The sequence below is a fragment of the Mus caroli genome, chromosome 4 (genome assembly GCF_900094665.2).
Source record: "Mus caroli chromosome 4, CAROLI_EIJ_v1.1, whole genome shotgun sequence".
NCBI classification, from domain to species: Eukaryota; Metazoa; Chordata; class Mammalia; order Rodentia; family Muridae; genus Mus; species Mus caroli.
Genome location: NC_034573.1, coordinates 27,784,631 through 27,856,082, shown reverse-complemented (window position 1 = coordinate 27,856,082; position 71,452 = coordinate 27,784,631). Strand labels below are relative to the sequence as shown.

The window sequence follows — 71,452 nt, the reverse complement described above, 5'->3', positions numbered from 1 at the left end:
TAATAATAATAATAATAATTGAGGTGAGGAATGAAGGCACATAGAGGATCAATGGAGCAGAAGAGTCGGTTCTGTGGTTAAGAGAACACGCTGTTCTAGAGGATCCAAGTTCAGTTCCCAGCGTCCAGGCAGCTCACAACTGCACCTCCAGCTGCTGCTAGCTTCTGAGGACACCTACATACCCACACGCACACATGATTGTACACACACACTTAAAAATAATAAACTTTAGCTGAGCATAGTGTTACACTCCTTCAATCCCAGCACTTCTGAGGCAGAGGCAGGTGGACCTCTGTGAGATTGGGGCCAGCCTGGTCTATTGGGGCCAGAGAGATATAGTGAGACCCTTCTCGGGAAGCAACAACAACAACAGCCATCTTTGTAAAGGAGACTGGAAAGACTGAATCTTATAACTATGTACCCACCCACATCCATTCTCAAGATAGCTCTTTTTTATTATTTTTCTTGATTGTTATATATAGGAGTATACTGTTGCTGTCTTCAGACACACCAGAAGAGGGCCTCAGATCCCATTACAGATGGTTGTGAGCCACCATGTTGTTGCTGGGAATTGAACTTAGAACCTCTGAAAGAGCAGTCAGTACTCTTAACCACTGAACCATCTCTCCAGCCCCCTCAAGATATTAACTGTTCTGGTCATGAACATTTCCAAGATGAGATTTTATCTTTGTTTCTCTCAGCTCTGGTTATCAGAAAACCCTTGCCTTCCTTTATGGGGGAGTTTGGTCCAGCTAATGCTGGCATTTCCTTTCCAGGGTTTTCCACTCTCGGCTTCGCTTTTGGAGGCATTTCTTCTGGTTGTCCATCTCTGTCTTCAATGGAAGCCACTGCTACCGAAGCAGTATCTGGAGCAGGAGCCGCAACAATGGCCTCTGGCTTACTTAATCAGGTCTGCCAATTAGGCTGATGCTTCCTCTAGTTTCTGACCATCTATGGTCACTCTAGACTTGGAGATATTGTGGGCTTTGTTGGGAGGTCTACAGCTTCTTCAGCTGATCAGTTTTCAGCCCTGTTCTGGGAACTTTTTCCTCCATGATTCCAATGGTTCCGGTTTGCTGCACCGTCTCAGCCAGCTTCTCCCCGGATTTCCTGTCTGCCACTTCATGTGCTTCTACCTGCCTTAAAGCTCTGACACGGACTCAAAACAGCAATGCTACAAATCAAACATGTAAACACAATACAATCCAAACATATATTAATCTCATACATGCTGAGGGATGATGGGAGAGAAATGCTATAAATCTTGTATTTTCACTAATTTAAACCATTACGTTTCTGTAAGAGCGAAGATTTTATGCACAGCAAAAACGCTTCAATTTATGACTTGTGATTGTCTATAAACTGGGCAGAGGTGTTCGAGGAAGTGTTTGTTGTCCTGAGGGCATGTGTAATCCAGTGCGCATGCTCTTCCTTGAGAACTAAGGCTGCTGAGAGCTGTACTTCGTGGAACGCATGAGCTGGGCACTGTTAGAAGTATCTTGTATTCACCCAGCGGTGGTTTCAGTAAGAGCGGCCCCCAGAGGTTCATATGTTTGAATGCTTAGGGAGTGGCATTATTTGAAAGAATTGGGAGGTGTGGCCTTGTTGGAGGACGTGTGTCACCTGGGTAGGCTTTAAGGGTTCAGAAGCATCAGCCAGGCTTAGTTTCTCTCTCTTTCTGCTGTAAGGCCCCCGAAACTGGGGAGACTTCTGCTCAAGTCCCGGGATGAGCTGGCCAGCACCCCAATAACTCGAGAGAAAACCACACCTGATGCAAAACCGCAGGAGGCTTTATCGACCCTGAGCGGTAACAGTAAAGGGCTTTTAAAGGAAAAAGTGAGGTATTGGGAGGAGTTGGGAGGAGAGTTAGGAGGAGTTTGGCTACAGCTCTTCTCTGGCAGGTGTCCTTGGTAAAAATACAAGGCATGAGGAGTGGGGAGTGAGTTATAACTCTTCTTTGTGGAGTTTATCTCCATGTCCTTGGTACAGGGAGCCAGGCAAGTGCCTAGCTAGGTCTTTTTACAATTATTGCATCTCTGGTTGTAAGGTATAGAAACAAAAAGGCTTTTTGCTGGCTATAGAGAGCAAAGAGCTTCTTTCTGGCTGTATTTTTAGAGATCAGGGAAAACAAGCTTGGGGGAACATCCAGGGGCTTTACCTTTCAGGGAGAAACGCTTTAAGTTGGGGTCTCACACTGCCTATAGATCTGGATGCAGAACTCTCAGCTACTTCTCCAACACTATGTCTGCCTGCATGCTGCCACGCTCCCCACCATGATAATAATAGCCTAAGCCTCAGAAACTGTAAGCCAGCCCCGTTTTTTTGTTTGTTTGTTTGTTTTTTAATGAGTTCTTTCTTTCATAAGAGTTGCTGTGGTCGTGAGGTCTCCTCACAGCAATAGAACATCGACTAAGACACCCTGGTTTTGTCATATTTTTCACAACCACCACGTTCAGTCATAGGACTGGCAGATGTGTGAAAATAATAAGGCGGGGCTGGAGAGACAGCTCAGTGCTTCAGAGCACTGGCAACTCTCTCAGAGGACCTACATCCAGTTCTCAGCACCCACAAGGTAGCTCACAATCACTTGGAACTCCAGTTCCAGAGGATCTAACACTTGCTATCTGTCTACCTACCTGCCTGCCTGCCTGCATCTGTCTGTTTTGACAGTCTCCTGCAGCACATGCTGGCCTCTGTACTTGCTATTGTACCCAAGACTGTCCATGAACTCTTGCTTCTCCTTCCTCCATCTTCCAAGAGCTAGGAACACAAGTGTGCAGAATCACACCTAGCTAGTTTTCGTTTTTCTTTTTAAAATCTGTTTACAAAGCTGCATGTTCTCTTATGACACTTTCATACATACTTATGTGGTGTGAAACCTAACATAACTTAGATTAGAGGTTGGTCCTACTCTCACTCTCGCCTGTCTGTCCCATACCTGTCAGCAAGCAGCCCCTGCTTAAGCCCCTCCCCTTGCAGTTTCCCTTCCCACTCATATCACATGCCTCTGGTATTCTCCCACCCCTTTCTCTGAAGGCTCCTGTCACCGTCTCCTGGTCCCTTTCTATTTCTCTGGCTTCTATTCACATTCATTGCCACACACACACACACACACAGAGGGAGAGAGAGAGAGGGAGAGGGAGAGAGAGAGAGAGAGAGAGGGAAAGAAAGAGAGAGAGAGAGGGAGAGAGAAAGAAAGAAAGAAAGAAAGAAAGAAAGAAAGAAAGAAAGAAAGAAAGAAAGAAAGAGAGAGAGAGTTTGTATATGACAGAGAACATGATTTTTTTTTTTCTAGAACTGGATTACCTAACGATATAGTATCGTTTAGTTCTATCCACTTGTCTGGAATTTTAATATTAAAAAATACTTATTTTGTGTATACAAGTACAAGTGTATTCTACCTGCAGTTATATGCACTGTGTGCCTGTCTGATGTTCATGGAGAGAAGATGTCAGATGCCCTGGAACTGGAGTTATAGATGGTTGTGAGCTGCCATATGGATTCTGGGAACCAAACGTGGGTCCTCTGCAAGTGCACTTAAACTGCAGAGCTGTCTCTCCAGCCACTCATTGTTCTTCACTGTTCTTAGATAGATAGATAGATAGATAGATAGATAGATAGATAGATAGATAGATAGATGATAGATACTCACCACACTTTCATCTCTGGATGGACAGTTACATTGTTTCCAGTTCCCCACTAGTGCGAGTAGAGCAGCAGTGAACATGGACATGCACATGTCTGTAGTCGGATGTGGAGACATGCCCAGGCATGGTACATCTGAGTAAAGTGGTTGTTCTAGTCTCAGATCGTAAAGAACGTCTACACTGACTTCTCTAGAGGTTCCAACAGTTCACACTCTCACATCAGGAAATAGGGGCTCCCCTCCTCCACATCCCTCCCAGCACTTGTTATCATCTATTTTCTTGATAACAGTCATTCTGACAGGCCAGATGACATTTTAAGGTAGTTTTATTTGCATTTCTGTGATGGCTAAGGTTGTTGGATACTTTAAAAAATATTTATTGGACATTTCTATTTCTTCTGGAGATGCTTTGTTCTGCTCTTTAGCCCACTTTTTCAGTGGGTTCTTTGTTGTTGGCTTTTTTTAAATAAAAGGTTTATTTATTTTGTTATTTTATGAGTATGAGTACTTTGGCTAAATATATGTGTGCCCACCTGGTGCCTGGTGCCCTCAGAGGTCAGAGGAAGTTCGTGTAGGATCCCTTGGAACTAGAGTTACAGATTCCTGTGAGCTGCCCTGTGGCTGTTGTAACAATTCTTTAATCTCAATCGGGGGTTTCTACTCCACCTTTGATCATTCAGTTCCCAGATAAAATATACACGACTTTTATATTTATAACATGACTTCAAGGCACTAGAGCTGGGCAGATATCTACCCTCTATGCTATTATGTCTGTTTCCCTGACAATAACCCCGAGATATGACTTGGCATATGCAGCCTGGACCACTCTTCCTCCAACCGGCCAGCCCTCCTGGCCAGTTCTCATGATCCCTTACTCCATGGTGTCTTCTCCACTCTCCATCTTCTCTTTCCTCTCCTCTTGTGGTCCTCCTCAGACTCCAAGATAGGGAACAGAAACACTGCCTACCTCTCTTCTGCCCAGCTATAAACTGTAGGCATCTTTATTCAACCAAGAGTTTTAAATCAAGGAACAAGGTTAATATATCATCACTTGGTATAGTGTAGATTCCCTAGTCCCTGGGGGGCAACCAGTCTTTGGGGGCCAGTATTTAGCATTACAATTCATAGCAACAACCAAACCTGGACAAACTCTAGGGTCCTCTGCATGAGTGACAACTGAGCCAACTCTCCAGTCCTGGCTCCTTGATTTTTTAATCAGTGTTTTGTGATTTTTTTTATTATTTTGGATATTAATCCTATGTTGGATGGATAAAGAGGTGCTACTGATGTGTTGTGTGCCGTCCAGCGGCTCTCGAGGAACAGGATATGGCTGAAGTGGCAAACTCGAGCTAAAAGAAAGGGAACTAGACGGACAAGAGAAAGAACGGAGCTAAGACAAGGTTCTGATCAAAGCTCAATTTTACTATTTGGTGCACCGGGTTATGAAGAAGGGGGAAGGGGCCCATTCCCACCAAATCATCCTTGGAGTCCAGTTGCAGGTGACTGTTTGACTCTGGAACAGCTAGGTGGCAAGTAGCAGCAGTGGGAGTGGCAGAACAATAGGGTGGCAGGCTCCACCCCATGCTCTCTTCATGCTAACAGTGAAACCTGAGCAGCCAGGTTTCAGGCTGAGGGGGGGGAGGTTATACTGATGCTTAAGAAATTACTTCTAAAAATGCTGGCTGCAGGACAGGAAAGGGTGGAAGTGGGACAAGTCTGCTTGGGCAGAACTCTACATGCTTCTGTCTGGAGTCTGGCCTCTCCTGCACTTTCTCTATGGACATGGCAGAGGTAATCATGTGGTCGCAGAGTTTGGGTTCTCTTCTGGTCACTTCGGCAGGATGATGACTTATGATCAAGTTTTCCAAGGGTTCAAGAGCACAGAGCCCTTCATCTTTCACGAGGCTTTGGCCTGAACTGGCTCAGCCTCTTGTTGGCTGAATTCTATTGATTAAGAGTCATGGGAGCCAGGTAGAGATGGGATATGCCTGCAATCCCAGCACCGTTGAGGCCAGAGAGAACTGCTAGATTTCTAGAAGTACAAGACCTCCCTTGAAGTAATGCTCCCCTGATCTTTACCCTGTGTAGCTTCACCTAGACTCCTAAACTTACTGATCAGAGCAGAAAGAAAACTTACATGACAGGAAGTGGAATGTTCCTCTGCCAGCTTATTTTTTTAACACCCCCACTCCCCACCTCCACTTAGGAAGTCCCACCCCTCAGCCTCTCCTGCCCCTTCCCCATCTCTGCTGGAAACCCCGCCCCCTAGTCATCCACTTTCCCCTTTCACTTCTGGTTACAACCTCGACATTTTCCAGTTACGGTAATCCCAGCACTCTGGAGGCTGAGGCAGGAGGCTTGCTGTGAGTTTCAAGCCAGCCTGAGCTACAGAGTAAGTTAAGTTAGTCTGGGCTACAAAGCAAGACAGGACTCAAAGTTTTTTAAAAATCCCATTATAGACACTGAGTATGTAAAAACAAAGTATTTGAAAAAAGTAGAGGAATAATAGGGTGTTCAGTTAACAACACGGAGATGATTCATTTGGAAAACAAAATAAAATTTGAAAGTCGAGAATGCTAGCCTGTAAACCTAGCAGGAGGATCAGGCATTTAGTTTAACGGCAGGTACATATGGTGGTGAAGGCCAGCCTGAACTACATGAGACTAAGTGGGACTTACAGAAGTGTGCCACCAACCTCACCAATGAGGTCACATATGAAACACACACACACATATGCATACATGCGCGCACACACACAATTTGTTTATGGTGAGGATGTGGATTTTTGAGACAGGGTCTCACATAGCTCCGGCTGGTCTCAAACTCCTATGATGGTTTGTTTTGACTGGCACTTTGATAGGATCTAAAATCACCTAAAAGGTGGGACTCCTAGTGTGGGGCCATAATGGCCCAGGGTTACAAAAGAAGGGTCCAGGGAACTTCAACTTCAGAAGGCAGGAGTTGGCTAACCCCTCCCATCCTGGCCTCATAAAGCCAGCTAACCCACCAGCAACCCTAGTAATAATTTATTACCCTGAGACTTATCAGGTTTCAGTCCTTGGTTGACCATATAAGGTTCCTCCCTCCCAGCTGGGACTCTACAACCCCTAAGTATGTAGATGGAGCATCATCCAACATCCCTGCCTTGGCCAAAGGTGCACAGTCACATAGCCCTTGCCTTAGAGACCCTGGCCACCCCCCCCCCCCGTGAGCATTAATACCTGCTTTACACCCCTGCACTCCCAGCAAATGAACCAGGGCCCTGAAGTTGTTCCCAGGTGTGGGTTGCACACACACTTGTCACTGTCACTGACCAAGCTCCTGCACTACGCTCACCCACGCCTGGCTAAGCTTCTTGTTGACCTTCAGGCCAGCTCAGTGCACAACGGGCCTGGCTACCATAACAGAGAGGCAGACACAGGTATAGCATGGCCGTGGGGGGTTTCTTGATTATCTTATTGTGCGGGAAGACACATCTTAATTGGGCCTGGGACTATTCCTCAGACAGGATCCTGAACCGTGTAGAGGAGTTGTTAGGTAGTAACAAGTATGCATTGCTCTCTTTTTCTGAGACGTAAGGCTGGGAACAAGCAAAAGAAACTTATTCTATGTACTACCATTTCGTGTTCAGAAACTAAACTCAAGGTCCCAGGCCCTAGGGGAGCTGAGGACTTCCCTATAGCGGAACAGCTTGTGATATCAACAGTTGTCTGAGTCCAGACATCTCAGGGACAACTTGTAAGGAGACAGTTGTCTGAATCCAGCCATCTCAAGGACAACTTCTTCATCTTGCTGGCAGGATCAAACAAGTTTCCAGGCCTAGGAATGAACACCTAGCCCACTTCTCCAATGTTTTTGTTTTGTTTTGTATTTTAACAAAGTAAAGACTATAGAAATTGCTGTTGTCTAAACCAGGGTGCATAAGTTGTAAAAAATGCATAACCAATCGCCTGTTCTGCCCTAATTAACTACATGCAGCTGGCCTGCTCCTTTGTCCCCCTTCTCACTCTGAGCGTCAGACAATGTCTAAGAGAATGAATTAAGGACCTTGAAGCCAGGTGTCTTGGATACGACCCAGTTTCTAATAGATACTACCTTGCTTAACCCATACTGTTAAAATACAATTGGAGCTCCCCCTCCCCCCAGCCTCCCCCTTGCTTTGTGTTCTCGTGCTTTAAAAATGTTGTACAGTCTCCCTTTAGGGATACAGTTGAGATTCCCAAATTGAGCGCCTTCTTGAGTACTCAGAAAATAAAGCTTTCATTTTAAAGTTTTCTTGGCTTAAACCCTGATCCCAACAAATGTGATCAGCTGCTTCAACTTCCAGCCGCCTTGACTTCCCCTGCACGACGGTGGGCCAGACCTTCAACCATGAGCTGAAGTAAACCCTTCTTCCTTAAGTTGCCCTACTAGAGTCTTCTATCATAACAACAGAGCAAAGCCTAAGACACCTCCCTATGTGTTGTGGATCAGGATGTGAACTCTCTACTGCTGCTCCAGCACCATGCCCTCCTGCCTGTTGCCTTGTTCCCTGCCCTGATGGTGATAGAGTCCTGTGCCTCTGGAGCTGTAAGACCCCAATCCCTTCCTTCTAAAAGTTTCATGGCATTGTATCACAGCAATAGGAAAGAAACTAACTCAGTTTCTTATTGGGATATCTTTAAACTCCTGATCCTTCTTCCTCTGTCTCCCAAGAGCAGACATTTTGTAGATGCCTGTCCAACTAGCTTTTGTTTCCATTCAAATTTACTTTGTTATTATTTTCATGTGTATGAGTGTTTGCCTATATGTAAGTATGTGTACCCTGTTCATGCCTGGTTTCTGAAAATGCCATGTCCAGACTGGAACTGGAGAACAACTGAACCCAGGTCCTTTGCAGGAGCAACAAGTGCTCTCTTAACTGTTGGACCATCTGTGGGTATTCTTTCTCCTGCACTCAGTGTGTGTGTGTGTGTGTGTGTGTTCACAAATGTGAGCACCTATGTAATATTGGGGGTGCCTGAGGAGGCTAGGGGCATCACAGCCAAGTTACAGAGGTTGTGAGCCATCTAAAATGGGTGCTGGGAACCAAGCCTGGGTCCTCTTAACTGCTCAGCCATCTATTCAGCCCTGCCTCCATCTGAATATTTTATGATGAATATTTCATAGGACTTTGCTCCTTGAAAATATAAAAGAACTAGAAAAAGCTAAAGATTGATACTAACCGTTATCAAGGACAGAGAGAATTGTTTGGTGGTAAAAATAAAAAGTCTTCCAGGAGGATGGATGGCTTAGTGCTTAAGATGGTGTTTGTTCTCCCAGGAGACAGGAGTTTGGTTCCCAACTCCTGAAACTCCAGCTCCAGGTATCCAATGTCTTTGGCCTCTCAAGGCACCTGCACACATGTATACAAACCCTCTCATAATAAACACAACACACACATAGTTAAAAGCAAAATAGGAGCTGGAGAGATGGCTCAGCTGTTAAGAAAACTGACTGCTCTTTTAGAGGACACAAGTTTAATTTCCAGCACCTACATAGAGGATCCAGTCCCACGGGATCTGATGCCCCTCCTGGCTTCTTTACATACTACATGCATGTGGTGCACAAGCATACATGCAGGCAAACACTCACACACAAAATAAAAATAAATATTTTTTTAAAATAAGAGGTAAATCTTTAAAAAAATTCCAACTGCAATAACATAAGTTAGTGAAGAACATTATGGAATATGAAAGAAAGAAACAGAGAGAGACAGAGACAGAAAGACAAACAGAAAGACATACACAGAGAGAGAGACCGTTAACTGTATGTAACATACATACAGTCATAGTTCATTATGAAGAGAAGTCAGGACAGGAACCTGGAGGCAGGAACTGGAGCAGAAGCTATGAAGGAATGCTGCTTACTGGGTTGCTACTCATGGCTTGCTTAGCCTCTTTTCTTCTATGTCTGTCTTAGTCAGCATTGCTGTGAAAGATACCATGACCACAGCAACTCTTACAAAAGAAAGCATTTAATTGGGATTGGCCTACAGTTTTAGAGACTTAGTTTATTATCATCACATTGGGCATCATGTCAGCACGCAAGCAGACATAGTGCTGGAGATGTAGCTGAGAGCTCTACGCCCAGAAAGACACTGGGTCTGGCTTGGGATTTTGAAACATCAACCCCCCCCCCCCCCCCGTGACACACTTCCTCAATAATCCACATCTGTTCCAAAGAGGCCACTCCTCCCAATCCTTCTCAGATAGTGCCCCTCCCTAATGACTAAGCATTCAAATATTTGCGCCTCTGGAAGTCATTCTTATTCAAACCACCACAGTGTCTCAGAACCCCCTGCTCAGAAACGGCATTGACCCCAGTGGACAGGCTCTTCTCACATGTGAGAACTGCCTCACTTTCTTGATGTGACGTGCCCTCTTCCCAGATGACCCTGGTTTATGTCAATCTGACAAATAGCTAACCACCACCATTCCTAGTATGCGTGAAGTCTAGGACCCAGTACCAAGCACGGCACAAGGTATGGTGCCAGGGCAGAGTGGGGAGCATAGCCACCCTCCAAACCCTATGCAAGCCCGCATGGCATTACACACCTGATATCCCAGCACTTGGGAGACAGAGGAAGGAAGATCAGGAGTTCAAGGTGATCCTTAGCTAACCTGAGCTAACCTGGGATACATGAGATCCTGTCTCAATAAATAAAATAATAAAAGGTTCTGGGGCCAGGTGCTTCTCAATGGCAGTCACACCCTCTATTTTTTAATATAATTACTTTAAAAGCATATAAAGTAATGAGTTTTAGATGACGCTTTCATTCATGTGAACTGTTGTTCTCATTTTCTATAATTATCCTCATTTTCTATAATTTTCCTCAAACACATTTTCAGTCAGTTCCCTTGACACAGTTTCCAGAGAAATGCTCGCCAGAGTTGATTTGAGAATCTACATATGACTCCTCTTTTTAAAACATTTTTTCACATTCATGTGTGAGCATCTATGTACACGCAAGTAAGCACACACATGTGCCACAGAGTTCACATGAAGGTCAGGGGCCCCTTGCACCCCTGGAGTCTCAGGGATGGAACCCTGGTCACCAGGCTTTCTAGCAAGTCCCTTCATGGTTGAGCCATTTCACCGTCCAGCTTTCACACGAATAGAATCCAAACAAGACAGGTATCACATGACATCATACTCTTTCCAATTCTGAATATTGATTGGGAAAGTGTCAGGCACTGTGCTGGGTACGTGGAGGTGCAACTAAAAGGTGGTTTGTAATGTTAAGAAACATCAGACAATAAGAAACACATTCTGAGCCGGGTGTGGTGGCCCATGCCTTTAATCCCAGCACTTGGGAGGCAGAGGCAGGCAGATTTCTGAGTTCAAGTCCAGCCTGGTCTACAGAGTGAGTTCCAGGACAGCCAAGGCTACAAGGCTACAAGGCTACACACACTTGTAATCCCAACTTTGGAAGAGAAACTAAGCTACACAGAAAGACAGATGCTGTCTTCAAAAGAATCAATCAATTAATCTCTCAAGAGGCAAACAAAACATTTAAAAATAAAACACTTTTTTTACTCTTAAGGTTTAAATTTTTAATCTTTTGAGAATTTCATGGAGTACTGTATGTATTCACAATATTTACCTCCCCTCCCCTCTAACTTCTCAGGTTCATGTCTCTTCACTTTTATTGTTGTTACACATATGTAACTTTATTAATTATTTAGTTAGTTAGTTAGTCTTGGTTTTTCAAGACAGGGTTTCTCTGTGTAGCCCTGGCTGTCCTGGAATTCACTCTGTAGTGTGAATGCTGGCCTCGAACTCAGAAATCTGCCTGCCTCTGCCTCCCAAGCGCTGGGATTAAAAGCATGCACCACCACTTCCTGGCTATATAATTTATTGAGTTCATTTAGTGTGGTTTGAATGTACTTGGATTTGATAACCCATCAGGTGTTGGGGATTGGGTCTAACGCTGAAGATCCTTGTCCTCAATTGGTTTTTAACCAATCAATAAAGATGCCAGCGGCCAATGGCTGAGCAAAGGGAGATGGGGTGGGACCCTTATATTTGTAAGGGCTAGGACACTGGAGAGAGGAAGAGAGAAAAGAATCCCCGTGACTGGGGGGGAGGGGGGAGGGGACTTAGGAGCTGCAGGAGAGAAAGCCAACTAGCCATGTGAGAATTGAGTGGGTGGCCACTGGCCACTTCCCCAATTGGCCTGGGGTACCAGGAAGAGGAGTAGAACTGCTCAGTTTTTAAACTAATCCCAGCATTTCAAAATTGGGCTAAAGTGTGTGCGTCTTTCATCGGAAGAATTCCTGGGCGGGTGGCTGGAAGCACGTGACCCACCACCCACCGTGAGCACCGAGTGGTGTAGCCCAAATTCACCGCAACAGTCAGGGAACTCATTTATGCAAAGAACTGGTACTTCCTCCCAGAGCAGCAGTTGCTTGCCTTTGTTGATATCTTACTGAACCAGTCATCGTCATGGTTCACAGCTTTACAGCTAGGTAGGATCACAGACTGTTCCTCTCCCTCCGTAGCTTGCATAACATCTTCAGAACGTTCTTTGAAAAGGAAGCGTCTAGGTCAGTTCTAGCTCAAGTCCAGCACCTCCTGTGTCCAGAATATGGAGTGTCTTCGACAATCCGGTCTTACCTTGGGTTGTTTTCTTAACTCTTTGTTTCTTGAATTCTTTGCATATTCTAGGCATTAATCTTCTGTCAGCTTTATGCAGCTAGCAAAGGTTCTCTCCCGCTCTGAGGCTCTCTCTTCCCTTCACTGCTCCCTGTGCTGTACAGGCGCTTTTAAGTTTTAGGAAGGCTCATTTGTCAATTGTCATCCTTAATTCCTGAACAGACAGATTCCGACTTATAAACTCCTTTTCTGCCCATGTTTTCTTCTAGAAGTCTTAGGGTTTCTAGTCGGGTTTCACATTAAAGTCTTCAATTCACTTAGAGTTGATTTTTGTGCAGAGTAACAGATAAGATATAACTTCATTTTTCTTCTAAATATGGACACCCCATTTTCCCAGCATCATTTGTTGAAGATGTTCTCTTTCTCCCAGTGTGCATTTTTTTGGCATCTATCATACACCAGTTGGTGAGCTACAGGTCTAACTCAGTGGTAGAGTATTTGTCTAGCATGCACGAGGCCCTGAGTTTGATCTCCAGTATGAAGAAAACCTAACAAAAGTATATTTAAGTCAGGTGTGTTAGTTCATACCTTCAATTTCACCCCTACCGGAGGCCAAGCCAGGAGGATTGCTGTAAGTTTGAGAGCAGTCAGGACTACATTGTAAGCCTGTGTCTCACAATTTAAAAATAAATGTGTATGGCTGTTTTGCCTACATGTGTACATGAATGTGCATCTTTTTTTTTTTTTTTGGTTTTTCGGAGTCAGGGTTTCTCTGTGTAGCCCTGGCTGTCCTGGAACTCACTTTGTAGACCAGGCTGGCCTTGAACTCAGAAATCCACCTGCCTCTGCCTCCCGAGTGCTGGAATTAAAGGCGTGCGCCACCACACCCAGCTATGAATGTCCATCTTGTATGCATCCCTGGCACACACAAAAGAGGGGTCCAGTCCCCTGGTGGTTGTGAGCCACTATGTGGGTGCTGGGAACTGAAGCCAGGTCCCTGCCAGAGCAGTCAGTGCTCTTAACCTTTAAGTCATCTCTTGTCTTAATTTCTGTCCCTTAGTGCAACATCCATGACCAAGGCAACTCTTCCAGAAGAAAGCATTTATTTGGGGGTTTATTTACACATTTAGAAAGAAGGTTAGTCCAGGAACATCATGGCAGAAAGTGTGGAAGGCAACAGGCAGACATGGGGCTGAGAGCTTGCATCCTGACGATAGTGTTGATGCAAGTTGGACAATCAATAGTGAATCGTTAAAAATTTCTGTTGTTGTTTTGAGACGGGGTCTTACTGTGTGTTTTAGTTAGGGTTTCTATTGCTGCAACAAAATAGCATGACCAAAAGCAGGTTGGGAAGGAAAGGGCTTATTCAGTTTACACTTCCACATTGCTGTTCATCATTGAAGGAAGACAGGACAGGAACTCAACCAGGGCTGAAGCCTGAAGGCAGGAGCTGATGCCAAGGCCATGGAGGGGTGCTGCTTACTGGCTTGCTCAGCATGGCTTGCTCAGCCTGCTTTCTTATAGAACCCAGGACCACCAGGCCAGGGATGGTACCACCCACAATGGGCTGGCCCTTCCTACATTGGTCACTAATCAAGAAAAGGACCCTATAGCCCAATATAATGGAGGCATTTTCTCAACCGAGTTTCCCTCCTTTCAGATAATTCTAGTTTGTGTCAAATTTGCATAAACTAGTCAGCACACTATGTAATGTGTAATGGTGAACTGGGAACTCCCAGTGTAGACCAGGCTCGCCTTGAACTCCTAGACAGCCACCTGCCTCTGCTTCCCAGGTGCTAAGAATAAAGGTGAACACCACCATGTCAGCCATGAAAGGACTGACAAGATGACTCAGCAATTGCTGGAAAGCCTGAGTTTTATCTCTGGGACTAGAAAGAGAACTGGCTGCTTCAAGTTGGCCTGTGATCTCCACACACGTTCCATGGTACACACACCACCACCCCCGTTCCCGATACACATATAAGGAAACAAACAAATGGAATAACTTTGAATGGGGTTAGTAAAAAGACAACTCGGATGTGGTGGTGCATACCTATAATACTACCACTTGGAAAATAGAGACAGAAAGGTCAGGAGTTCAAAGCCAACCTGAGATATGTGAGATCCTAGCTCAAAACAAAACAAGAGAATCCCCCGGGGGCTAGAGGGATGGCTCAGTGGTTAAGAGCACTGACTGCTCTTCCAGAGGTCCTGAGTTCAATTCCCAGCAACCACATGGTGGCTCACAACCATCTGTAATGAGATCTGATGCCCTCTTCTGGTGTGTCTGAAGACAGCTACAGTGTACTCACGTACATTAAATAAATAAATAAATAATCTTAAAAAAAAAAAGAATACCCAACATAAAATTAAATAGAAGAAGGGGAAATATAGCTGGGTGTCATGTGCAAACTTGTAAGTCCCAACCTTACAAGGCAAAGGCAAAAGGGTTGGCATGAGTTTGAGGCCATCTCAGGGTACCTATCAAGTCTACAGGCGCCAGGGCTCCCTACTGAGAACCTGTTTCAAAACCAAGAAATCAGAAAGTAACGTGTAAATCTCAGACAAATAAGGTTACAAGAGGGGATGTCCTGTACGGTTACTCTGAAGACCCGAGAAGATGCTATAGAGGCCCAAAGTAAACCAGGACATGTGATAACGGGAAAGAGGGAGAAGCCAAACAAACACCCTAGAAAAACTGTCCCACTTCATGTGACACTAGGAAGAGCCAGGGTATGAAGTCTGGAGGGATTCTCAGAGGTACAACTCCAGGAAGACACAACTAAGTTCAGAAGCCTCATGGGAACCAGGTAGTGTGGTTGCTCCTACATAATTTGAGGGGCTGAGAGGATGCCACAAGTTGAAGTTATTCTGGACCATAGCGTGAAGCCATAGTCTGAAAAAAAATGGTGGGCAATGCGTGAAACGGGCTGATTAGGAGAGCACCAGGATAGAAGAGGCTGGAGAATGGCTGACAGCGTCTTCCCTTGTCTTAGGCATGACCCGTTCTAAGGAGACTTTGGGTTGGCCTGCCACTGCTGTATTCTGAAAGTTCTTAAGTTTCGCAACACAGTGTAAGTCTGGAATATTCATGGGCTGCTCACCAAGTGAATAACGATTACAAAGTAACTTCTGAATAGGGACTGTGACTCAGCCAGCCTCACCTCAGGCCACTCTCGGACTTTCAAGGGTCCACGTAAATCCTGCCAACACAGCCTGCCAGTCACTGCTCAGTCTCAGCCACACCTCAGATTCACGTTGATGACAAAGTGTAAGTCTGGCAGGATGGGTCACATGCGCGCTCAGCTTCTTCCTGCCAGCAACCTCATGGCCAAGGCCTTCCTGGCCTGTCTGCCTACTTTGGTATTAAAAGCAGCCACACCCCAGTAGGAAAGCACATCCCACCAGCTGGCTGCGGGGAGGGGGACGTGAGTGACAACCCACTGGACTTTGCCAGGAAGGGAAAGGGCAGGTGCTGGCCAAGAAGTGTTGCAATTCAGGAAATTTCTGGCCTTGGGCAAGCTGCCGACATCCCTTGCAGTGCAGTAGCCTGGCTTCTAGTTTGTTTAACTCATACTGGAAACAAACATGTGACGAGTGACCCAGTTCTTTCCCAGTGGAATTTCTTTCCTCGGTGTGCCCTCGGAGATCTCTTGACAACTAAAACTCACCACTCACTGCCCCTTTAGCTTCACTTTGACTTTAAATTTCAAATATGTCATTTCAAGATTCCAGTTTGGGTGTAGTCTCTCTCTCACTCTCTCCTTCCCTCACTCTTTTCCCTCCTTCCTGTTTTTCTTTTTAAAAAGAGTTGGCATTTATTGAGAAATGTAGCTAACCATTGTACCACATGCCTGTAATCCCAACACTCAGGAGGAAGGTCAGGGATTCAACATTACTATCTGCTACGAAGGGATCTACGAAGGCCAGCCTGGACAACCTGAGGAGCCGGGGGGAAGAGAAGGAGAAGGAGGAGGAGAGGGAAGAAGAGGAGGAGAAAGGAGGAGGAGGAAATAAAAAGTGGGGGGGGGGGGAAGACACCAAACAAACAAAACCTCAAAAAACCAGAGTGAGATGGATTAGCAGATAAGGGTGCCTGCCTTAGTCAGGGTGTCTATTCCTGCACAAACATCATGACCAGGAAGCACGTTGGGGAGGAAAGGGTTTATTCAGCTTACACTTCCACATTGCTGTTCACCAAAGAAAGTCAGGACAGGAACTCACACAGGGCAGGAGCTGATGCAGAGGCCATGGAGGGGTGCTGCTTACTGGCTTGCTGTCCCTGACTTGCTCAGTTATAGAACTACCAGCCCAAGGATGGTACCACAGTGGGTTAGGCCCTCCTCCTTGATCACTAATTGAGAAAATGCCTTACAGCTGGATCTCATGGAGGCCTTTCCTCAAGGGAGGCTCCTTTCTGAGACAACTCCTGTTTGTGTCAAGTTGACACACAAAGCCAGCCAGTACACCCACCCACCCACCCACACACCTACTCCCCTGTTTAAAATTTTTAAATGATGTGGTTACAGGCTTCTCAGGACTGAGTCATCATTCTGTTGCTGGTGTTTTATTTGGGGGAGGCAGGGAGATTTTATTGTTGTTGTTTTAAAGATTTACTTTTAATTATGTGTGAATCTGAGTGTGGGTATGGTCAGATACCTGTAGAGACCAGCAAAGGGTGTCAGATACCCTGGAACTGGAGTTAGAGGCAGTTATGAGCTGTCCATAAAGATGCTAAGAACCAAAGTCAGGTCCTCTGTAAGAGCAGCTCAGGCCCCTGACTGTCCTAGAGTGGAGAGATCAGACAAGCTGAGAGCAGGGAACACGACTCAGAGGTCTTCGGCAAAAAGCTTACTAACATCTCTTCTTTCAGTATCACTTCCACGGAAAGGGAACCATAGCTATATTTTCTCACAAAAATGGTTGTCATAAAAAATATGGAACAAATTAAATAAGAATTTAGTAATTCTTTGGGGTTTGTGTTTTATTGTTTTGTTTTGAGATTGGGTCTCACTATGTAGCTCAGGCTGGCCTTGAACTTGAAATCCTCCTGCCTCAGCCTCTCAGATGCTGGAAACACAGGTGTGCAGAGCCATTCCTAAAGCATAAAGACTGTATTATTTCGTGTGTACACATGCATGTGTGCCTGTGTGTGCGTGTGTGCCTGTGCATGTGTGTGTGCGCGTGCGCATGTGTGGTGTGTGGAGGCCAGGGGACATTGCTGGGTGTCACTCCTTGCCTTTTGCCTTTAGTCAGGGTCTCTCTTACCTTGTCTGCTGCAGCATAAGCCAAGCTGGCTGGCCAGGCGCTGCTGGGAGCCTCCTGCCTTCACCTCTCACCTCTGAAGGAACCTTGTGATTCTAAGCACTGGCTGCCTCAGCAGCTTTACCTGTGTTCTGGGTATCTAAGTCCTTTTTTCACATTTGCTCAAAAAACTGTTACCCACAAGAGCCAATTCTCCAGTCCCAATTATTTCTATTTATCACTCCTTTTTTTTTTTTTTTTTTTTTTTTTTTGGCATTGCTGGGGATTGAACCCTTGATGTAGTAATTATTTAATCTCAGTCGGGGGTTTCTATCACACCTTTGATCATTCAGTTCCCAGATAAAAGATACAAAACTATGTATTTATACAAAGCTTTTTAAAGCACTAGACCTGGGCAGATAGCTCCCCTCTAAGTTCTTATGTCAACTCCCTGCCAGTAACCCTGAGATCTGACTAGCCATGTTCCATCTGGGCTGCTCTTAACTCCAATTGGCCAGCCCTCATAGCCATGTTTTCACAACTCACCTAAATACCCTCATGGCATCTTCTCTTCTTTCAAAACCTTTCCTCTTTTCCTTTCTGCTCTCTCCAGACCCGAAGCCCAGGAACCCAAACACCACCTACTTCTCTTCTGCCCAGCTGAAAGTTTTAAATTAAGGAGCAAGGTCACATAGCAGTTCTTGATGTGTGTGAGGTATTTGTGCCCAAAAGTCCATAGGCCTAAAAGAGTGATTTCAGAATCTGGTTCTGAATTCATGAAGATTCACCTGTCTCTCCCCTCATTCTTGGGATTAAAGGTGTGTGCCACCATGCCTAGCTCCTGTAGTTCTGGCTGACATGGAATTCAGTATGTAAACCAAACTTACTTTGATCTTCCAGCCTCTGCCTTATGTGCTGGGCTTACGGTGAATGCTTGCCTATGCTCTGTTATTAATGTGTTCTTCTCTCAAACAGACCTGGGAGGGAAGCTACCCTAAACCAGCCAAGCCAACATAGCATGTTCCAGGATAGCCAGGCCTGTATGAGCCAGGTCTCAAACATCCAAAACCAAAAAGTACCACCACCCTCCAAACGACAGAAACAAAACAAGGGGCTGGGGAGAAGACCTAGTGGTCAAGAGCCCTAGCTGCGGTTGCAAAAGACCTGAATTCAGTTTCCAGTGGCACACAACTGCCTGTCATGGCAGTTCCAGGGGATCAGTGCCCTCTTCTGGCTTCTTGACACCCCGGTTTCACCCCAGCCTCTTAAAATGAGGCTCGAATCCTGGTTTCTCACCCAACTTCCAGCCTGTGCTTAAACTGCACACACTCAGCGATGCACAGAACAGCAGCCATCTGGAGCTACTACCCTGGACAAGAGGTAAACTCCCTACAGCATGAGAGAGGGATGGTCTTGGGTGAAGGGAGAAGATTTGGTACCCTAACAAAGGGATGAGGTGGCAAAAGTCACTAGGAAGCTAGTCAGATGTGAGCAGGCTTGGAGGATGTTGGGGCAGGACCTCTCAATGGTCAGCAGTCTATGAAAGAAAAGGTTACTAGGGAACGGTCAGAAAATCAAGCCTGAGTCATCTTCTGACTATGGACGGAAAAGTGGCCTCCAAATTGACCCAATCTCCCAAGCTACCTGAAAAATTATTAATAGATAGCCATCTGATCCAGGCTCCATGAAGCTCTGAACCTCATAAGATTGTTGTGTAGCCAGAGGCCTTCTGGTAAAACCCAACACGAGTCTATGAGGGGCCTCTTTGGGCTCCTTTCTGTAAAAGCCAAACAGACCTATCAATCACTTGGATTTTGACCTGAAAGGAAGGGGTTTGTTCTCATGAGAAGAGAAACTAGTACAGACTCAGTCTGATATGCTGGTTGGGGCAGTGTGGTCTCTTTGGACATTGTCCCCTGGTATCCTTGAAAGTGTACTGTGTGTGCTTTTAAAGGGTGACCTTAGCCTGTCTTCCCCACCACATTTTGTGTCTGAGTTCTTTCCAGAGATTACCAGGGACCGGGGAAGGGGATGGGAGAGAGATTCCAGTAACAAAATCACATCACATATTATCAGTAAGCAGAGAGGACAGATTAAAGATGTGTAAATATAAGTGTAGCTCCGTGGTACCAGACTTGTGTGAGGTCCTGGCTATCAGCCCTTCCCTCACCCCACCCCCACGGACAAGTTAAACTCAACAAATCCACCTCAGTGCCAGTGTTTGCACTGGACAAAGAAAACAGGCAAGGAAGGTCAACCTGCCCTCGGGTGTCCTGGAAGAACCCAGTCTTCCGCCTCAGGGGAGTGACTCAGTAAATAGACAGTACAGCCTTTGTCCTCGGAAGCTTCTAGGCTTTCTCAGGAATGCTAAGGAAAGAACTGTAGCTACTGCATTTGATACTGAAGGGATAGGGTTTGCACTACTGCTCAACATGACTACTTAAGTGTCTTGGGCCCAAGGCTGAAGAGATGGGATGGCTCAGTGGTTAAGAGCACTTGCCGCTCTTCTAGAGAACTTGAGCTTGATTCTAGAACCCATATCAGGAGTAAAATATAAAAATAAAATCTTTTTTTTTTTAAAGTGTCCTGGTACCATGAATGCCATGTTTAACCCAGCAGATCTCAAGTGTGCTATAGTGTTCAGTACACATGAAGTTTTAGTGAGTGAACATTTATAAAATGGTAGTGCGTGTCTTTAATCCTGGTACTCAGAACACGGAGGAAGGAAGTTCTCTGAGAATTCAGGGGCAGCCAGCTCTATCTACAGAGCAAATTCCAGGCTGGTCTACCCAGAGCTACACAGTGAGATCTTGTCTCAAAACAAAAGGAATGAAGAAGGAAGGAAGGAAGGAAGGAAGGAAGGAAGGAAGGAAGGAAGGAAGGAAGGAAGGACTGATTCATTCATTCCATGGTTCTTACTGAACGTGTAGGAAATACCTGCATGTACTTTCCCTCCATTACCCCCGTAATTAACTTGTATCATGTAAGGCTGGTTCCTCCAAAATATTGAAACAGAAAATACATGGGAAGCTTTTTTTTATTTGTTTTGGAGACTATTTGTTTACTTTACCATCCTATGACCACTGTGTGCCCTGTGTATATATGCCTGGTGTCCACAGAGTCCAGAAGAGGGCATCAGACCCCCTGGAACTGGAATGTCAGATAGTTGTGAGCCTCCATGTGGATGCTGAGAACTGGACCTGAACCCAGGTCCTCTGCAAAAACAGCAGATGCTCTAAACCATTAAGCCATCTCTCCAAACTTGCCCCACCCCCACCCAAACCCTTTTAAAGACATTTACTTGTTTGCTTTTATTTTCTTTCTTTCTTTCTTTTATTCTTTATTTTTCTTAGATAAAGGCTCACTATGTATGTTTGGCTAGAATAGAGCTCACCCTGTTACCCAGGCGAGCTTTGAACTCATGAGCAATCTTTCTTATCTCAACTTCTCAAGAGTTAAGATTGTTTTTAAAATTGACCCAGAGTCTCATATAATCCAGGCAGGACTTGATCTCACTAGGAGAATAGGGATGGCCTTGAATTCCTGGTCTTCTTACCAAATATTGGCTACTTGGTCAAGATCTTGAAATATATTTTAAAATTTGTTTTTAGATTTATTTTTATCATTTTAGTTATGTATATGTGTGTGTGCATATATCCATCCTGAGGTGGGTGTCTAAGGAGTACCCCTAGAACTTGAGTCACAACCACTTGTGGGCTGCTTGATGTGGGTGCTAGGAAATGAACTTGTGTTTTATTTTCTCCTATGAATATGAGGGGTTTGCCTAGATGTATGTCTGTGCACCCTGTACGTGTCTGGTGCTAGCAGAGACCAAAAGAGAGTGTCAGATCCCCTGGAGCCCCCGGTGAGGATGGTTGTGAGCTGCCATGTGAACTCTGGGAATGGACCCAGGTCTTCTGAAGAGCAGCCAGAAGGGGGTCTTCCATTTTGCACGGAACTCAGGAAAGCTGTCCAGAAATGGTAGACCACAACCTTAGTATTGAAGTACACCATTCTATGTATATTTATTTTTGGTTTCGTTGTTCATTTGGTGGTAAGGATCAAACTCAGTACCTTGACCACACTAAAAATACACTCCATTGACTAGTCATCCCCTTAGCTGAAGATGCGGTTTCTTCGGCTCGTCGGTACCCACAATCCCTCACACAGACATCTATGTATATGCACATGCCCCCTTCCCACTCTTCCTAGTGTCAGTGTGTCACAGATTTGCAATCTCTCGACATCTGTTTCTTGTACTTACGTTTTTCTTTCAAATTAATAAGTGTGGCTGGAGATGTAGTTCAGCTGGTGGAGTGTTGTCCTGGCTTGTGTGAGGCCTGGGTGTGGTCCCCAGCTCTGCGTGAGGCAGGTGTGTTGGTAGAGCACGTCTGCAATCCTAGTGCCTGGGGGTGGAGAGGGAAAAATCTGGAACCTTCCAACGGGATCCTCAGCTAGACAGAAAGTTTGAGGCCGATCTGGGGTACGTGAGACCCTGTCTTAAATATTAATAATTTCCCTGCTCCTTTTCCTTGATTTTACTTTTCATCTGTCTATCATTTCATTATCCCAGACCTCTCTGACAGAATACATTTCTTCTCAAGTCCTTCAAACATATTTCAGATTAATCTTTTTTTTTTTTGAAATCCTGCTTGTTGCGTGTAATATTTAAAAAACAATACGTGCTATCACTGGCTAGGCACCGAGTCCGAGATGAGTATTTGCCATTGCCAAGGCCTCTCCAGATCTCTTAGATAAGCTCTCTCCTCCCCGCGCTGCTGGCTGCTGCCAAACCACTCAGCACTCAGCAAATTTCCAGGGCTAGCTGGGGCATACTCTTGCAAACTCTGCCTGCCCTGCCATGGTTGCCTTTCCCTGGAGCTCAGTTGAATGGACTCGACGTGGAAAACAGCGGACAATCTTAGCTTAGAATCAACACAATCGCTGGGTGTGGAATCTAGCATCCTAAATTCACCAAGTATTCTATGTCAGAAATCTTCAGGTGGCAGATCCTGGTGGATTCTGCTACCTGAACTAATAGCCTCCCACCCCCGCCTTACATCTTGGCTGCCTTGTTCCTGCAGCCCAAAAGGAAGTCTCCTCCTCCTGCCTTCCCACTTCCTCTCTTGGATCTGGAAGGCCCAGCGATTGGCTTCTTTTCATCTTTATTATTTAATCAATTAGGGGGAAATTCCGCTACACCTACCCTAGCAACAGTCAGTTCTGCCGAGGTCTGGTCTCTCCAGGCCTTCTGCGAAGCCTTTGCACTAAGATCACATCTCAATGTCTTACCCATAATTCTTTTCACTCATTTCCTGAGAGAAGCATCATCCTTTCTCTTTCAGGGTTGGCCTCTGCAAAGAACAACTGAATGAGAGCAACGTTCTTAGGCTTTACACACTTGAAAAAGTTAGATTCTGCCCCTATGCTTGGTAGTTTGGGAGAAGCCCTCTTCTATGTTGGTACCCACTTCCCTTTGGAATGTCGAAGTCATTTTTGTATTGTCTTCTAATTTCCAAGTTCAGTGATGACACTACCCAGGTTTTAATGCTTCATGTGAGACCTGTTTCTCTCTGAAAGGGTTTTAATGTTCATCTCTTTTCTGAACATTATGTTTCTTGGTATAGGAATATTTCCAACTAGTATGCTCACAATGTGTGTGCCTTCAGCCTAGAGATTCATGGTCCTCACCCACTACACTCTTGATACGCTGAGGTAATTCATTAGAGCGCATTACAACTAGGATCCTGAATGTCCCCCCAGAGACCTGTGTGTTGAAGGCTTGGTCCTCAGCCTATGGTGCTATTGGGAAGTGAAATCTCTAGGGGTAGGGCCCTAGTCGAAAGAAGGCAGATTATGGGGGCAAGCTCTTAAGATGGTAATGTCCCCTACCCTCCCTCCGGCTTCTGCTGACATGTCCTCTTGCTCTGATGCTTTGTGCCACCATAGGTGACCAGGGGCTGAAGCCATGAGCCAAATGAATCTTTCTTCTGTACAGGAGTGTTTTCTCTGAGCATGTTTTGTCACCATGACAAGAGTTAACACAAAGGAGCTCCTGCGTCTGTTTCCATGCCTTACAATTCCTTCTGTTACTATTCAGCCTTCAATGATCCCGCTGGGCATGGTAGAGGATACCTATAATGACAGCAGTTGGGAGGCTGAGGCAGGAGGATCATGAGTTTGAGGCCAGCTTGGACTATATAGTGAATTCTAGGCCAGCTGGGGCTACATAAGGAGACCTGTCTTTTAAAAAATGAGAGGAAAGAGAGAGAGAGAGAGAGAGAGAGAGAGAGAGAGAGAGAGAGAGAGAGATGGACTCTGATTATAGACTTTGTACAAAAAGTATGAATTATTAACCTAGTGGGAGCCACAAAAGAATGACTAATTGGACTAGGCTTTAGAGAACCAGGACATTGTGACTCAGAGAACTTTATAGTTAAAGAACAGGAGAAGTAAAGGAAATATAGTCAGGTATGGTGGTGTGCCAGAATGCCAGCACTTGGAGGGCTGACGCTGGAGGATTAAGCACTCCAGGGTCAGCCTGAGCTAGACTGTTTCAAAAACCATAGGTCGGTAATATATAGAGATCTGATAGTAGTGAGATCTCATATCAAACAAGAAAATATTAGCATCAATATTTAATCACGTTGTATACCTGTGTATATTAAGAATAACTGTAACACACTTATTAGTTAAGCTAAACTCTAGTTGTTCTCTCCTGAATCTCAGAGTGATAATTACATCATTTTAGATACTGCATTTATAGCACTGAGTCATCACCAATACTGAAACTTGGCAGAATGCCGACATGAGCAGCTCCTTCTGAGTCCCTTGAAGGAGGCTTCGTTTGGTCTTTAGCTCTATAAGCCACTTTGTTGGTCTCTCTGTGTTCAGTTGGACTTAAGTTGTTGTTTAAGACAGGGTCTCATATACCCCGGCTGGTACTGAACTCATTATGAAGCCAAGGATGACCTAGAACTCGTGATTCTCCTGCTTGCTTTTATCTCCCAAGTGGCTAGGCATGTGCCACAATTCTCAGCTCTTGTGGGTTTTTTTTTAAAAGGATATAACAGAAAATTTATTAATTTACTAGTTTTTTATTTATTGCAATTGGTGGGGGAGGGGTCTTCATGCCATGCTGCAACTGTGTAGGTCGGAGAGCAACTTGGTGACATGGCTTGTCTTCTACCTTTACATGCCATGCCAGAGATAGAACTCAAGTTGTTAAAGTTGCAGCAGCAGGCAGCAGGCACCTTCGGCCACCGAGCCATCTCGCTGGCCCTCGTTTTGTTTTCTGAGTTACTTTGCTCCAAGGTTTAAGGTAATGGGGAGAAAAGATTGAACCGAATATTCTAAGACCAGGAAAATAAACTTGCTTCATTTTAACTTCTTTCTGTGGCAGCAGAGATTGAGTCCAGGCAACGACTTCACTACTTAAGTCAGTGGTTCTCAACCTCCCTAATGCTTCAGTCCCTTAATACAGCTCCTCGTATTGTGCTTACCCCAGCCAGAAAATTATTTTTGTTGCTACTTCATAACTGTAATTTTGATAGTTATGAACTGAATGTAAATGTTTCCCAGTGATCTTTGGTGACCCCTGTGAAAGGGCCATTTGACACGTGTGCACGTGCATGCATACAAACACACACACACACACACCAAAGGGGTTGCTACCCATAGGTTGAACGCCGCTGACTCAAATCCTCAGCCATGGTTTCATATGTTTGAAACAGGGTCTCCTATAGTACAAGCTGGCTGTAAACTTGCTGCTCGCTCAGACTGACTAAAAACTCTTGACAGAAAGTTCAGGTATCCAGTAGTTGTTCAGTCCACAAGGCTGGATGTCTCAGTTGGCCCTCAGTGTATGCTGGAATCTTAAGAAGTAGGCTCCAATGCCAGCGAAGGAACGGACTTGCTAGCAAGGTGAGAGCAAGCAGGCAGAAGGCAGACGCTTCTCCTTCCTTGGCTACTCTTGGTTGTCAACTTGACTTCATCTGGAAGGAACTAAGCTGCAAAACTGGAGGCACCCCTGTGAGGGATCTAGCCTAGCGTTTCTGCTTGCTCTTCTTCATCAGATGTGGCTATGCACTCTCCTCACAGGTTGCTGAATCGAATTCAATTCACAGGGTGGAAGACTTGCTTGCTGGGTTTTATTTCCGCTTTTTGGAAATGGTGTCATTCTTTAGCACTGTCTAACTTGGAACCTTATGTGCAGATCGGCTTAGTCTCAAACTTTCAGGGCATTTCCTGGCTTTGCCTCCAAAGGACTACACGAAGCCCCCACAGCTGACTATCAAAGATGGGAATTAAAGGCTTTGTAAGATCTTTACCAGTTTTGGATTCCCATTCATCCAACGGACATGATCACCTACCATGAACTGTTACAAACATAAAAATCAGTCAAGTCTCCAGAGATGATAAAGCCCAGCAATTAATCATGATGAAATGTATATAAAGTTATCACTCTGTATGGTTAGGTATCACTCTGTATAGTCAGAATGATCAACCTTGCTATCAGTAATAAGATATTTTAGGCACCATTTGCTAATACCTAGTTTAAGAGTTATTGGGAACAGCCCTGTAAGACTAAGAGAGAGAGTAAGGCTGTGGCTTTCTAAAACTGTCAATCAACTGTCATCCAGGGATGATGGCTTGGACCCCTAATGCCAGCATTTGGGAAGTGGAGACAGTAAGATCAAGAGTTCAAGGTCATACGTGGCTATATAGTAAGCTCCAAGCTAGTTAGGCCCTCGAAGAAAGAAGATGAAAATAAAACCCAATAACGTAGTATGACAGACAACACAGTTGATAACCATCAGAGCTGTGCTTTGTGGTGTTTATTTTTATTTTTGTTGTTGTTTTGGATCTTTTCAAGACACTATGTAGATCTGGATGTTCCATATTCACTGCTGTTCAGACTGGCCTCGAGTTCTCAGAGATGCACTTGACGCTGTCTCCTGAGTACTGGGATTAAAGTCATGTGCCACCAAGCCATCTGTGCTTCTAGGGGAGAATGTGCCTATCTCATCACTGAGGCCAGACTTTCCAGCATGACGGCTCACACTTTTAGGCCCACCACTAGGGAGGCAAAGGCAGGAAGATCTCCATGAGTTCAAGGCTAGTCTGGTTTACACTGTGAATTCCAGGCCAGGGAAGGCTATATAGCAAGACCCTGTGTAAGGTTAAAAACATTTGTTTTTTACTTATTGTTACTAGAAATTTTGAGGAGTCACGTCACTTTTGGGTGTCACACACTACCAGGGGAATTGAAGCTCTCACTCCGGGTTCTTAGTCTCACTAATAAGGTAGTTTAGAACAGAAGCGACTCTGGGTTCTTAGTCTCACTAATAAGGTAGTTTAGAACAGAAGCACAAGCAGTTTATTAGTTTTGGTTTTTTCCCAAGACTGTAAGGCAGGCATGGTGTAAATCTCAGCAGCTGTCCGGAGAGAAAAGATGGAGAAGAGGGAGAGAGAAACGTCTTTTTGTAAGGGGCCACAAGGAGAAAGGGGTTAGACAGCTTCAGAGGAAAGTGACCAATCCCAGAGTGCCCGGGAAAGCATTCCCCTGTCCAGAATCTGAAAGTAAAAGAGATGAAAAGGAAGTTACCAAAAGGTCATTTTTCTACTCTGGCAAGTGGTGGGTTCCATGCTTTGACTAGGAGATAGCTGTCTCTTGATGTGCCTCAACAGAGTCCAGATCAAGGGAACTGCATGCAATGACTCCCACTTCAGAAGTGCTCACCCTGACATCATTTACAAGAAGGGCTGAAATCGCCAGGCGCGTGGTGGCACACGCCTTTAGTCCCAGCACTTGAGAGGCAGGCGGATTTCTGAGTTCGAGGCCAACCTGATCTACAGAGTGAGTTCCAGGACAGCCAGGGCTACACAGAGAAACCCTGTCTCGAAAAAAAACAAAAACAAAACAAAACAAAAAAAAAGGTCTGAATTCTGAATTCAGGAATGGATATTCCTGACTTTCACCATCATCCGTTCATTATCAAAGAATCAATGTACTGGGAGTGGCTGTGTAGGAAGAAGTAAGATGTCAGGGCTCCCTTCTGGGATCTCTAGCCTGAGAACAAAGACATTCCCTACTGCTGGCCAAAGACAATGGAACTATTCCCTGCCTCAAACCTCCTAGCTCACTCCCATCTTCTGTTCTCCTCACAGTGTGTGTGTGTGTGTGTGTGTGTGTGTGTGTGTGTGTAGTGGGAGCAGGTTTGCGGCAGAATGTGTTTGGAAGTCAGAGGCCCACTTTGTGGTTTTGGCTGTCTTTCATTTTTAGGTGGCTTACAGGGATGGGACTCAGGCTGCTAGGCTTATATAGCAAGCATTTTAATTACTCACTGATCCACCTAGATGCCCTGCTCTTTTTATTATTTTGAGGCAGAGTCTCATTAAATTCCCTACACTAGAAATTTCCCATCCTCTACCTCTGACTCTCCAGGAGTTAGTGTTACAGGTCTTAAGACCTTGCCATACCTAGACGTGAGTTCAGATTCTTCTGTTAATTTTGTAATGATTTGTGTCTAATTCTTTAGTCTCTTGTATGCCTTACTGTAAAATGATAAAAAACCAACAATTATTGGACAATGATGACATGGGCATTTAATCCCAGCACTAGGGAGGCAGAGGCAGGTGTATCTCTGTGTTCGAGGCCAGCCTGGTCTACAGATCGAGTACAGAGTACAGCCTGGGCTACACAAAGAGTAACGCCATCTTGAAGAAAGAAAAAAGAGGAAACTAAATAAATAGAGCCCCAATCATTAAAGAAGTATGTTTCAAACAAGATGAACTACAGAAATTAGTTCTGAGGTCCTATTTGGTAACTGGTGTCTACAGTTCTTTTCTGTATTAAACTGTGAGTGGAGAATTCTGTTAACCCAGTTAGCTAGCAAACTGTAGAAGGGCTGGTTTTCTCTGGGTGGGACAAAGGCCAATTGGTTGGCAGCAGCATCAAGTTTCAGGGGCAATGTGAGATCTCAAGAGCCTCCCAGAGATCTTTAGCCATAAAGGCAGTAAAAAATTTAAGGCCCATTTTCGGCATTATAGAGTACTTCTGATAAGCTTAAGAATCTTTCAGTAAACCCTTTTTTATTTCCACCACCAGGGTTAATTGGCAGCGTCGGAAAACCGAATGAGAAACCACATAGCCACATTTCACTGTAGGTTAAATGGAGGCAGATCTTCACCAGTGCTGTAAATCCTTAGTGAAATAAATCCTTAGTGTTCTCCGAAATCTCTTAAAATTTTTATGTAGGGCTGAAATCGAAAACCTACAAAGCAGTCCTTTCTGGAGGTCAGGAGCTTCCTAGTTCCTACACCGCTTCTCTCCCCCTCCTCCCCTGCCCCACCCCCAGGCTACCCCAAAGGATCGCTGCCAGGGAGGTGAGGCAGAAGTCGAACTTCATTGTTCACGGGACACTCTCTGGAAGAGCCCGTTGGGCGCGCCTGCGCAACGTGCGCTCTTTGTGAAGGGCTGCAGCAGGCTGCTTGTTTGTGTCTTGCCTCGGGGCGCGGAGGCGGGACCGAGGGAGTGGCCTGACAGGCGCACGCGGATTGGGCCGCTGCAGGGAAGTGGGCGGGCACGGGGCGGGGCCTCGGGTAACAACACTGGCCGCGGTGGCCAGCGCTATTTGTTGCTGCGCCGCCTCGCCCGAGTCATGGTCCTTGCTCCGAACCTTCCAGCAGCAGCCTCCGCCGCCGCCCCGTGACGCCTGCTCCCCGCCTTTCTGCCGAGTCCCCGCGCCATGACCGTCGTCTCCATCCCACAGCGAGATCTCGCTCTGGGCGGCCGCTTAGCGCCGCTCGGGTTCCTCGGGGCCCTCCCGATGGTGAACCCGGCCCCGCCGCCCTTGCCGCGCCTTCCGGACCCGCGCGCGCTGCCACCCACCCTCTTCCTGCCGCACTTCCTCGGGGGGGACGGGCCGTGCCTGGCGCCCGCGCCTCGCACCACCGCGCCGTCCGGCTGCACCTTGGCCCCGGCGGCTGCCCCGCGGGCGGCGCCCAAGAAGCGGCGGAAGAAGAAGGTGCGGGCCAGCCCGGCCGGGCAGCTGCCCAGCCGCTTCCACCAGTTCCAGCAGCACCGGCCGAGCCTGGAGGGTGGTCGCAGCCCGGCGCCGGGGCCAATCGTCGCGCAGGAGGAGCGAGGTCCGGCGGCCACTGCCCTGCTCCACAGACAGCCCCCACTCGCGAAGGAGGTAGGGCCGGTGGGGGCGGGGCGGCTGTTTACTCGGGAGGGAAGTTTCCGTGACGCTCGCTCGAGTGGTGGGGCGGAAGCGGGAGGGGGGCTGGGCGGCTGCGCTGGCGCCGCCCATTGGCTCCGGAGCCAGCCAATGGGAGCGGCGGCTGCGGCCCAGCAACAGCCTGCATTTAGAAGCTTGGCGGCGCTCCAGGGGGTTTCGGCGTTCGGGGCTCAGGGACCTGCGGAGGGCTGACGTCAGCCCGCTACGTGCAGCGCTCTGGGGCGCTCATGAAGGCGGTGCTGGGTGGGGGCGCAGGCGCAGGCGCGGTGCCCAGTGGGGCACCGGGCGGACCGGACCCACGCACGGCCAGATCCGCTGAGTCGGACTAATGTTGGGAAGTTGGCAGGAGTCTCCGTCTGATGCCCGACGCGAAGGTTTCCCGGGCCCTGTGCGGGCCCGCAGGAGCTTGCCTCGCTGGAGGGGGCTTCTGAACAGCGCCCTGAATTGAGTTTTTAGAAGTTATAAAATGGACTCCTCGGTTAACGGATCTGGATAACAGGGATACAGTTTTGTCGAGGCTAAAGGATTTGAAGTTGTCTTAGCATGAAAAACAAAAACCGAAACAACCTTTTTCATACAGCTTGAAGAATTCTTTGTTGGCAGTGACAGGAAAAGCAGCCATTGTACTGAAATTGTACTTGATCAAGATGTGCCCATGAAGAGGAATAAGAATTTAGATCCTGAAGTGGTTTTTTTGTTTTGTTTGGTTTTGGTTTTGGTTTTTCAGACAGGCACTTGCATTAGCTTAGAACTCACTGTACATCGGAGAAGATTCTATTTTTCAGAGGCAGTATTGAACGGGAAAAACAGTGTGACCTTGTACTTGGGTTTCAGTTTTTGTGTCCTTACTATATCATGAAAACATCAGAGGGGCAGTGATCTAAGGGTGTTTTCTATTGGTGCACATTTCTGTAGATTATGTTGGGAAAGTTACTACAGTGCAAAAGTTTGTGGTCTGTTTGTTAGGAGTGGGGCTGAGTTTACAAGATGAACCAAGTAGCCCGGGCTGGCCTGGAATTTACCTTTCTGCTTCTGCATTACAGACCTTTTGGCTGAGCTTAGAAGGTCGTCCATGAAGTTGCTGAATCTGAAAGGCAGACAGGAACTTTTTTTTTCTAACCTATAGAGGACACTTGTTCCTTACTGTTGTTTACAGTTAGAAAAGATGGACATTGAGGTTTTTTAAAGTGATATTTTTCTGTATGTACGTTTGATGTATGCTGTAATTAACAGCATCAATTGGATAGCAACATAAGAGGCGTGCACATTTGAACATCCAGTAGTTAGCACATCCCACGCATAACGTATTTATTTAAAACCAGATTAAATTCTAGAGGGCTTTAAAAGCAAGTTTGTAAAATATATGTAAAGATAACTTTTATCTTGAAAATTGTTCACTTTTGTGTTCCTTTGTAGGTTTTAAAATCAAAGATGGGAAAATCGGAGAAAATTGCCCTTCCCCACAGCCAGCTTGTGCATGGTATACACTTGTGTGAACAACCAAAGATAAACAGACAGAAAAGCAAATACAACTTGCCACTAACCAAGATCACCTCTGCAAAAAGGAATGAAAGTGACTTTTGGCAGGATTCTGCTTCCTCCGATCGAATGCAGAAGCAAGAAAAAAAGCCTTTTAAAAATACTGAGAACATTAAAAGTAACCATTTGAAGAAATCAGCATTTCTAACAGAAGTGAGCCAAAAGGAAAATTACGCCGGAGCAAAGTTCAGTGACCCACCTTCCCCTAGTGTCCTCCCAAAGCCTCCGAGTCACTGGATGGGAAGTACCGCTGAGAACCCCAGCCAGAGCCGGGAGCTGATGGCAGTGCACTTGAAAACGCTCCTCAAGGTGCAGACCTAGGCTTCAGTCTGCAGTGTGTAGTAAACCTCGATTTCCCCAGACCTTTGGACTCGAAAGGAAATGGATACAGCAGTGAAAACTTGCCCTGTTGCAGCATCCAACACAATGAGCTTAAGTCACACAAGCAGCTTGTATTATATTTTATATTTTGTAAATACTGTATACCATGTATTATGTGTATATTGTTCATACTTGAGAGGACATTATAGTTTTGTTATGAAAGTATGTATTTTGCCCTGCAGATGTGGTGGGTGTTTTGTATATATACAGTGGAGATATTCTAAGTGGGTGCTAAGGCACATGGAAGACTGTTTATTTGCACAGGTACCGAAATTTTTTTAAGAACAGCTGTCAAATCTCAAAAGTAAAGATGTAAATGTGAACAATTTGCTTATGTACTACTGAAGGTGAACCCGGCACAGTCACTGTAAACATGGAGTCTGTGCTGCTCTAAATTGACTTGACTTTTAATCTGCAATTATTAGAAAGCTTCCCGTTTTTACCAAACCTCATTTCTGGATATTGGTATATTGCCATTATTGAGATTTAAAACACCTCTAATTTTAAATACCAACAAAATTGGTTGTAATCAAATTTTAAATCAATAATAATAATTTGGCCTCCCCCCTTTTAAGGTAGTCTTGACTTTTTGTGTGTGACTGCTGTCTGAATGAGTGTGTAAGCAAGTGACTGTGTGTGTGATTGGACTTGGAACATTTTCTTGTCTTTGTGTCTTTGACTATGCTAAAATAACAACCTTGCTACAAAATTTAATAACCTACCTCTGAGAAAGAATTTCCCATCTTGGAAATAGAAATGTGAACACAAATTTTCATATATAAATATGAAAATTAATTATGACAGTATCTTGAGCTAACTCAGCCCTGGAGTTGAAATAACCTAGAACTTCTGCCTTCATCCCAATGTTGGGGTTACTGGCGTACACCACCACCCGGGGCATCAGAGGTGCTGGGGATCAAACAGGGCTCTGGGCATGCTAGGCAAGCAAGCACTGTGCCAGTAGACTATATCTCTAGCTCTAGAATACATAATTCCTCATTTTTATTTTGAGGTAATTATTTCCGAGTTTCTCAGGCTGTCCATCTTGTCTCATGGTCCAGGCAGGGCTGGAACTTTTAATCTGTTTGACTGAGGAGCTGGGATCACAGGCAAACTGTCACCTCACTTAGAAGTTCCTTTTGTATGAACTCTTGATGCTTGGCTTCCAGTATGTGCATGTGAGTGCAATGCCCATGTAGGCTGGAGGGATCAGATCTCTGGAGCTCTAGTTACAGGTCTCTGTGGGCAAGGGTAGCTTTCCCTTATATTTTTCAGTGAAAAATATGACTTTTGTTAAAGGAATGGGGAAGCTGCCTCAGAGGGTAAGGAAGCCTGAGCTTGATCCCTGGAACCCATAGTAGAAATTATCAAAAAATGTAGTAGTCTATGTGTGTGATACTTCCAGGGGAGAAATTGAAAAGAGCTCTTTCTAAGGCTTAGAAAACTTTTCAGCACTCAGTAGATTACACGACTCGGTGGGTAAAGGCAGGTGGCACCAGCTTGAAGTCCTGGAATGACAAGGTAGACAACTAGATGCAAGTTGTCCTGGGACCTCTCAGGCACCACCCTCCACTAAAAACATTGGAGGAGTTGTGGGAGATGGCTTAGCACGCATCCATCGGGACCTAAACTTGCATCCCTAGGGACTGAGCCTGTAATCTTGGAGCAGGGAAGGGAAAGACAAAAACATTCCAAGGCTCACTCGCCAGCCAGCCAGCCAGCCAGCCAGCCAGCCAGCCAGCCCAGCAAGCACTTAAGCCGCAGGTCTTGGATGCTGTGATGAATCAGCAGGTGTAGGAGAGAACTGGAAAGTTTTCTGGCTGTGCACTTGGCTGTGGTATACCACCCACTACATACGCACACACAGTAGTAAAGTAGGGAGCCACAGAGTAAGATACACACACATGGGGGAGTCACCACACAATGTTTTGAGTTTAGCTTAGCAATGCATATTTAACCTGTGTCTCAATACTGGTATAAGTTGGAAACAGTATCAGAAGTTAAAGATTATTCTTGTTTCAAAAAAAAAGGTCATGGTAGCACTTTTGTGATTCCAGCCCTATCAAAACTCCGAAGACAAAGATACTGTGATCCCTTAAGAGCTGGTACCTTGTAGGAGATCCTTAGACACTATTTGCCAACCTCTCAGGACAGTCTTGGTCCCCCCAGACCACAGTTTGTGGCAGCTGATCTTTAGGAGATTCTCCACTGTCCCAATGCCCTCAGGAGGTACTCCCCTGCCCCAGTGACGCACAGTTTTCTCTTAATAATGCTGGCTAATCGCAGCTGATTTATTTAGCTCCAACAGACCAGAGGCCACAGATTCTTAACTCCGAGTATCACTCAGTGCTTCCCTAGAGTCTGCCTCTGGGAAACTTAAGCCTCTCTCTCACCTGACTTCCCTCAAAGGTAGGGTGTAGGGCTAGGCATGGGGACCACCACTTTTAATCCCAGTACTAGGAAGACGGAGGCAGGCAAATCTCTGTGGGTTCAGGCTACCCAGGCCCTGTCTGGAAACAAACTCCCAAATTGCTTTTGGTCATGCTTTTTGACACAACACCCATGAGCCCTAAATTTTAATGCTGAGAAGAAACAAGTCCAAGCCTCCATTGCAGTGTTTCTGTCTCCTTAGCACCACGGCCCAGAACAGACCTGGAAAGAGGTTGAACTAAACACCCGCTCAGTGAGAATGGGGATCAAGTCCTGATCGAGTGGCTGTGGCCAACTGATAAGATTCCTGCTTCTGGTTGTGCTAGTACGAAGACAACAACCGCAGCCCTATTCCTGATTGAAAATGCAGTGTTGGTGAGAAGCAGGGTAATTCATGTGAGATTACAGAAAGGGAGGCCAGCTTTGCCAGTGAAGCGGACAGTTAACTTCTGTGGCTGTACTAAATATCACGACCAAAAAATAACTTGGGGCTGGGCTTGATGGCACAAACCTTGTCTCTCAGCCATCAGGAGACAGGTGGATCTTGGTGAGTTTCAAGGCCAGCTTGGTCTACCTAGCAAGTTTCAGGCCAGACAAGGATGCATGGAGAGGTGCTGTCTCAAAACAAAACTCAGAGTGACAATCTGTCACTGAGGGGGATTCAGGGTAAGCCACCAGAGGCAGGAACTGAGGCAGAGACCCTTTAGGAACACAGCTTCCTGTTTGCTGCCCACAACTTGCTCAGCTCGCTCTTACACAACCAAGATCACCTGCCTAGGGCTGATAATTGCCTACAGTGGGCTGGGCCCTCTCATATCAATCAAGATAATGCTCCCGGACTTGGCCACAGGCCAATCTGATCTGGGCAACCCCTCAGTTGAGACTCTCTCAGTTAACCTCCGGCACCTGCTGTGATACAGAACCTGCTCCAACTCAACCTAAACAGAATCTTGCCCCAAGTTTCCATCTCCAACCTCTGGAAGGCGTAGAGGGGCTTTGGCTGTCTACTTTGTCACGTATCATCATTAATGTCTTTTGCACACAGTCCTCACACACAAAAAACCATTATTTTTGTTTTGTTTTAAACCACGGTCTCCCACATAACTAGCCCAGGAGTTCAGGATGAAGCCTGCCTCAGACTCTTTAAATGTTGGATTATGGGCATGCATCACCACACCCAGCTCTAAAAGACAAGAATGTGTGTGGTACTGAAGTGTGAGTGCTCTGGACTTGGGCATGAAAGCAGGCGTGCTACTATTGAGTGATATACCAACCTCCATTTTGATTTTTCAGTTTGAGACAGGTCTTTCTACCAAGACCAGGCAGCCTTGAGTTTGTGGTCCTCCTGCCTCCCAAGTGTTGGGATTACAACCATGTCCAGCAATAGGCTGGGTGTATTAAATAGATTATCAGGGCTGTGAATATAGTTCAGTGCTAGAGTTCTTGCCTACTTGCAAACAACAGGCCATAGTTTCAACTTCTCATACTGAAAAACAGAAATTTAAGAACCACTGAATTTTTTGCCAGACCTAGTGGTATGTACTTTCATCTCAATGATTTGAAGCCAACTGGGGCTCCTTATCCAGACCTGTCTTAAACCCTTCCCTCATATACATACACACTGTGAATTTTCAATATACATGGTCTATTTCAAATGGGTTTATCATGTCATACTCCCATCACTAATGAAAAAGTACCTGCAAATGCTACAGGCAGCCCTCCAGAGCTGCTTGTGTGTACACAGTTACTTTAATTACTGAGAATTCCCCAGGATTGGAATTGGCTAACCTCACTGTCAAAAAATGAGCTGCAGGTGTGTTCTTGGCGGTCTTCTGTTTGGAGAGGAAAAATAACAGGTCAAAAATAGTTTCATCTTCAGATTTTTTGTTGTTGTTATTTGTTAAAAACTCTTAGTTTTTGTGTATGGGTTTTGATTATATCCAATGTCTGTGTACCATGTGTATGCCTGTTGCCCACAGAGGCCAGAAAAGGGAGTCAGGGGCTGGTGAGATGGCTCAGTGGGTAAGAGCACCCGACTGCTCTTCCGAAGGTCCAGAGTTCAAATCCCAGCAACCACATGGTGGCTCACAACCATCTGTAATGAGATCTGACTCTCTCTTCTGATGTGTATGAAGACAGCTACAGTGTACTTACATATAATAAATAAATAAATCTAAAAAAAAAAAAAAAAAAAGAAAAGGGAGTCAGATCACCCTGGAACTGGAGTTACAGATGTCCGTGAGCTGCCAGGTGGAATTGAATCTGCTCCTCTGGAGCAGCAGCCCTAACCACTGCACCATCTCTCCAGGCCCTGGGGGGTTTTGCTTGGTTGTTTGGTGTGTGTGCCTGTGCTCCTGCGTGCATGAGTGTGTGTGTGTGTGTGTGTGTATGTGTGTGTGTGTTTGTATATGCGTGTATATGTGTTTGAGTATGTGTATGCATATGTGTGTCTGTATGTATGTGTGTTTGTGTATATGTGTGTATTTGTGTGTGTCTGTGAGAGTGTGTGTGTGTGTGTCTGTGAGAGTGTGTGTGTGTGTGTGTGTCTGTGAGAGTGTGTGTGTCTGTGTGTTTGTGTGTGAGTATGTGTATGTGTCTGTGAGAGTGTGAGTGTGTGTGTATATGTGTGTATTTGTGTGTGTCTGTGAGAGTGTGTGTGTATGTGTGTCTGTGAGAGTGTGTGTGTCTGTGTGTTTGTGTGTGAGTATGTGTATGTGTCTGTGAGAGTGTGAGTGTGTGTGTATATGTATGTGTGTGGTGTGTGTGTGTGAGTGTGTATGTGTCTGTGAGAGTGAGTGTGTCTGTGTGTGTCTGTGAGAGTGTGTGTATGTATGTGTGTATGTATGTGTGTGGTGTGTGTGTGTGTCTGTGAGAGTGTATGTATGTATGTATGTATGTATGTGTGTATGTGTGTGTGAGTGAGAGTGTGAGTGTGTGTGTGAGTGAGTGTGTGTGTGAGAGTGTGTGTGAGTGTGTGTTTGTACGTGAGTGAAAGTGTGTGTGTGAGTGTGTTTGTGTGTGAGTGTGTGTGTAAGTGTGTGTTTGTGTGTGTGTGTGTGTGTGAGAGAGAGAGAGAGAGAGAGAGAGAGAGAGAGAGTGTGTATGTCTGGTGGTGGTGGAGTTTCACAGGTTCTCGTAGTCCAAGTTGGCTTGGAACTGGTGGGCCTCCTCCCTCCACTTCGTGATGTCTGAATTACAGGCATGCACCATGCCTGGTTATTTTCAGTTTCATTTTTTGTTTTTCTAGGCAACAAAAGCTTTTCCCTTTGCTTTTTGGTTTTCAGATTTGTTTTTTCTAAGTAGTAAGACTTGTGTTTTACAGTTTCTTTCTTATTTGTTCATTTCTTTCTTGATAGACAGGGACTCCTATAGCCCACACTGGCCTCAAATTCATGATACTCCTGCCTCTGCCTTTCAAGTACTGCTGGCATGGGCCACAATGCTCAGTTTTTCCCTTTCATGCACATTTTCGTGACTCTTGGCTATCTCCCACATGGCTCAGCTGTAGAGGGCCTTCTCTAGCATGTACAAAGTCCGAGTTTAATTCCTGCAGTATCCTCTACACATGCCCCTTCATCCCTAAACCTATGGAGGGGCCGGAGGTATTCAAATAGTAGATTTTGGGTGGTGGTGGTGTTTTTTGATGTGGCTGAGTTTGTTTTGGTTTGGGTTTTTGTTTTGTTTTGTTTTTTTTTAAGTTTTGCAATAGAGTCTTGCTATGCACCCCAAGTGGGTACTATAGACATGGACCATCATACCCACATGAGCTGGAAGATATTTTGGCATTGACTTGAAAACCTGAAGTCATAGAGGGCTTTGGTTTTGATCCTGTCAAGGCTGGATATGGCCGCTTCTTTCTGTAATCCTCTATACTCGGAAGGTTACGGCAGCAGATCAGGGCCTTCCTCGGTGACATAACTGACTTAGAAATAGCCCCTCCTAAAACAGACAGACAAACAGACAACAAGCTCAGTGGTGTAATTGTTTCCTAACTCTACAAGACCCTAGGTTTATTCTTTTTTTATTATTTAATTTTTTTTATTAGATATTCTCTTCATAGGTTTATTCTTTAGTATTATCCAAAACAAACTAACACACTCTCCCTCCCCAGAACCTTGGGCAAATTACTGTTAGGGCTTTCTTGTTACAAAACAAGGGCTCACGCTGGTTCCATACAAAGGTGAACAAATTAACCTTAGTCTTCAAATATTACACTGCTTTTAAATGACAGCAGAGACCAGTCTTGAAGAGAAAGAGTTGCCCCTTTCTCTACCTTCCATGGCTTAGAGCCACTGTGCATTCACACCAGTATTCTTAAGCCTGTGTGTATTTTACTTTTCTTTTGGCTTTGATTTTTAATTTGAGTTTCATGTTGCCCAGGATAACCTAAAACTCTGGAGGTGGCTGAAGATAACCTTGAACTCTTGATTCTCCTGCCTCTGCCTCTCAAGTGCTTAGATTATAGGCACGAGCCACTGTGCTGCTTTAAATAAGAATAACTCACATAGGATCATGGATTTGAATGCTTGTTTACCAAGGAGTGGCACTAGTTGAGAAGGGTTAGGAGGTGTGGCCTTGTTTGAGTAAGTCTGGTGTTCTTGGAGGAAGTGTGTCACTGGGGTGGGCTTTGGGGTTTCGAAAGGCCAAGCCATTCCAAGTGTCTCTCTCTGCTGCCTGTGGATCCAGCTGCCTCTCCAGCACTGCAGGCTTCGATACTCCTCGTCAGGATAATAATCCTTCCTGCCTAGATGACAAAACCTCTGAAACTGTAAGCCAATTAAATGCTTTCCCTTATAAACACTGCTGTGATCATGGTGTCTCTTCGCAGTGATAGAGCTCTGACTAGACAGCCACCATGCCTGACCCTGAGATACAATCTATAATGAAGAATAAAGACATTCTTAGGAGGCAACTTTCCATGATACACCACCAGCTTTCTCCCAGGTCCATGCCCCACACTGAAGCCCAAAGGCATTTAAAATTATTTATGTACATGTACACAATGTGCTTCTGGAGGTCAGAGGACAAATTTTTGGAGACAGTTCTCTTTATATAGGTCCCAGGTAATGAACTTAGGACACCAGGCTCCCACACCAAGTACTTTATCCACTGAACCATCCTGTTGCCACCGCCCCATGCATTTTCCCCCCAATTCAGTCCTTTGTTTTCATCTAGACATTGTCTTAGTTTTAAGGTTACTTTTTGGTTGTTATTTTTGTCTCATTTTGAGATAAGAGTTTTACTGTGTAGCCCTATCTGGCCTGGAACTCACAAAGGCTGCTTTTGCAAAAGACATGGCACAGTGTGCAGGGAAAGAATTCTAAGCAGACCTTCCTTCCCTCGGCTCTATGGTTGTGACTGTGTGCCTCATAACTAATCCTTTTGCCTCTTAACTTGGAATCGTATTAATTTAATCATGTAGACATGGTTAAATACATGTACGAATAACTTAAAACGTAGAACAGTTCCAAGCACACAGTAATGGTCAAAAAACAATTGAAGGGATCTCTTAGGAGACAATCCCCTAGGATTATTATGTATTAGGGATTATTTAGCTGGTGGCATACCAGTTCAGAATTATGTCCATTAGGTTGAGGTGGGGAGAGTGTAGTGGTTTGGATAAGAATGCCCCTTCACCCACTGGCTCATATATGAGTGCTTGGTTCCTAGTTGGTGGACTATTTGGGAAGCACTAGGAGGTGTGGCCTTGGTAGAGGAGGTGTGTCACTGGGAGTAGGCTTTGGGATTTCAAAAGCCCAAGCCAGGCTCAGTCTTGCTCCCCACCATCGTGGTCCTGGACTCACCCTCTGAAATGGTAAGCAAGTCCCCAATTAAATGCTAACTTTTAAAAGTTGCCCTTGGTCACGGTGTTTTGTCACAGTGATAATTAACAGTAACCAAGACAGAAGTTGGTGCCAGGAGTGGGGTATTGCTGTGTAAGCTCATACTGGAGGAATATGGAAGACCTTGGGACAGTGGACTGGAAAAGTGGTTGAACATTGTAAGCAGGGCTTATTGGACTATCCTAGTAAGAATGTGAAAGACAGTAGTGCTGAGAGCAAAGTGGAGGTTTGCAAGAAGAATATCAGAGGCCATTCTTGTGACATTTTGGCAAAGACTATGTCTGCTTTTTTTTTGCCCTTGCCAAAAAAAAAAAAAAAAATCTGCCTAAAGTTTTGAACTAATGTCATTGGAAGAGGACATTTCAAACAGCCTAGTATTGACTATGTCCTGTGGTTATTGGTGATCACTCTTATGAAGATCTACAATGAAAAGATTAAGTAGGACAAAAAAGATAAACAAAAGGTACAGTTCGAAGAGAAAATAACACCAGGAAATGTTGTTTTAGAGCCAAGTCCTGTATTCAAGTAAATGAGAAATTTAAAGAAAAACCTGGGCTTCATGGAACCAGGGAAATGCAGCCCTTGGGGTGAGCCACTACTTCTGTCTTAGGTAGGGTTATTATAACTATGACAAAGCACCATGACAAGGCAACTTTTAAAAGAAAGCATTTAACTAGAGGCTTGCTTCAGTTTCAGAGGATGAGTCCATGGCCATCATAGCCCAGAATATGGTGGCAAGGGGCAGGCATGGTGCTAGAGAAGTAGCCAAGAGCTCACATCTGATTTTTATGGCCTGTTGAAGAATTGGATGCAGAAGGATCAGTCCAAGGGGGAGAGGTGTGCTGTACTCAGCAAAGCTGAAAGGAAGGTGAGAGATAAAGACACATCTAATAAGCTTTTTGACATTGGGCCATAGACAAGCTAGATTTGGAGTTTGCCCCGCTGGTTTTTAGTTTTGCTTTGGTACATTTCCTTATTCTGCCCTATTGTCCCTTTTGGAATGGTAATGTATACTGTGTGCCACTGTATGTTGAAAGTATGTAATCTGCTTTTTTATTTTACAGGGGCTTACACTTAAGGGATTGCTTTGGGACTCAGAAGAGATCTTGAACTTTTAAACAGTGTGGAGACTGTAAAGGATTATGGGGACTTTTGAAGTTGGACTAAATACATTTTTCATTATGATATGGCCAAGAGTCTATGAGGGCTGGGGAGTGGAATGTGGTGATCTGAAGGAGATTCACTCAAAGGCTCATATATTTGAATGTTTGGTTCCCAGCTGGTGGACTAGTCAGGAAGAATTAGGTGTGGCCTTTCTGAAGTAGGTGTGTCACTGAGGGTAAGCTTTGAGGTTTCGAAAGCCCAAGCTAGGTCCTGTCTTTGCACCCCCTCTCTGCCTGCAGCTTTCACACGAGATGTGAACTTGTAGCTACTGCTTCATTGCCTGCCTGCCTGCCCGCCACCGTGATGATCATGGACACACCCTCTGAAACTGTAAGCCAGCCCCCAATTAAATGCTTTCTTTAAAAGTTGCCATGGTTAAGCCAGGCATGGTGGCACATGGCTTTAATTCTGGCACTTGGCAGGCTGAAGTAGGCAGATCTCTTTTGGAGGCCAGCATGGTCTACACAGCGGGCTTGGAGACAGCCAGGACTACACAGAGACACACTGTTTCAAAGGAAAAGTTGCCTTGGTCATGTGTTTTGTCAGTGCAGTAATAACCTCACCTAAGACAAAGACCACACTGGTGGCGGTGGCAGGGGGTACCATCCCCTAGGCTTGGGTTTTAGACTCTATAAAAAATGAGAAAACTAACTGATCAGGAGCATTCATTCATTCATTTCCTTCTGCTTCCTGTCTTTGAGTGCCATGTTAACAAAGAGCTTCAAGCTTCTGCCACCATGATTTGCCTACCATGATGGACTGTGTCTTGATAAATCCCACCTTTTAAAAAATAATAATGATAATTTAAGAGGCTGGAGAGATGTTTCACTGGTTATCTGCATGGAATGCTCTTCTTGGGAATTCAGATTCAATTCCCAGCACCTACATGGTGGCTCACAACTATATATAATTCAAGCTCCAGGGATCTGACTCCCTCTTCTGACCTCTGTGGTCTCCTGGCACTCAGGGAGTTCACAGACATGCAGGCAAAACACCCATACATATTGTACTGGCTGGTTTTGTGTGTCAACTTGACACAAGCTGGAGTTATCACAGAGAAAGGAGCCTCTCTTGAGGAAATGCCTCCATGAGATCCAGCTGTTAGGCATTTTCTCAATTAGTGATCAAGGGGAAAGGGCCCATTGTGGGTGGTGCCATCCCTGGGCTGGTAGTCTTGGGTTCTATAAGAAAGCAAGCTGAGCAAGCCAGGGGAAGCAATCTAGTATGCAGCATTCCTCCATGGCCTCTGCATCAGCTCCTGCCTCCGAGTTCCTGCCCTGTGTGAGTTCCTGTCCTTTCTTTGGTGATGAACAGCAATGAGGAAGTGTAAGCTGAATAAACCCTTTCTTCTCCAACTTGCTTCTTGGTCATAATGTTTTGTGCAGGGACAGAAACCCTGACTAAGACACATATAGATTTTAAATTAAAAAATTATTTAAGCCACTATCATTCTATATTTCCACCAAACTGAACAGCATTAGGCACTGATTAGCCATCCTGCCGCCATCTTGGGTTTAAGAGCCATCTTTTAATTTTTTTGGTTTTTCGAGATAGGGTTTCTCTGTGTAGCCCTGGCTGTCCTGGAACTCACTCTGTAGACCAGGCTGGCCTCAAACTCAGAAATCNNCCTGCCTCTGCCTCCCNAGTGCTGGGATTAAAGGCGTGTGCCACCACCACCGGGTGTTAAAAGCCATCTTAAAGTAAAGATAAAATAGGTTTAATCTATTTATGATTAAACCTCTGTTTCTCAAATATTGGGGTGTGCCCCACATGTATCCTTAACACAAAAGGCTCTGTACTATCTGTTCCAGGAAATGGCATCTATGCCTTTGTTTCAAAAGGTCATTTTGACCACCTAGAACTACCTTGTAGCCACTACCTGTTGTTGTGACTACCTCATTTTAAACTCCTTGCAACCATGGCTTTGTTTCAGGAGGTTGTTATGAGTAATTTGATATGCTTATGTTTTGCTTCTATAACCCCATTTGCCTGTCAAATTATCCCGAGCTTTTGTCCCCACCGGCAAGAACATGCTCAGGACAACCGGAATCTTCTGCGGCAAAAGCTTTATTGCTTACTTCTTCAGGAGCCAGAGGAGAAGAGAGATCGAATGGCAAAACCCCGTCCCTTTTATGGAGGATTGTCCTCTGCCTCAGACGTGTCGCTCTCTGATTGGCTGCAGCCCATCGACCGGAGTTGTCGTCACAGGGAAGGCAGAGCACATGGAGTGGAAAACTACCCCAGCACATGCGCAGCTTGCTTGTTTACTACTTAGAACACAGGGTGTAAGCGCCATCTTGTAATGGCGAATGTGAGGGCGGCTCCCCACATCAAATCCTCCATTTGGAAAGCCCCTACCCTTGAGCTTTAAAAGCCTTGTCTTCCTCACACCCGGGAATGATCTCTTGAACCCCACTTTCAGGGGGAGACAACCCATGTACAGCACATGAATAAAAAGGCTTGCTTTAATTAATTGCTTGCTTTAATAGGCCATGATGATTTGGGTCGGTGGCCTTTCTCCTCGAATCTTTAGGAAACGGTGTTTATTACAATGAAAAACCATGACAAACCGAAGTGAACATTTTTAAAATGTTTGGGAATGTATGAACTTTCCCCATAAGTGTTAATGGAATCCTGTTATCTGGGCATGATGTGGCCAGTGTCATGTTGAAATCAGAGCAGGCATGGTTACTTCATAGGACTCTCATGAGAACCTCATGAACCACTCAGAGGTCACTAACATTCCATGAAGAAAGGGGAGGAGGCCTCATGAGACAGGACATAGAACATAGAACATACTTGTTAGGGGAGGCTTTTCTTCCATGGTATATAGCAGCTTGCAAGCTGCCCATTCTTCTGTAAGTAAGCCTAACTCAACTTGCCCCTTCACCAAGCTAGACTCAGGCAGAATAATATTTTTGGTCTGTTGTTAGCATCCTTTCTGTGACAAATAGAAGTTTGTTCAAGTTTCCCCAGGAAAAGTCATACACCTTTGAGATAATGATCCCCTGAGGAAATGATCTGTAAATGTGAAGTCACTGTAAAAGGACAGTTAATTTCTTGGTTCCCCTAACCCCCCACTCCTACGGTGCTGGACTGAAGAACCCAAGGCTTTATGTATGCTAGTCATCACTGACGACGACAGTGGATGCACATGCAGGAGTCAGGACAGCACATCAAACTCTCCGTTATAATTGCTTTATTACAGAGGAACACCAGAGTGAACTTTTGAAATAAATAACTTTTGCTATGGTTAAATAGAGAAAATATATTCGGGGAGTATAATATACATTAATTTGTGGTACTTCTTCAAATATCACCAATGTACAAATCATTTTGTAAAGTTGTTTCTCACATAAAGGATTTTAAAATGCAAAGAAAAATGGAACTTTGCATTTGAAATTAATAGAAGCAACATGGCTCCAAATACTGAAAATGTAAGACAGGTTTCTTGGGTATTCCAGGCATAAATATTAGCTGTAGGGACCGACAGTGTGTTTCAGTAATGAAATCTAACAGAGTAAATCTGTAAACATATCTCTTTGACAATGATATTTGCCAACCATTTTTATCACAGATCTACTTAGAAACTGTCTGAATGTAAACCTCAAAACACCTTGTAAAAGAAATCCTACGTTATGACGATACAAAAGCAACAATTGTCAACAAAGTTATTTGGTTTACAAAATGTAGAGTAAAAGTCAAATACCTTAAAGCTGTTTTATGAAGACCCCCTCTCTCTGTCTGTCTCTGTCTCTCTGTCTGTCTGTCTCTCTCTCCTGTGTGTGTGTGTGTGTGTGTGTGTGTGCCTGTGTGTGAGTGTGATGGGTCTCAAAATTTCCCAAGCTGGTCTCAAATTCCTGCCTCAGCTTCCTGAGTGCTGCTGAGGTGACAGGCATGTGCTACCTATCTGGCTTGAAGGTGTAGTTTCGACCTTAAATGTTTTGCATACATTTAATGTGCACCTGTGTGTGTGTGTGTGTCTGTCTGTGTGTGTGTGTCTGTCTGTCTGTCTATCTGTCTTCAGGTGCACACGTGCCATACTACAAGTGTAGAAGTCAGAGAGAGTCTGCAGGAGTCACCCTTGTGGGTTCCGGGGTTTGCACTCATTGCCCAGCTAGCTCTCGGTTGCCAGGTTTGGATGGTGAGTGGGTTTACCCCCCACCCCAGGCCATCTCATTAGCTAGTACTTCTTAATATAATGTACTGTGTTTAATTTTTTAAAAGACTTTTATACAATTAGGATATTGAACTAGAGCTCTAAAAAGAAAAAAATGCAGATGAAAATAGCTATATAGAAATAATGATATAAATATGAATTTATACAAAATGTACTGTACTTCAAATATGTAAGGCTTAACATGAGTTTTTTTTTTTTTTTTTTTTTTTTTTTGTGGATTCTGAGTGTCCCACACCATAATTTTTAGAGTAGTCTCAAGCCATTCAAAATCTAGAACTTCTAAAATGGTTTCACTTTTTTTTAAAAAAGCATTCATTGATTTTCCTTAGACAGGGTCTCACATAGCCCAGTCCATGCTGGTTTAACTCTTTGACCTCACCTCCCAAGGGCTGGGGTCACAGGCCTGGGCCAACACACCCGCCTCTCTTTAAGCAGTTTAAGCAAACATGGATAACAATTTCATGTCAACTGGTCTGTGCTGTTGTGTTTAAAAACAATGAAATGTTCTTTGAGTTATCTTTTAAACACCTTCTAGCTATCTTTTAAATGGCTATGAAATCGCCACATAGATTTTACCTTCTCAGATTTCAGAATGCTGTAATTTGAACTAGGATAGACTGGGATACTTCCGTCTTGAGCTTAAACTGAAGTCACAAGAAAGACACAGATGTCAGAACAGTTTAAGTCTGGACTATTCAATTACATATAGTCACAATTATTTTTTATGTGAAAAGTGCTTTAGAATAAAAAATATTTTGGTAAAGGATATTATTGGCAATATTTAATACCTAAGTAGAATTTTTGCATTGGTTCTATTTTATTGATATCTTTCAGAAAGTACCCCTCGCTGCCCGGTGAACCAGGTACAGGCTATGCAATGGCGACATTGCACACACAGTGAGTGAGTTGTGGATGAGCCCTTAAATCGTGATAAAACATTTATTAATCAAAGCTAGGGCGATTTTATTCCTTCCACATGCCCAAAGTGAAGTGACTACCATCGGTTCGCATTTCTACGGGCCTTGAAGCACTTTAACCACAGCGAAGTGTGAGAACTTGTAGCAGAGCTCTGTGGCTCTGCTGGGAGGAGCTCCTCACCAACTGTTTTTATGATGGTAACTCCGAGATCCGGAGTGGGACCGGAGATGGGAGTGTTTTGTTGTCTGTGTCTTCGATCCAGTACTGGTGTACGCTCTGGGAGACTTGCATGGGGATCTTGCTATGGAGTCACAGTGTCGTCCATGTGGTCTGGACTTTGCTCTGGAGCCAGTCTGCTTTTGAGGTGAGCGTGACTGTGATTTCTCCATCGACTTGGACCTTTTGGGTAAGGACTTGGATCTTGATCGTCCTCTGGATCCAGAATTCCTTCTCGGTGTTCGTGACTGCCTCAGGGAGGTAGACTGCCTGGGTAGTGATTTGGAACGAGATTTAGACTGACTGTAAGAAGATCGCCTGTGCCGAGACCTGGAAGCATGCATACCATTAGAGCATGTACTTTATACACGGCAGCAGGTTAAGACAGCACTTCCTGATGTGCCTGCTCTATACAACACTGAATGTGTGCTATGGTTGGAATGGGACATATACCCTACAGGGGCTGTCAAGATGGCTCAGTAGCTAAAAGCACTAGCTGTTCTTCTAGAGGATCCTAGCACCCACATGGTAGGTCACACAGTTCCAGAGAATCTGGCACCTTCTGGCCTCTGAAAGTATTGCATACACTTGAATCACAGACATGCATACAGGTAAAAGACTCATACTGATAAAATGGGGGGAAAATCCTCCCCAGACTCAGGTATTGAGGGCCTGGTGGCCAGCTAGGGTCTTGGGGGGGGGGGGTGACTAGATCCTGAGGGCTCTGACCCTAGAGATTGTGTTAATCCCTGATGGGCTCACAGTGTATGGCATTATCAAGTGGAGGTGAAAGGTAGGAGATGAAGCCTTTATAGAGTAAGTGGGTCACTGGGGCTGCTTTGAGAGCTGCTGCTTTCTGTCAGGCTGCTGGTGGTGAACGCCTTTAATCCTGGCACTGGGGAGGCAGAGGCAGGAGAGCTCTGAGTTCAAGGCCAGCCTGGTCTACAGAGCAGGTTCCAGGACAGCCAGGGCTACACAGAGAAACCCTGTCAAAGAAAACTGAGAAAGAAAGAAAGAAAGAAAGAAAGAAAGAAAGAAAGAAAGAAAGAAAGAGAGAGAGAGAGAGAGAGAAAAGAAAAAGAGAGAGAGAGAGAAAGAAGAGAAGAGAAAAGAAAAGAAGAGAAGAGAAGAGAAAGGAGGGAGGGAGGGAGGAAGGAGTTGTTTTTGTAAGGGAGGGAGGGAGGAGCTGTCTTTCTTTGTGTCTGTTTCCTATCATCTGTTCTCTCCCCAGCTTATTGTCTGCCATGAATTGAGCAGCCATACCATAAACTCCCCAGGCATGTGTGCCTCGGCTCAGGCCCACAGCGATGGATCCAGCCTCTCATGGGAGTGTTTATCATATGCTGGGACATCTGATTAGCACATCATGTTTTAATTAATGATTTACTAATGACAAGACACTTTTTTTTTTCAGCACTGGGGCTGCTAGGTCAATACTCTACCACCAAACTATACCTCCAGCCCTAACAAATAATTCTAACTCTATTTTTCATGCTTTTGGGTCAAACATAAGTAATACATCTGTAATATCTATTATACTGAAATATGCATTCAAAATGATTCTATATTGTACACCTTAGTTCTGCACAAAGTCCTGTATATTTTAGCCTAGATTAAGCATATTCACATTCATTCATTCTCTCTCTCTCTCTCTCTCTCTCTCTCTCTCTCTCTCTCTCTCATTTGTCTTTTGGAGACAGGGTCTAATTTGTGATTATCCTTTCAACCTCCCAAATGCTGGGATTAAGGGAATGCACCCAACATCAAGTTGGATTAAACAACCGTTAACAAGTATAAAACTCAGAAGAATGTAAATTTATAAATAGGAGAAGAAAGAACGGTTGTTTATGGTTCATAAATAATACCTGTAAGAATAGTGATGCTTATGATCTGGTATGATAGTGAATGCCTATAATCCCAGCATTCTTAAGAGGCTGAGGCAGGGGGATCTCAAGTTCCAGACCTACAGACTGATGCTCTCTATCAAAAGAAAAACAAAACCTTCCTCACAACGTTTATAATCTGAAGGCATTAGAGAATAATCAACATAAGCAGAACTTGAGTTACAGTCCTCAGAGTTCAAAGCTACCAAACAGCAGCGACTTAGAAAAATCCCAGAAATGAGTATATTGCAGACCAATTCCTAAAATCTGGCCACAAATTTTCCTGAAGTAACTGGCTGTCTTTATGTTTAATTGTGCTCATGTGTGCACGTGTGTGTGTGTGTCTCAAGAGGGAGGGAGGTGTGTGTAACTGTTAGGTGCACTCATGTGCAAGCATGCAGAGGCTAAAGGAGGGCATCAGGTGTCTTTGTCTATTACTCAGTGGTGGGTAACTTTCCTTTCATTGTTAGTGCATAGGATAAGGCTCCGAGCGATTAGTAAAAAGAGAACAGCAATTGAGAAATTCAAGAACTGAACTTAAAATGTAAAAGACAGTGCTCGGAACAGAAACCGGGATTGTGGCTTCTAAAAGGTTAAAGGTGCCTGGCAGCAACCTAGGTGTTCTTCATTTCCCCTTTTCCTTTTCCTTTTTTTCTCCCCCCCCCTTCCCCCAGCACTGGTGGTTGAAACAAGGGGTCTTGATACACTAGGCAGGTGCTTGGCCACTGATCTTTGTCAGTTTTAAAACAGGGTCTCATTAAATTGCCAAGACAGGCCTTGAACTCACGATCTCTTCTTGCCTTATCATCCTGAATAGCTAAGATTACAGGGCACATGCACGTGGGGCCAGATGTAGACCCTGAGTGTCTTATTCTATGGCTTTCCACTTTATTTTTTGAGACAGGGTTTCTCACTGAATTCAGGTCTCAATAACTGGCTGGCCAGCAAGCTCCAGGGATATGCCTGCCTCTGCTTCCTCTAGTGCTGGGGTTAGAGGCACAAGCCAGCATGTTCAGCTTTTGCATGGTGTTGGGGTACCACCTACCTTACTCTATAATGCAACTGTTGTGTTTTTCTGTTTCTTTTCCCTTTCTTTCTTCTTTCTGTTTGATGTTTCAGCCTGGGACATAGGTGGCCCTGGCTAGTCTTGAACTCTACATGTAGCTGATGGTGATCTCAAATCCCTGAGCCTCCTCCCTCCACCTTTCCATCACCACCACATCCAGCTATTCAGATCATTCATTAAGATCAGAGTTCACTTTAAAACTCCACATGCCTATGAAAAAGTTAAAGCATTAAAACCATAAATATTTAAGAGTATTTAGGCATGACAATTCAGTTTCAATGACTCTTTCAAATAGTATCACTGTTTAATTTCCACTATGATTTAGTACTTTCTAATAAAATAGATACCAATTCCAAAGTAGAAAGATAGACAACTTGGAAATGTCTCTTCTTAACAAATTTACTTTTTTTGTCTCCTTTTTATATAATATGAGCATAGCTGGAATTGGTTCTTAATACTAATACATTATCAATTTATAAGAATAAATTACAGAATAAAAGGCAGAGGCCGGCGGATTTCTGAGTTCAAGGCCAGCCTGGTCTACAGAGTGAGTTCCAGGACAGCCAGGGCTACACAGAGAAACCCTGTCTTGAAAAACCAAACAAACAAGCAAATTGATTCAATAAACAAGCAGATCACTTCTTTTGAGTTTACTCCTTTGCAGAAGTCAAGGTTCTGAAGTTCCTTTAGGAAAATGTCACTTATCTAACATCCCTAAGCGTGCTTGTTTAGTATATATTATTTTACGTGTTTACCTAGGGGTCGGGTCTTACTCACTGTGTAGCCCCAGCTGGCCTTGAACTTAAGGTCCCGCTCTTTCCACTCTTGCCTGTGGGGGCTACAGGACGTGTAGTAACCACCACATCCCGCTTCTCTTTTCCCCACATTTGGGGCTGGGGAGGTATATATTATCTTTTTGTGTGTGTAAGTCTTTTCTTTTGGGGAGAAGATGCTGAGACAGATCTAGATGGGTATCTTCTGCCTCCCAAATCCTGGGATTACACGTATGTGCCGCTATGGCCAGCTTCCTACAACCACTTAAATGCACTGGAATATAGCCAATAAATCCAAGTTGAATAACGATATATGGGTTAGGTATGGTGGCACACGCCTGTAATCCCAGTACTTGGGAGGCTGAAGCTGAAGAATCTTTTCAAATTTGAGCCTGACTTGGGTTAAATAGTGCGTTCAAGGCCAGCCTGGATTATATAGCACTTTAGTTTAAATGACAGAGCTTCAGTTTAAGTGAGAGACCCAGTTACCAAAAACTAAGGTACAGAGTGATCAAGAGAGATACCTGATTAAAAACCTCTAACCACACACATGCATGCACATCCACATGAATAAATGTGCACACATCCATGAATGTGTACTTATAGCACACATAATCAAAATGACGATAACAAGCCCCTGTCTAAGGATAAAAAATTTTAAAGGGGGCTGGTGAGATGCCTCAGTGGTTAAGAACATGGACTGCTCTTCCGGAGGTCCTGAGTTCAAATCCCAGCAACCACATGATGGCTCACAACCATCTGTAATGAGAAACAAATAAAAAACTTATGGGCCGAAGCGAGCGGGCCCGGATCAAGTGGGGGGCCGGAGTGAACAAGGGGGATAAGGGAAGGCAGGAAAAGAGAGAAAAAAAAAGGTTTTTTTTTTTTGGGGGGGGAGCGATATATAGTAGGGAATATAGTAGAGTGCCCGTCAGCACATGTCCAGTCCTGAGTTCAACCCCAGTGTTCAAAACACAATATATGATAGAGACGAACATAACTTTCTACAAATGTTAGTTTACACATCTTAAACAAAATCACCCAAGTACCTGCTCCTCCACCTCCCCAGTAATTCTTTCAAATGCTTGCCGGAAACAGTAGGAAATGAGGCTGCCCACTGTTCCTCTTGGTACTTACTCTTTCAGGCTATCGGAGCGCCTCCGGTCTCTTCCCCATGAAGAACTCCGGCTGCGCGACCTCCTCTGGCTGGGGCTTCTGGATCTCCTGTGGTCACTCGGGGAGCACAGGTGGCGTTCTTTTGACTTCATTTGGCCTGGTGCTGGAAGATGAAGAACAAGGCTTCTAACAGTTCACTACCTGAAAACCACGGGGGCTGCCGCTCCGTCCGGATCACTTTCTGAAGAACTCTAAACCAAAGCTATTGTTGCCGAAGCTCATTCCGCTAAGCAAGCAAGGTCTAATGGTCTTGTGCACTTACTTTTGCGATCACCTTGTGCAAACTGTATTTCAATTTGCCGGCCACATACCCACTTCCGGTTGAGGTTGTAAAGTGCGTCTTCAGCATCCCGAACATCTTCAAACGTGACCAGTGGTTAAGGACTCTTTGGATATCAGAGGGTAAATAAAGGCACTTCTAGGATATTATTTACGTGTGAAATTATGTCAGCAAGAAAACCAAGTTGTGGCTTTAATATGAATGATCAAAAAAGATTTTGTATTTTACTATGAAAACAAATGCCCTCTTGTGATTAGAAACATGAATATAAAACAAACAGTAGACACAATATAGCAGCATAATTGGAAGCATGAGAAGAAACAATTAATCCCAAAGTAGCCGGCATTATAGGATGAACTTTTAGGGCTTTTCAGAGTAAGGATCCATCAAGTTCTCCCTGGAAAGATCAGCAAGCAGAAGCTCTAATTCTGCAAGCAAAAGTCTCTGTCCTTAAAAGTCTAGTTATGAAATTTAGGAGGAGTGACTCCTAAACAAAACTGCAGCAGTAGAAGTAAGGCAAGACCAAGGGGCCTCTCTTCCCACTGATGGCCGACTAGGCCATCTTCTGCGACATATGCAGCTAGAGACACGAGCTCTGGGGGTACTGGTTAGTTCATGTTGTTGTTCCACCTATAGGGTTGCAGACCCCTTCAGCTCCTTGGGTACTTAGTACAGGGGACCGCCAGGGCCAAGAAGTGGGAGTGTGTAGGTAGGGGAGCAGGGCGGGGACATGGGGGGGTATACGGTACTTTCAGGATAGCATTTGAAATGTAAATGAAGAAAATATCTAATAAAAAAATTGAAAAAAAAAAGTAAGGTGAGACAGCAGACTAGTTTGGTCTTTAATGATGGTGTCCACTTTTAAACCTACTGCTTTAAAGAATCCCCCATGTGTTACTATGTGGAATGTAAGTATAAAGTAACAGGAAACCGGAGACAAATGGCTAAGTGAGGTGCCCGTTAGCATATCAAAGTGGAGGCTGCCACCAGTCACAGCGTTGCCAGTATGTGCTGCAGAGTCATCCTGGCTGACCACTGGAACATCCTACCAGAATCAGTGCTGGGCTTCCCTTCCCTGGCCCCAGCTTCTCTTCCCTATATAACCCAGCCATGTTGGCTCCATGCTCTCCTGGTGCTCTTGGCTTCTTGGCTCCTGGTCCATCCCCAACCCCCTTCTCCCTGCCATGGCTCAGTTCAATCTGGACCCTTCCAGATGCCTCTAGCTGTTTTTTTTTTTCTCTCATATCTACAACAAAACTTGTCCTCAACCATACCTAGGAACAGTTATGACCTCATTTTTCATTCAAAAACAATGTGCAAACATCTGGAATCACATATACTGATTTGAAATGCTCCACTGAACTTGCTAATCTAAAGCACATGACTGCAAGCTTTACTATAGTGGATAGTAGCTGTGTGAAAATGTAAATAGCTGTACTTTCGGAGGCTGTTTACCAGTTCTCTCTCTCTCTCTCTCTCTCTCTCTCTCTCTCTCTCTCTCTCTCTCTCTCTCAGACAGGGTCTCATTTTGTAGCTCTGGCTGGCCTGGAGCTCCTTCTGTGGACCGTGCTGTCATTGAACTCTGCTTTCCAAACGTTGGGATTAAAGGTATGAGCCACCATGCTGGGCCCTGTTTACTGTTTTCTTAAAGTAGCAAATAAACAAACAAGGAAGGTCAAAAATGCACATAAAAGGAGACTGGCAATGACCTCAGTGACACGACATTTTGAACTGAGATCTTTACCCTTTAAGACTTGCAAACTGGACTTTAAAAGAGATGTAGAACCAATAAAAATCTGACTTGGGTTTGTCTCCAGAACTCTGTGCAAACACAGCTGGTCTCAAAGATTGCTTTGTTTGTTGCTTGATAAAGGCTTCATTCTTCCAGGTCTTACATGGTCCTTTTTGCTCCTTGCTGCTTGAACTTAGCTACCTTTTGTTTAGACTGCTAGGCTTACATTTAGCTAACAGGTAGATTCAAGCTAGGGAGGTGCTTGCCAGCTGCTGTGGGCTGTCTTAGATTTATTTCCTGAGATAAAGAAACAAACACATTTAATTAGACAATGCTGAGCTCATTCACTCCTAAGTACATATATATAAGCCCAGGATGCAGTATATTTGCATGCACACATAAAATGAAGGATATTGAACATAAGCAAATCCTCTGGGGCGGCGACTGTAGAAATCCAATGGGATATAAACGTCTACTATGGGGCCATATCGGCCAAACTCACGGCGCAAGTCCTCGGGCCTGGAATGTTATAGAAATAAGGCAAAGAAATATAAAAAGTTGGAATAAATATTTTTGTCTACAGAAATCCAATTGAAACATCCAAAATAAAGTGTATGGTTGGGTCAGTAAGGGGGCTCATCTCAATGGGTAAGGGTATATGGGGTTGTAACCGGTCTTTGGCTACTTGGTGGGTTCTCTTCCACCCTTCTCCACCCCTTTTCTACCCTTTCAATCCACTAACACTAGGTAAGAGAGAAGAAAGAGAAGCGATCCCTGAATCAAGTCAGGGATCAGAAAGGAGGTGACATTGTCATTGGACTACATCCTGCTGACTTGAAACATCCAGTCCCTTGGGACAAATTTGATCTTTACTATCAGGCTATCTAATTTCTTCTTACTCTTGTTTCTTCTTTGTGCACAACTACTTAACAAACCTCCACCAACAACAAACAGCCCACAACCCACCACACTTCTCGATGCCCTAGGATTTACTTAGCCTCTGAAAAGTCCCCAGAACTCCAAACGTCACATAATTGCAGAAACCATCAGCAGCTGGTAAAAAAAAATCATGCCCTGCCAGAGCACGAGGCAAATCATAGTCAGCTGCTGAGGACAGTCTGAAGGATTCCTATATCCCATACCTGGGATTAAAATGAAAACATCTTATAATATTTCTGTGCTTTTTAAAGAAACCAACACAGAGAGGCACACACAAATAAATGTTAAAAAAAAATTAAAAAGGAAGTATGTTGTCTAAACTTCCCTATCTAAAACTGTCTCTCATAACAATTATCCACATTTCTTTCTGGGGGTGGGGGAGTGGTTATGGTAGGTTAGAGGAACCAAATCTTGCTATGTAGAGCAGGCTGGCATCGAACTCACAGATCTGCCTCAGTCTTCCGAGTGCTGCGATTGCAGGTTACACATCACACCTACCTTCATACACAGTTTTGAAAGGAAAAGAAAATCAAAACAAGACCACACTCAGTCCTCTTGATCGTGGAGACCCTAGTTCAGGAAGTCTGGATTAGTGACGGGGGGTCTGTACTTTGTATAGATATTTCAGGTGGTTGTTAAAGTTAGTCAAGTTCAAAAAGCCTGACCCAGTACATCTGCCTTTAAAAGTCATTTCTATCACAAGACTTGACAGTTTCATTTAAGAACACATTCATTTGCCTCTCTATAACTTCATGCTTATTCTAATTTTGTTTTCAGAAGGGAAGAATTAGAATCTAAAGGAGTCTCAGAATTACTTCTTGGACTTTAACAAAAAAAAAATGTGTTTTCCCATATAACCAAAAGCAAAGTAACTAGTTTATTTTTATATTTGATGGTATTTTGGGCCTACAGTATGTCTTCTACCATTTTAGCATGGGACTTTACTTAAAAAAAAAAAAAAAGATAGTAGAGGCAGAGAACATAGAATAGCAGGGCTCTAGTGAGGATGGATAGCTGTGGGGAGGGAAGCCTGTGAGCTGGAGGGAATTTGGGGGGTGGGGGTGGGGGTGGGGAACCCAGCTGGTTTGTGGATGCTTATTTAGACTGCCATTTGGAGTTTCCTCTGTACCAGACAATAGCATCATTTGTCTTTGCAGAGCTACAATTTAACTGAAGCACAACATGTTTAGCAGGGTTAGCTGGCGGTTATCTACACAAGGAGCTGTTCATCTGCAGATGATTTAATTCTCACAGCTCTACAATTGTTTACAGGCAGATTCATCTGTCTGTGAGGTCACTGAGCTAGCAATCGATGGAGGTGGAATCCATCACTAGTCTCTTATTAATCTCCGTAGCATGCAGCCTCAGGGAGCTCACAGGGACTCAGCCTCAAGGTTCCAGGTCGAAGCACAGCTCAGAAGAAAGAAGAGTGTTTCAGAACAGCGCAGAGGAGGAAGACTCAAAGGTCTGCTCTGGCTCCAGCAAATGGAAGGAAGCTACTGTCAGTAACAGCAGACAGACATGAGAAAAGAGCTTGATGAAAGAACTGAGAGACAGATGTGCTTCCTGGCCCAGAGCTGAGGAGTGAGATATACTGTAGTATTCAGAAAGCCTTTGGGTATGCGAGTCATATTAACCAATTTCTCTTAAGACTAGATGATAATGTCTGATTTTTAATTAAATTTGTAGGCTTTAATTTAATATGATTGTATGTTTGTGTGGATGATGTGAGTCTGTGAACCTGGGCATGCACCTGCCAAATCATCATGTGGGGCTCAGAAGACAGCGTTTAAGAAGAGTTCGTTCTCCTCTTTCACGGTGGGAGCCGAGTGCCTTTTACTGATGAGCTACTTGATGGCCCAATATATCAGTACTTAAGGCCAGAGGCTTTATGTAGTAACATAAAGATTGATCTAACATTGACGAGGCATCTACTGTAGACTCTAGGCAGTGTCTATTTTATGGCACACTCTATTTAATATTGTTTGGTTGTCTTCTCAAATAGTCTATTAGCGTGACAATGTCTTTTTCCTTTCTTCGTTCAATAACTCAGAAGGAATGGGTCTTCTAAAAAAAAAATCTGGCTCCTGTATATATGAATGTCAGTCATCTCTCCCACAGTTCTGACCACAGGCCATGGTGAGCGCCACCATGAAACCCAGAGTGGCCCCAAGTCTGAAAACCAAGCCTCATTCAGCTGGTCTACAAGTTGTGGTAACAGCAAGCTAGGTTCCAAATACCTGCTCAACAAAAGTGAGACAAGATACGCACTCCAAGAAACATCACAAACAACCTTACCCCAGATGCCTCCATCTCATTGCAAAACACAAACACCATGAACAACCACGACAGCATGTCTCCTCCAGAAGCCAGCATCCCCACTGTAGTATTCACTGAGAAAAGCAACTTAGCTTGTCCATAACATAAGGACTTAAATAATAATTATATATATATATATATGTTTGAGGTACTCAAAAGAATATGTGTAAGTGACTGAAGATGATGAAAAAAAAAAACCCAGCTGAATGAAAAATAAGCACAGGGGCTGAAGAGATGGGTCAGTAGTTAAGAAAAGAGCACTAAGTTCTAACGCCGGGCGTGATGGCGCGCGCCTTTAATCCCAGCACTCGGGAGACAGAGGCAGGTGGATTTCTGAGTTCGAGGCCAGCCTGGTCTACAAAGTGAGTTCCAGGACAGTCAGGGCTATACAGAGAAACCCTGTCTCAAAAAAAAAAAAAAAAGAAAAGAGCACTGACTGCTCTTCCAGAGGTCCTGAGTTCAATTCCCAGCAACCACATGGTGGCTCACAACCATCCGTAATGGGATCTTATGTTCTCTTCTGTTATGTCAATAGACAGACAGTGTACTTACATAAAACAAATAAATAAGTCTTTAAAAAAGAAAAAAGAGACTAATTTGGAAAAAAATGAAAAAATAGGCACAATTCAAGATATGATAACAAGTTAATAAGGAGAAAAATAATCTTTGAAAAAAAAAAAAAAAAAGAAACTCAAGAAGCCAAACAAAGAGCTCAGAGAAAACTATCACCAAAAGATTTAATCAAGTAGAAGAGAGAACACCAAGTCTTGAAGATAAGGTAAATGAGATGGATCACTCAGTCGAGAAAATACTAAATCTAAAACAAAACAACTAAGAGAATAATACCCAGGAAATTTAGGACACCATGAAAAGACCAGACCTACAAATTACAGATATAAAAGAGGGAGAAGAAACCAAGCCACAGGCACAGAAAGCATTGTCAATGAAATCATAGATGACAAAACCTCCTTCATCTAAAGAAGAAGGAGGTGCCTATCAAGGTACAAGAAGCACACAGAACACCAAACAGGCTCAGACAGGAAATTCCTCTCAGCACAATCTCCAAAACACCAAACATGAAGGACTTCTAAAAGGGGCACAAATAGCCTCAAGAGAGGAAGATCAGGTCACATACGAAGACAGGCCCATCAGAATTATGGTAATTTTTTAAAGATTTTTTTCAGTTTGTTTGTTTGTTTGTTTGTTTTTGAGACAGGGTTTCTTTGTTTAACCATCCTGGCTGTCCTGGAACTCACTTTGTAGACCAGGATGGCCTCGAACTCACAGAGATCCACCTGCCTCTGCCTCCTGAGAGCTGGGATGAAAGGCACACTTTTTTTTTTTTTAAGATTTACTTTGATTTTCTGTGTAGACGTTTTGCCTACACGTACTTAGGTGTGTTGCGTGTATGTCTAGTGCTCAGGGAAGCCAGAAGAGGGCTTCAGATCCCCTGAGACTGGAATTACAGACAGTCATGAGCCATCACATAAGAGCTGGGAATTGAACGGGTCATCTGGAAGAGTATCCAGAGCTCTTAACTGTTTAGTCATCTCTTTAGCCACCAGCACTTGACTATTCGATGGAGACCACAAAACCAAGGAGGCCCTGAGCTGATGCTCTACACATTCTGAAAGAGCAGAGGTGCCAGCCCAGCCTTCAATACTCAGCAAAACCATGAGGACAATCAAACCCTCCCAAGAAGGCACAAGGTCTAAGAAAACAACACCATGACAACAAAACAAGAATTAATAAACATTGCTCAATAACAACTCTCAATGTTAATGATCTCAATTTCCCAATAAAAGGATACAGACTAACATGGTCCATTCTCATACTGCCTCCAAAAAACCCACACCATCTAGAGCAGATACCACTGTAGGGCAAAAGGATAAAAGATATTCACAAGTAAATGGAATCAAGAAGCAACCAAGTGTAGATATTTTAATATCTGACAAAATAGACTTCAAACCAAAATTTCTCACAAGAGGTAATGAGGGGCACTCCATATTCACTCAAGGAAAATCTACCAACAAATGTTCCAATCCTAAATGTATATGTACCAAATGCAGGACAATCAGTCTCATAAATTAGGTCTAAAATCACATACTGACCCTCACACAGAGATAGTGAGTGACTTTAGTACCCAACTGTCACCAATAGACATGGTGCACCCAGACAAAAACTAAATGGAGACACTCTGTAGTTAAAGGCATCACAGAGTAGATCGTACATATCTACAGCGCATTCACTCAAACACTAAAGAATGCCCATTCTTCTCAGCAGACCATGGAACTTTCTCCAAAACTGACCACATATTAGGATACAAGGCAAGGTCTCAGCAAGTATAGGGAAACTGAAATAACATCCTGCATCCTCTCTACCCACCAAAGAATAAAGCTGTATGTATATCAACAATAACGGGGATGGCAGAAAAGACTCAAACTCATGGAAACTAAACAACACACTACTTAATGAACACTGGGTTGAGGGAGAAGTCAAGGAAATAAAGAACTTCCTAGAATTAAGTGAAAACAAATAATACAATATCTGTGGGACACAGTGAAGGCCTCCTGAGACGAAGATGGATGACACTGGGTGCCTACGTCCAAAAGATGGAGTGCTCACATAGTAGCAACATAACGATAAAGTTTAGAAAAGCAACAAGCAACACTCACAGTCAAAGCGGCTCCACTAAAATCAGAACCAAGGTCAGCTTATCTACTCTCTCCATTCCTGCTCAGAGACAAATGAAGATGATAAAAAGGATACAAATACAAGAGACAGAAGTCGAAATATCCCTACTTGCCAATAATTTTATAAATAAAGGACCCTAAATTACCCACAGGAAACTTCTACGGCTAATACAGCTAATGAAGAGTAGCAGGATACAAAACTGCATGCAAACCAGTAGCCTTCCTATTACAAACACACTGACAGAGAAATAAGGGAAATGGGAAATAAAGGAAATGTCTTGGGAGGGCTGGAGAGATGGGGAAGGGGTTAAGGTCACTTGTTCTAACAGAGGACCTAGGTTTATTCTCGGGCCCACATGGCAGCTCACAATTGTCCATGATTCCAGTTCCAAGGGCTCTGATGCCCTCTTTTGATCTCCTTGGGTACCAGGTATGCACATGGTGCACAGACATACATGTAGGCAAAACACTTGTATACACACACACACACACACACACAAAACTTTAAAAAAAAATCCTGGGATAAATCTAAGGAAGTGAAATACTATAAAACTTTAAGAAATTGAAGAAGATAATAGGAGAAAAGATGTTCTATGCTTATGGACTGGTAAATTAATATTATAAAATGGATATCCTATCAAAAGCCATCTATATAGTCACACAGTCCCCAGCACAATTTCTCACAGGACTGAACAACATACATCAAACTTTATGTGGAAACCTGTAAAAACTAGAGCATTCTATTACATTTTTTTTTAATTATTATTTTATGTGTATGGGCATTATGCCTACATGCTGTCTGTGTGTTGTGTGCATTCCTTGTGACAGCAGAGGCCAGAAGGCGGCATTGGATCTCCTAGAATTGCAGTTATAGATGTTTGTGAGCAGTCAGTGGGTGCTAGGAATTGAATCTGGGTCTTCTGGAAGAGCAACCATACTCTTAAATGCATCCCAGGTTTGAAATCCAACAATATCTAAGTGAGTTGTTGGCCAAAGGGGTCTCATGGGACCCCCCAAACAACCCAGACTGTTGCCAGGACTATAGGTTGCTTTCTGCAAACTGATAGCCAGGCCCCATTGCTGAAGACACCTACACAACTCAGTGAAAATGGAGAAGTTGAACTGGGGCCTACATAGAGCCTGCATGCTAGTGTCTTTGATACAGGACGATACTCTACATCCTACCAAGAAATGTAAGGGGGCTGGTGAGATGGCTCAGTGGGTAAGAGCACCCGACTGCTCTTCCGAAGGTCCAGAGTTCAAATCCCAGCAACCACATGGTGGCTCACAACCATCCTTAACGAGATCTGGTGCCCTCTTCTGGAGTGTCTGAAGACAGCTACAGTGTACTTACATATAATAAATAAATAAATCTTTAAAAAAAAAAAAGAAAGAAATGTAAACACCAAGCTGCAAAACCCTTAACCTACAATGGTGCCCTGCCTGCAAGATCTGCTACTGCAACGATGCCACAAAGCTCGTGGGAGGAACCATCCAATAATCTGATTTGAGTTAAGGCACACTCCACAACACTACTTGTGTGACACAGAACCTGAGACTAGCTAACCTAGGGACCTAGAGTAAAATCAAATACTAGTATTCTAAAATAAGAAGGAGGAAGAGGAGGAAAGAAAGAAAAAAAAAGAAAGGAAGAAAGAAAGGAAGGAGGGAAGAAAAAGAGAAAGTAATGATAAGACCTGATGCCCTCTTCTGGTGTGTCTGAAGACAATGACAGTATACTCACATATATAAGATATAAATAAATCTTAAAAAAAAAAATGACTCCTCTAGTCCTATTGACATTCTGCTTATTTATAATTCAGTACTTGCTCAGCCATCGTCAGAAAAGCTTCCTCCTGCACCAGAAGAGAGCAAACACAGAGACCACAGCCAGGCATCCTGCAGAGAATAAGAGACCCTGGAACCCTCAGCCCTAATTGGGATGTGTGGTGGTTTGAATAGGTTTGGCCCCCAAAGACTCATGTGTTTGGATGCTTGGCCCACAGGGAGTGACACAATTAGGAGGTGTGTCCTTGTTAGAATCGGTGTGGCCTTCTTGGAGAAAGTGCTTGATTGTGGGGGTGGGCTCCAACTAGGACACAAGAGAGCCTCCTCCTGGCTGCCTTACAGAATATGGTCTCATCCTGGCTGCCTTCAGATCAAGATGTAGAACTCTCAGCTCCTTCTCCAGCACCATGTCTGCCTGGACACTGCCATGCTTCCTGCCATGATGATAATGGACTGAACCTCCAAACTGTAAGCCAGCCCCAATGAAATGAATGTAACTTTATAAAAGTTACCTTGGTCATGGTGGCTCTTCACAGCCATGAAACCCTAACTAAGACAGGATGTGACTATTAACTCTCTCCCCTCAGGGCACTTGGAGAAGGAACTGAAAAGAGTATAAGACCCAAAGGGGATAGAGAACACCAAGAAAGCAAGTCTTTCTAAATCAACATATGCACATACGAACTCACAAAGACTGAGGCTCAGGTCTGCCCCAGATGAGGTTCTAGGGCTGAAAGGAGAAGTGGACATATGCCGCCATCCCAAACCCAGAAACAAATTTCAATTGGTAACCGCTTGCAAATGAAAATCCAGTTTTCTCCAAGGGAGTCTCATGAGAAAACAAACTCTTACAGGTAGGCCTGTGCTCAGCAGTAGATGGGAAACAGAACTCAAGGGCATCTTTGGAGGTTCCTTGTCTCATAATGTGGTATTAGGGGTTCTCCTCAAAAATTTATACTATTACCTTTATTTTATTTGTAAATTTTCCTTCTCTCTCTTTACCAGGTTCTCTTTCTCTCTCTCTCTCTCTCTCTCTCTCTCTCTCTCTCTCTCTCTCTCTCTCTCTCTCTTTTTTTTTTTTTTTTTTTTTCAGTTTAGTGTTTTTATAGGATTTCTGAATATGCAAATGCATGAGTCTCTGTTGTTTGTGCCTTCTCTTGGACCCCTTTCCTTCTGTTTGTTTTGNTATACTATTACCTTTATTTTATTTGTAAATTTTCTTTCTCTCTCTTTACCTGGTTCTCTCTCTCTCTCTCTCTCTCTCTCTCTCTCTCTCTCTCTCTCTCTCTCTCTCTTTCTGTTTGTATGTAATATAATGGTGTACAGTTTAGTGTTTTTATAGGATTTCTGAATATGCAAATGCATGAGTCTCTGTTGTTTGTGCCTTCTCTTGGACCCCTTTCCTTCTGTTTGTTTTGTCCAATTCCAATGTATTGGTTTCTGTTTTATCTTATTATATTTTATTATTACACCTATTACTGCAGAAGCCTATTTGTTTTCCATTGAAAGACAGATAGGGGAGGGATCTGGGTGGGAGAGGAGGTAGGGGGAGCTGGAAGGAATAGAGAAAGGGAAACCATAATCAGAATATATTATGTGAAGAAAAGAAATCTATTTTTAATAAGAGGAAAAAAAATTAAAAAAAGCAATTTTCCCAGAAACAAATGGTCTGGGAAACAATCATCGTGAGTGAGGTAATCCAGACCCAGAGAGCAAGCATTAGCGGTTTTCTCTCATATATGGATATTAGCTTTGAATTTTTAGATATGTGTAATTTACTCGGAATTCTAGCAGAGGTTATGTAATTAGTCAGGGGCTATGGGGGACAAGGGAAATTTTTAGAAAGGGAAATAGAATATCATTTTATAAAGGAATAAGGAGGGAAACCTAATAAGGGATCCTACTGTTTCCCAAGTGCTGGGAAGTACCACCACTCTGCCTCCAGTGTCATTATGTAGTGATAGATACATTTTATATCTTTAGTATATTATTAAATTCACATTTAAAATCCAATTTCCACATAGTTTAAATCAGACTATATGTATAATTATTTCCTTCAAGTACACTGATATTTCAAAGCTAACAAAAGTAACATTTTGTTAATTAACTTAGACATACATTGTACAAATAATTGTTGATACAGGTTTTCTATGACGGCTCTGCCACAACACCTTTTACCTCCTCTGCCTTTTTAGGTAAGCTACTTTGACCTCTGTGGTGGTTTGTATACGCTTGGCCCAGCAGTAGGACTATTAGAAGGTTGTGTTGGAGTAGGTGTGGCCTTCTTGGAACAAGTGTGTCACTATCAGGGTGGGCTTTGAGACCCTCCTCATAGCTCACTGGAAGACAGTCTTCTGTTTGCCTTCTGAACAACTTTCAGCAATTCAAATGCCATGCCTGCCTAGATGCTGCCATGCTTCCTGCCATGACAACAATGGAACCAGGAAGCAACCCCAATTAAATGTGCTCCTTATAAGAGTTGCCTTGGTCATGGTGTCTCTTCACAGCAATGTAAATTCTAACTATAACAACCTCATAAGCCTTAGTTTCATATCTGTAAATGGAGTTAATAATGAATATACAGACTCTAAACTGGGTAAAGGGGCAGAGCGGGGTCATCCCACCACTCAGGAAGAACAGAAGGATCAGGAGTTCAGTATAACCCTTGGCTATATACCGTGTTCCAGGCAGACCCAGGCTCCAAGACTCCGTTTCTGAAAACAAGCAAGCAAACAAACTCACACCATACAGTCTCAGGAGGCTACAGCAGATGGATGGCCATGAGTTTAAGTGCAGCCTACACTGCATGATGAAATTCTATCTCCAAAAACTGAAATAAAACTTACTTAAACGTACTTAAACTGTAAGTGTATTGGTTAGTTTTATGTCAACTTGACACAAGCTAGAGTCATCAGACAGGAAGGAACCTCACCTGAGAAAACAACTCCCTAAGATTGGGCTGTGGACAAGCTGTGGGGCATTTAATCACTTAATTAGTGATTGATGTGGGAGGGCCCAGTCCATTGTGGGTGGGGCACCCCTGTGCTGTTGGTCCTGGGTTCTATAAGCAGGCTGAGCATGCCAGTGGGAGCAAGCAAGTAAGCAGCACCCCTCCATGGCCTTTGCATCAGCTCCTGCCTCCAGATCCCTGCCCTGCTTGAGTTCCTGTCCTGGCTTCCTTCAGTGATGAACTGTGATGTGGAAGCATAAGCCAAATAAACCCTCCCCTCCCCAAGCTGTTTTGGTCATGGCCTTTCAGCACAGCAATATAACACTAAGACATACAGGATGGTGAAAACTAAAGAAGATAGTACATGTAAAGTTTCTAAAAATTACATTTATTTTCTGCATGTGTGTTTGTGTGTGGGTACACATGCCACATGTTCATGTGGAGGTCCAAGGACAACACGAAGAATCTATCTCTGCTGCCTTCTTTGGCTTAGGGATTGAGCTGAGGCTTCCCTGCTTGGCCACAGTGTTTTAAATCTGCTGAACCACCTTCCTGGCTTATAAAGGTCTTCACATAGGATCTGTCACATAGTATGAATACTAACAAATTCTAAAAACTATTATTCTCTTAATACAAGATAATCTCAGTTCTGATTGCCTCCCAGTGGCAAGCTAAAAAGCAACGAAAGAACAGAAAATAGAATTACCAGCTCCCAATTATCAGTCTCTGCACTTGGGGAAGGATTACCTGGACCCGAAGTTAGTAGTCACATGAAGACATGTTTTTATTCATTCATCTATGAAGACATGTTCATTTATGGAAGCCAAGGCCTCCTGCATTTAAGGCAAGCAATCTACTACTGAGTAACACCCCCAGATGTGTTTTACTTAGTATGCACAATGTTTGAACATCTGAAAACTCTATGAAATAGCCAATATTTTACAGTTTCTAGATCTACAAAAATTGTAATTCACACTATTCAACTTAATACACCTTTATTTAGTTATGGTATGTGTGGATGTGGCTTATGTGAGGTCAGAGGACAACAGGAGGGAGTTATTCTCTTCTTCCACCATGTTGGTCCCAGGGATAGAACTCAGATCTTCAGGCTTGCATCTGTACTTATGGAGACATCATGCTGGCCTCTTATATAGCTAGTAATGCTAATGTTTTAAAATTCATTCAATGTACACAAAAATCAAGGTTTCTGACTTCTCTTGAAAGTAGGTTGAGGCAAGTTGTGACAGGGGTTGAGGTGTGTGTGTGTGTGTGTGTGTGTGTGTGTGTGTGTGTAACATGCTCATAATCACAGCTATGGGGGAGGCTGAAGTAGGAAGAGGGAAAACCCAAGTCCTGGTTAGGCTACAAAATTGAACCGATGCCCCAGTAACTATAGCTCTATAGGGAGCCCAGCATGTACAGACTGGGTTTGATTCTCTAGAACTGGAAAAGGTGGCAACCTGACTTCCCATTCGAGGGCACATGCTCACCTGTTGCAGTCTGTACCATTCTACTACGTCTCATAAGCTGGTATCCCCACTCATCTGTATTACTCTGCCTCGCTCTTGTGGCCACTAGGGTTGGGAATCTCCCGGGTTTCTTTTGTAAGCATGCCATGAAGACCTTTTGCTTATTGTTCAAGTTGTTTAACTGCTTTTAGCCTACCCAAATATTAATTTTGCTTCCTGTGTGAGGATGTTTGGATAAACAGGTGGAGAAGAACCATCAAACCCAGGCATCTTTTAAAATTCTGTTAACTCACAGTCTATAGTAGTGACATAAATATCTACAGTGATTAAATTTAAAGTTCTTAATTCTCCTAAAAGTAAGTCACCAGCTCGGTGGTGGGGCTCCCCTGCAATGCCAGGACTTGGGAGGGAGGCCAAGGTAACAGGATCAGAAGTTCAAGGTCATTTGCCTGTGTAGGGAATTTGAGGTCAGCCTGGACTAGATACTTCTCTCTCTCTCTCTCTCTCTCTCTCTCTTTCTCTCTCTCAACAAAACAAAACAAAAACCAAACCAAACCAAACATACATTATGATTACTTCAGATAACTAACAACTGAAGAGCTGCGTACATTTGTGCCTGTTTAGGTCCAGGTAACTCCTTAAAACCCTTGAACTTCAACTTTTCCATAGGTGGCCAAGATGGCAGAACTAGAACGGGGGATTAAGTAATTCCAATGAAAGATGAAGGTGTCTATTAGTGTCACACCTCCCATTCTCTCTCTGGCTCCTATTAAAGGAAAAGGTGCGGTAGTATGAAAAAAAGGGCATTTCTTCAGCTCTATGCCTGGCAACCATCTGGACAGAATTTTCAAAGAAGGATGGAGGAAATAAAGACTTCAAGCACTGAAACTGACTCCTTCACCATAACGAAGCCTAAGACTGTTCCCAGGACTCAAAGAAAACCATAGAAATCGAACTGACTAGTCTTTTGTATATTAAATGTGGGCCATAATCAGTCTGAACAGTGCAGAGGAATTGCAAGGCCTAAGGTGTGCATCCTGGGGAGGAGACAACCCCAGTTCCTCCGGAAGGTTAGTGGGCGGCGCCTGCAGAGCGCAGTGACACCAGAGCCAGGGCCAGCACTGCCACCACAGCAGGAGCCACCCAGCCTGCACCTTGACGCCAGGCCAACACCTGACATCACGACCGCACCCCAACACCTAGCCCGCACCCCAAAACCCAGATACTCCGACAGCCCGCAGTGGCACCCCTACGACACCTGGCCAGCATTCCCAACACCCGGCCAGCGCCCCAACACAAGACCGGTACCCCGACGCCCAAATGGCACCCCAACAGCCTGCAGCTCGGCACTCGGGGTACCCGGGCGGCATCGTCATCCAGACAGCCCCCCACTGCCCAGCCCACACCCCGACAACCCGGCGCCCCAGCCGGTACCCCCGCGGGGTCCCGTCTTCACACACCTGGTAGCGTCTGCGACGTTCCTGACGAACAGGGAGGTGTTGGGGGGCCTGGTGTAGCGAGACATGCCGCTCCCGGCCCCGCTCCCAGCCGCCCGCCGCGCCCCCTCCCGGGCCGGCCGCGCAGCCGCAGACGCGGGCGGGGGGCGCGGGGCCTGCGCGGCCGCGCGAGCACAGACCTGGCCACTGCCCGGGCCTCTAGGGAATAGATCCGATCCCCCATCGCTGCAGGCCAGCTAGGTGCTCCAAGGGAGACGTGCCTCTCCCAAACAGCCCCAGAAAAGATCTCATGACAGGACTTCGAAAGAGCCATGTGCAGGGTCAGGGAGCCACTTGTGGGCATGCGAGCTTAGCCACAGCCTTTCCCTAAAGAGATCAACTCGATCCTCAGGGAAGAAAGACTGAACACGGGCAGGGGTGGGGTGGGGTGGGGGGGTGGAGAACTGCTGCAGTACTGCAGCTTAAGCAAAAAGGCCTCGAGGCAATAAACAGGGTAAGCATCAAAGAAACCCAGACGGGAGAGCAGGCTGGGGTCTTTTGTTTGCTTGTTTGCTCAGGCCTAGAATTCCTTTTGTAGTGGGCTCCACATCGGGCTGGGTTTAATGCTAGGAAAATTGAGAGTACTGTGTATTGGTTAGTGGAGCTGGTGTAACAATGCCACGCATTTGGTGGCTTAATGAAATTTATCTTGAAAAGACTAGGGATGTAACTCAATGGAAGAGTGATTGTCTAGCCTGCCGGATGCACGCTGTTCCAGTACCTGAGCAGAGACTATGGCGGAACCTGTCATCCCAGGGCATGGGGTGGGGGGGGGTGAGTGATGGCAGGGAGGTCAAAGGTTATCTACTATAGAGGAGCTGGAGGCCAGCCAACTGAGACCTGTCATTACTGATAGCACATAGATCTACTCTTACAATTTCTAGATCTGTTTTGAAGCAGCTAAGTACTTCTTTTAGTACAACAGCTTTCTGTAGGAGAGCCCGAGGCAGGAACATTTTCAAGTGCAGATGACTAAATAATATTATACCGGGGTAGGTTCGAGGTGGGGGTTGGAGAGAAGGCTCAGCAGTCAAGAGCACTTGCTGCTCTTGCAGTGGACCCGGGTTCCTTTCCCAGTGTCCACGTGGTGGCTTACAGTTCCAGGGTGTCCAACACCCTCTTCTGGCCTCAGTGGGATGCAAGGCACACAAGTAGCACACATACATACAAGTAGGAAAAACACACATACAATAAAAATAATAGTTTGATGTGGCCTCCCTTCCCCCAGCCTGGAACCTGCTTGCTCAAAGGTGGAGCTACGTGCTCATTCGTCCTGCCACACCTACTGCTGGAACCTGCCTTTGCTGCCTGGAGGCACACACGTGTTCGTCCTGCTACTGGACCCTGAGTTACTTGGCGGGAAGTTGGGTTCCCTCCCCCTTCCTTTATAACTGGGTGTCTGAAAATAGTAAAATTGAGCCTTGATCAGAACTTGTTGTCTTGGCTCCATTGTTTCTTCCGCCCCGTCTAGATTCCTCTCTTTTCAGCGAACTGCCATTCTCAGTTGAACCGTTCGTGTTGTGGACTGCGGGCAGGCCTCAACAGTTTGACAAAAGGAATACTGCATTAAGCTTGGCCGGTGTCTTAAGCAACCATGTTCAGTAACTAATATAGCTATGTGTTATTGCTTTTTTGATGTTTTTCTGGTACTCCCGAGGGTCCAGACTAAAAGCCCTCCCTGTCCTAGATTTTTTTTTTAAATCACATTCATCCAAAGTTGTAGGATTTATAACCAAAAGTGCTGCTTTGTTGAATCATCTCTTCAAAGCAGCAGGTGATGCTCTACAGAGGTCAAAGGTGTATCGAAGGAGTGTAATGAGCCTAGTGACGGCGATGAAGGCTCAGTACATAAGAGTGCTTACAGTGCAAACATGAGCTCCTGAGTCAGAGTTCCCAACACCCATGTGTAAAAATCCTGGGCATGGCCACACCCCTGTGACCCCAGCATCCTGAGGTCAGAGACAGGTGAATCCCAGGAACTCAATGGCCTCCAATCCCTGAAGAAATGGAGAGGTCCAAATCTTCAGTTTTAGTGAGGGATGCCACCTTGGGAGAAGATATACTTGTGGAGCGAGAGTCACCCTGCAGCCTTCTCCAGCACATGTCACACAAGCATAACCCTCTTTCCTCCATTAAAATAGAAACATTTTAAATGAAAAGAATAAAAAGCTAGCTTAGAGTGACAACGTGGCTAGGGAGATCTTCCTGAAAAATTTTGATCTATTTCATGCTTTTTTTCTCCCCCAAACAGGACTTCTGTTTTTAAAGTATTTTGAGATGCCCTTGTATCTGTTCTCATTTAGATGCTATAATTATTTTTACCTTTTCTCCCCTTGGAGACAGGGTTTCATTATATAGCATTGGCTGGTTTAGTACTCACAGTTGTAGCCCCAGGTAGGGTTGCAGTTGCAGCAATCCTCCCGCCTCAGACTCTGTAGCACTGGAATTACAGGCATGCGCCACCATGCTTCTCTATTTTACTGAAAAAAAAAAAAAAAAGTAGAGTTAAAACGATGCAATTGAAATCCCGGCCACAGAGCTGGAATGTAGATCCGTGACAGGGCACTAGTGAGCATGAGGCCTTGGGTTTGAGTGCCAGCATTGTGACGGTCCACAAGGAGGAGGAGGAAAAGGAGGAAGAAGAGGAAGAGAAGGAGGAGGAAATGAGAAATTGCAGGTCTATAAAGAATACTGGGAAAAGGAAAAAAGTCAGACTCCCTTTCAATTGTTAAAGCTTGCCTAAGCAGACAAACTTCTTAAGTCACTGTTATGTTATATTGAAAGTAGATGGGCTGTTGAGCTGGTTCAGTAGGTAAAGGAGCTTGTCAGCAAACCTGACAACCTGAGACAGATTCCAAGGACCCACACGGGGAAGGAGAGAGCAGACTTCACAAGTACAATGTGGCATATGCACGCCACACCCATACACATGCACAAACCAACAACATGTAATTACAGTATTAAAAGGGAAAGCAGAGGCGCACAGAAAATGGTACCTGATGTTTGGGTGTTTACTCCTAAGATTCATCTTGTTAAAATAGCTCAGAGCAGTGGTTGTCATTTGGAATCTAGGATTAGTAGCTAAGACTTTCCTGCTCATACTGTTTGCCCACCTTCTACTCTATCACTGCAGAGAACCTTTTCAAGTACTAGCATTACAGTCCATAAGCCACTTTGTGTTGCGTGACACTGTTCCTGGGGGTATGTGACCAAATATGTACTCACAACAGACCAAAGTACAGATACTACCAAAGTTCAGCTTGGTAAACGGATGAGTGTTGTTATGGTTACTTTACAGGGATGTGGGTGAGGGGTTATTTACAGGAGTAGAAATAACTCAGACCAAGTAGAATAACTCATTACCAAGGCTCACTCTGGTATCCTTAATAGCTCAGGAAAGCTGGGACTAGTTCACCGAACAACCTACAAGCAGCTCAACAAATTGGAAAGCATCTTCCAGGCAACTCAGCTGGTCTGAGCATCTTCCAGGCAGCTTAGTGTGTCCCATAGTGTCTCTCAGCAGTCTTTACAGCTTCTATGTGCATGAGGAGGAAGGTCTCTGTATATCAGGTCAGTTTCAGGGACTTCCTGAAGCCTCTGAGCTGTCTACTTCCGGAACATAAGGGACTTCTCTACAGGACAGAATCTTACCTTCTCTTGGAACAGACTGTGTGTTAATAGAGAGATCCCTTCAAAGATGGAGGCTTATCTGGAAGGAGATGATGACACAGGGCCATGCCAAACTGAGTCTCAGTTTTCATCGCTAGCTTTTAGGGAAAAGAGCAAGAGAGGAGACGATTATTTCTAGGTTGTCAGTAAAGTTTAGATCTAAGAGTGTGTGTGTGTGTGTGTGTGTGTGCGTGTGTGTGTGTGTGTGTGTGTGTGTGCGTGTGTGTGTGTGTGTGTGATATACGTGCTTTTACACATTTGTGGCACACGTGTGTGTGGAGACTAGAGGTCAGGTGTCCTCCTCGATCATTTCCTACCTTATCTTTTGAGACGTGGTCTCTTAAAGCCCCTGGAGCTCACTGGGCCAGCTAGATTTGCTGGTCAGCAAACTCCAGAGATCTTCTTCAGGGTTGGAGTTGCTGATACATGGGTGTTTACGTGGGTACTGAGTACTGGAACTCAGTCCTCATGCTTGCTTAGAAGCACTTTAGCCCTGGGAGTAGTCCTGACTTAAAAAGATGCCAAGGGTGTTTACCAGACTGAGTAGAACATGTTTACTATTCTGAATTAAATTAAATATATATATATATATATACATATATACATATATATATAATGCATGTGGCTGTGTAAGATAACTAGATTTTCTTCTATTTCTTCACTGAATCTAATTAGTGTTATCAAAAAGTCAAATCATAGCTGGGCGTGGTGGCGCACGCCTTTAATCCCAGCACTCGGGAGGCAGAGGCAGGCGGATTTCTGAGTTCGAGGCCAGCCTGGTCTACAAAGTGAGTTCC

At 44.5% G+C, this 71,452-nt stretch overlaps 2 protein-coding genes across 3 annotated transcripts; one reads left to right on the top strand and one right to left on the bottom strand.

The window, feature by feature from the left end:
• The first annotated feature begins 28,866 nt into the window (after positions 1–28,866).
• Pnrc1 (proline rich nuclear receptor coactivator 1) lies at positions 28,867–32,249 on the top strand. Its single transcript, XM_021160229.1, has 2 exons — positions 28,867–29,706; positions 31,168–32,249. The coding sequence occupies exons 1-2, from the start codon at positions 29,257–29,259 to the stop codon at positions 31,609–31,611; spliced, it is 894 nt and encodes a 297-aa protein (XP_021015888.1). The 5' UTR covers positions 28,867–29,256; the 3' UTR covers positions 31,612–32,249.
• A 12,697-nt stretch (positions 32,250–44,946) lies between these two features.
• On the bottom strand, positions 44,947–67,041 carry Srsf12 (serine and arginine rich splicing factor 12). Of its 2 annotated transcripts, none has more exons than XM_021161484.2 (5): positions 66,951–67,041; positions 53,747–53,851; positions 51,583–51,686; positions 51,282–51,423; positions 44,947–46,752 (listed from the first exon to the last, which is right to left on the bottom strand). In XM_021161484.2, the coding sequence occupies exons 1-5, from the start codon at positions 67,013–67,015 to the stop codon at positions 46,383–46,385; spliced, it is 786 nt and encodes a 261-aa protein (XP_021017143.1). In that variant the 5' UTR covers positions 67,016–67,041; the 3' UTR covers positions 44,947–46,382. The 2 variants fall into 2 exon arrangements, with proteins under 2 accessions (XP_021017143.1, XP_029331736.1); XM_029475876.1 differs by having other exon boundaries at positions 44,947–46,692.
• Positions 67,042–71,452: the final 4,411 nt, after the last annotated feature.

Coding starts and splice junctions, on each gene's coding strand:
- Pnrc1 (XM_021160229.1), top strand. CDS start 29,257: ATGACCGTCGTCTCCATCCCACAGCGAGATCTCGCTCTGGGCGGCCGC. Junction 29,707..31,167: donor AGCCCCCACTCGCGAAGGAG/GTAGGGCCGGTG, acceptor GTTCCTTTGTAG/GTTTTAAAATCAAAGATGGG.
- Srsf12 (XM_021161484.2), bottom strand. CDS start 67,015: ATGTCTCGCTACACCAGGCCCCCCAACACCTCCCTGTTCGTCAGGAAC. Junction 53,852..66,950: donor AACGTCGCAGACGCTACCAG/GTGTGTGAAGAC, acceptor ATAACATTCCAG/GCCCGAGGACTTGCGCCGTG. Junction 51,424..51,582: donor TGCACAAGGTGATCGCAAAA/GTAAGTGCACAA, acceptor TTCATCTTCCAG/CACCAGGCCAAATGAAGTCA.